The 72,089-nt window shown below is 40.0% G+C and overlaps 3 protein-coding genes across 10 annotated transcripts in view; 1 reads left to right on the top strand and 2 right to left on the bottom strand.

Annotated features, from left to right (window-relative positions):
• The window catches only part of LOC109157306, a 3,017-nt gene extending 2,887 nt beyond the window's left edge, over nt 1–130 (bottom strand). The window contains exon 1 of the mRNA XM_019305206.1: nt 1–130. This exon is cut by the window's left edge and continues 23 nt beyond it. Coding sequence (XP_019160751.1) covers nt 1–130 — 130 coding nt within the window.
• Nucleotides 131–3,777: 3,647 nt separating this feature from the next.
• On the bottom strand, nt 3,778–5,373 carry LOC109157236 (cysteine-rich and transmembrane domain-containing protein A-like). Its single transcript, XM_019305136.1, has 3 exons — nt 5,119–5,373; nt 4,852–5,020; nt 3,778–4,066 (listed from the first exon to the last, which is right to left on the bottom strand). The coding sequence occupies exons 1-3, from the start codon at nt 5,135–5,137 to the stop codon at nt 4,021–4,023; spliced, it is 234 nt and encodes a 77-aa protein (XP_019160681.1). The 5' UTR covers nt 5,138–5,373; the 3' UTR covers nt 3,778–4,020.
• A 43,370-nt stretch (nt 5,374–48,743) lies between these two features.
• Nucleotides 48,744–54,472, top strand: LOC109157373 (OTU domain-containing protein DDB_G0284757). 8 transcript variants are annotated; one of them, XM_019305281.1, is made up of 10 exons: nt 48,746–48,876; nt 49,126–49,322; nt 49,932–50,005; nt 50,517–50,571; nt 50,716–50,790; nt 52,539–52,612; nt 52,705–52,753; nt 53,091–53,175; nt 54,055–54,111; nt 54,216–54,467. In XM_019305281.1, exons 2-10 carry the CDS (start codon nt 49,131–49,133, stop codon nt 54,257–54,259), a joined length of 705 nt encoding a protein of 234 aa, XP_019160826.1. In that variant the 5' UTR covers nt 48,746–48,876; nt 49,126–49,130; the 3' UTR covers nt 54,260–54,467. The 8 variants fall into 8 exon arrangements, with proteins under 8 accessions (XP_019160831.1, XP_019160826.1, XP_019160827.1 ...); XM_019305282.1 differs by having other exon boundaries at nt 48,747–48,876; nt 49,082–49,322; XM_019305279.1 differs by having other exon boundaries at nt 48,748–48,876; nt 49,085–49,322; nt 54,216–54,472.
• The last annotated feature ends 17,617 nt before the right edge of the window (nt 54,473–72,089 follow it).

Genomic DNA, 72,089 nt, shown 5'->3' with positions numbered 1-72,089 from the left:
CCATACTCTTACTGCTGTTACCCTCTCCCCGTTTCTCTGGCACTTCGAATACTCTGACTGCTCTAACACGAACTGCCCTGAGTTGGTGTTGAGGTTTAATGTCCTTCACAAGTATGAACATTGATGGCATTCTGTTAAACTTCCTGATATTAGAATCGGGCTGTAAGCAATCAGTTTTTCGAGTGGCAAGAATACTTTACACCAATAAGAGGATTATTTATAGACCTTGAAGCGTTGCATTATTCAAATGAATGATCAGCCGCTTGTGTATGGGAAAGACACAACTTTTCAAAATGTGTTAATTGCAGAATGCAACTCTGCGTCTTCTTTGTGTGTCTGTGTCTATATATATATATATATATATATATATATATATATATATATATATATATATATATATATATATATATATATATATATATATATATATATATATATATATATATATATATATATATATATATATATATATATATATATATATATTATTTTTATTATGTTACCATTTGTTTATTCAACCATTGGTTATCTGAGCATGATAATGATGTTGTTTAAAGTACCAAGTATTCTACATTAAATGGTTTTCTTGAGACGAAAGGACTTTAGTGTTCAAGCAATTATATTCACTTCAGAATACGAAGAGTTGTCATAAAGAAAACGGCTAAAACGAAAAGACAATAGGCACGCGTACAAATTCAAAGAACCGGATATTATATCATGTACATTTTTGCAAAACGACGTAGTTTAACTTGGGCGGGAAACAATGATTGCATAAAAATGCACAACGGCGTTTTGTCCAATGGGCGGGAAAAAATGATTGGAAAATTTTTCTTGCTTTATTATAGAGTTAGATTAGATTAGATTACTTTTTTTGGTATTAACTTTGTATCAATTAAACATATTCTTTTAATGATAGCAAAGATAAACTTTATAAAATAAGAAAAGTGAATGGTACAATTTTAGGAGGAAAAGAATCTAGTGAAAAATTAAAAATGAAAAAATAAAGTTAATCTGTCAAAAATCTCACAATAAATCACTCTTGCAAAATCGAAAATTAATAAAAGACAACTAAAAATCTTAATTATAAAATGAAGTGGCTGAAAGTTAATATAAGACAACCTTAAAATATAGTAATGCATAAAGAATGGAATTGATATTATTCAATCAAATTTAATTTGGTCTAAAAGAGAATAAAATTTTATTTCTTTTCCACAATCATTTTGTATCCATATATTGAAGGAAAAAAAATGGTATGAGATGGAACAATGAATCATATATCTAAACTGTTAATCCAAACTGCACTCCAGATTACCAAATAGAGTGTATGACTTTTTGGGATGATGCCCATCCAAACTGTTGAAATGCGATGTCCATAACCGTTGATTGGGCAAACCACCCATACTTCATAATTCATCAAAGTATCCATTTCATATGATATTAAGAATCGCCAAATAAACTATAGTATGAGTCTTCCTTGCATGCAACCAATATCACAAAAATTCAATGTTCTAAAATAAGTGTATAAATGCATTATATAGATAATCTGCATTGCGTTATATATCATTAATTTAATTACTTGCTAGTCAGTTATTGCGAAATCTTGATGTACACTTATATTTTGATATTCAATAAGTATAACTATATTAGGGAGAAATTCACCTGGAGTCATGAAATAAGCACTCGAGTGTTTGTTGGTTGTTCGCAGAGCGTTGATATTTCATAGACAAATAACAGCGTAACACCGCATCAATCGGAGCCTTATAGAGCTTTTTCTCGTCCTGGGGATAGGTCGGAGGCAGAGACGAAAACAAACTCCATTATTAAACAATATGGAGAAATAACAAAAATAACAGAGAAGAATAGAAAATATTCAATGATATAATTGTTCTTTGCTTTGAAAATATTTATAGTGCAATTTTAATAGTCAAATAATGTAATTTTATTCAAAATTATGAATTACAGAATTTTTTCGAACATTATGACGGCTCAATTTTGGATCCTTATTATTATTATTAAGTTAATTCTAGATCCTTATTATTTGAATTCCGTTTTCTTTTTTATTTTTCCTTGTTACTGCTAACATGATTAGTATTAATCAGTGAACTTATTAATCTAAATTACAGATCATTTTTTATTTCCCTTTTTTTATTGCTGACTTTTTTTACTGATTATTATTAGTAATAATTAGTGAATTCCATTGCTTTTTCATTTTTCTTTTTCTATTGTTTGGGTGGGAATGCACGAAAGGAAAATTTTGTTTTTAATAATAGTATGGATTGCAATATAAGCCTCTCATTTTGCCATAAAAGACTCATGTTAATTCTAATGTCCACTTAAAAAAAATCAAGAAAAATATATCAAAGAATAATTCTTTCATTCTAGCAACCTTCATAAAATTAAAGAAAGGCTAGTTGAACCTAGCAAGACTGCTTACTCTAAAGGATGGTATTAGAGAATATTTTGAAGAATATTTTCACGCTCATATATTTAGTAACTATCTTTTATTTAGGTAATATTCCTTTTGTATTTAGCTGGTAATATTTTCTTGTTATATATTATCTTTGAGTTTCCTTCTTTCTAGGATGTTAATTTGTATATACTGGTTTGGCAATGAAAACAAACCTTCTTACTTTCTTTTCTTATGTTCTACACTGTGTTTTTATTTCTCATGCATGGCATCAGAACCAAGCACAGAGAATGCAGAGGGTGACATAAAGAAAACAGAACCATTAAAAATGGTTGTCTCTCTTTACGAGTTGAACTCGAATGATAACATAGTGAATGTTATCACGCAAGTTCGACTGCGAGGTGACGAAAATTATGATGAATGGTCACAGGCAATGAAAACCTCCCTATGAGCTCGCTGCAAATGAAGGTGTTGGTCTATTCAAGAAATTTTATGAGTGTTAAAAATGTTTAAAGCAATACCCAAGCAAGACCAGTGAAAAGGAGAAAAGGTTGAAATGAACTTATCCATATTCAAGAAACTTGTGCGGCGAAAGAAGTTCAGATCCAAATTCAAGAAGCCAAGCTCTTAGTTGGAGATTGAAGAAATCATATCTTGTATCTCTACTAGAGACGGAGTAAACTTATTGAGGAGTTGAAAAACCTGTGGAGTTCAAGGCTTTAATATATTGAATCTCCAACCCCAAGGGCCATCATATGGCGGAGTAAACTCATTGAGGAGTTGAAAAACCTCCACCCTGGCCCGACAAAACATCTGGGAAGACGTAAATCATGGTAACTCAGCGAACACAGAAGCTAAACTTTTGCTTACTGTGCACAAAGAATTCCCTCACTTTGAGAGGTTGCTCTCACACTGCCAGTAGTGAAACTCGATCCTAGGTCATTGTTTCTAAACTTCACCCGTGTGACCAACTGAGTTGTCCATACAGACAACTTTTACATTATTGCTTTACTTATTGCATATCATTTACACAAACATTAAACTTTGAAGAACAAATTATGTGCAAAACTAATTAACAAGGATTATTTTTGCTGCGTAAAACTCTCGAATCATTGAAGTTACAAAGAAGTAACTCTTCAAGGCTTCTTCAAATCCAATCGTTATTTTAAAACAAAATTCGTACAAGTTTATTCACCCCTCCGGACTTGTAACCCCTACCCACCGCCCCCACCGGACCAACAACTTTCATCTAATTAATTGTAGTGATGAGATTGATCAACTTAATCATAGCTAATTGTATGAATGAATATGAAACTGTACCACACTTAGTATGATTTATTAAACAAAGTTCAATACAAACAAATCATTTGGAAAAAAAAAAAAATTTCTTTTAATAACACATGCAGTACACAATAATATTGATAGAATATAAATCTAATCAGGAAGCCTTATTCATCTCTGATATGTAATGTGCAAAAAGCAATCGGAGAAGACAGTATTGCCAACCATATTATAAGCAACACAGTTCAACTTACATATATAGGACCAAGAAAATATATATATATATAGGAGAATACAAGCAACTTTGCTGGTAGAGTATTAGTTTTCTTTGCTCAAACACAAGCATCCAGGAGGCAGCAACAACACAAGGCAGCACAACTGCATCAATCACATCTATTAAATAAACTTTCAAACATAAAACATATGTCAAAATAACACTTTTAGTTGTATTGAGCAATACCAATTAGGTCCCTCGGCTATGGACATTTACTTAATTAGACTTCTTGTCTAAAATTTTACACTATAAAATTCTCTAAACACTAAAAGTCTAAATTGTTAATTATGTAATTAGGTCCTCTGTTAGACTGCTACCGTTCCCGTTTGTGGACCATCAAACCTAGCTAGGTGCAAAATTGTGTTTTCTATCTCTTCAAGACTTGAATTGAATTAGTTAACTTAAAGGCAAAAAGAAGTCAAAATTCCCAAATACATGGTCAAAATACTTCATAAACCCTTCTTTCCTCTATGCAATCCCTAATACAAATGAACGATCAATCTTTGCAGTGGCAAAAATTATGGGTTCCTGGAGAAAGGAGGTTGATTCGAGTCATAGAAGAGGAAGAAAAGATAAGTTTGCCACTGAATTTGGCGGTCCACATACAAGAATGGTAATAAAGGACCTAATTAAGTAATGTTTTAATATTTAGGGGAGCCAAGGTCCTTGTGATCCAATGACACCAATTACTCTTATGGGAGATTATGGTGTCGAGTCTCAATGGAGGCTCTTTGTGCTTCAATAGTTATGAACTTAAGTAAAACAATCGAAGTACCCACGTTGCAATTAACTGTAATTGTATTCAGCGATAGTAAAATAATGTTGGGTGAAATTTTTAGATTATCTAGTAAATTGGTGATAAAATAAGCTTAGAATTTGAGAAACTCACCAGCCCCTCCAAAAGCCATCACCCCTTGACCGAGTACGACCCGGAGTAGAAACATCACCACTAACTCGGCCACCATCACTCACCGGATAACCCGGAGGTGGCGGCGGTGGCTGCAACAACGGCGGAATCATTGGCGGCGACATCTCCGGCCTCGGCAAAGGACACGTGGCTGCAAAATAACATACGTCCACTGTCAAACTAACAACACAATCAATTCTCCTAAAACAAAAACAACCCTCAATAATCAATAAACAAAGACGATGAAACCTTGGTTGCAATTGCTCATGGCGGCAAGGGAAACAAAGATCGGAGAAGTTGATCAAGAGATGGAATATAGAATTGATCTGAGAGAGAGGGAGAGATATCCGGGACAGATTTTAATGCCGGGAATAGATTCTTATCTTAAGGTGGCAAAATGATATATGCAAAGGAGATTGAAGTGTTTGGTTTGTGGAGTGGTTAATAACGAAATATAGCTCTAATAAGGAATGTAAATATGTGACAGAAATAAATGGAGTGGTTGATATACATACTATGTGCATGCGAATATTATATACACGTAACTAGTTTGGTTGGCGTGCATGACCGTGCATTCTCATCCTTTAAGAGATTTCGAGAATTCGAACTCCGTCTTATATAAAAAAATTAATCTAGTCAGCATTTTGCTCCTTAATAGAGCCGGTCTGATGTGAATAAAGATTAATCTAAATATAGTATGAATTTGTTTAGGACAACTCATAATTTGACAAAAAGAATATTATATACACGTACGTTTATAAGCTAAGGTCTAAGGAAGGAATAAAGGGGGAGGAGTGGGCTGTAAATTAAAGGTTACATATAGTAAGGGAGAATAAAGCTAAAAGAAATAGATGCGTATATATGGATGGTAATGGTGGATTACCAGATCGGATAGGAAGCACATGGAATAAACTAGTCTCTTTACGGGGGCGGTTGTTCGGTATGATGTTTATCGCAACAATATTTTTTGACTTTTAAAATGAATTGAATCTTATTTTCATATCATTAAATTTGTAATTTCATCTTTTACATTTTGCACAAAAAAGTTATCTGGGGGCGGTTGTCCGTAAGAAAATATATAAATACTATGTATGTAGACATGCAAAGATATACACGAACTTACTAGCCACCATAGTCATTATTATCCAATATAAGAATGACAATATTAAAATTGAATAATAAGTTATGATACTTAGATTAAACCAAAAAGACGAATGAATAAGAATTTTTACGAGTAAAATTTAAAATTTTATAATTATCAACTTAATGGTTTAGTCAATTTGATTGAATGTTGCCCATATATATTATGTTACTTAATTTTAAATACTGCTATCTCTACCTCTATTTCTATATGCAATTTAATTTAATATCTATCTAAAAACATAATATGTGCCAATGCAAGTTATGTCCTTGATTTTTGTCCCTTTTTTATATGCTAATAAATATATACATTTTGCTTTAATTGTTGTACATTTCATTTGTATTGGACAAAATTACCCTTACACCGTTATAACACCGTTAGTATTTAATATGTCCACCAATCTTACCATACACCTACATCTATCATATCTTATTCCTATTTTTAATTATCATTTTATTAAAATTATTATATAACAATTAATTTAATTAGAACATATGGCCATATGGCTATGAAATTATAAGTTTTTCCTAGATCATCTTAGGTATTTTATTTTAATATTGAGCATAAGTTTTCGCGCATCGCGCGTACAAAATGCTAGTAATTTAATAAAAGTCAATACAATTAGTTATATATATATATATATATATATATATATATATATATATATAGAGTAGAGATCAACTGCGAAGGACCTCTGCTAACCTGCTATAACAGACCATAATTAGGATTTTGGATCATTAAATTAATATGTTAACGTGTTAAATGCAACTTTCAAAAGTTTGGGAATCTAATTGACTTTTTACACAAAGTTAGTGATACTTCTTCCTATTTAAGGCATAGACAATTACCTTTTTTATTTTTCATTTTTTCCTTTATTTTTTATTACATTGTTTAGAAGTAATTATAAAAAAGTTTTAATTCCAATAATAGGATAACAAAAGTAGACAAACAAATATAATAATGAATATCAAAACTAATAGTAGGGTACAAAAGTTTCTAACCAAACACCGCCTAAATGTTTTTAATTAGAGGGAGGAAGAAAGACTCATGTTTTAACAATATTTTCAGTCATCTAATTAAAAAAAAAAAAAAAAAAAAAAAAAAAAAAAAAAAAAAAAAAGTAGAAAACTTGGCTTTCTTGGAGATCAATGGAAAGGGTGGATGTAGAGAAGTTACAAAACTGAGTTACCGGTAAGTAATGAAAAGTTGATTGCTATAAAGAAGATTATCCAAACTCCAAAGAATGCTGCAGAGCTTACTGAAGAAGATAACAATCCTCTGAATAGCAATTCAGATTGAAAACTAGCAAATATGCATGCCAAGAACGTAACATACTATCATTACCTAGTTTAATATATCCAAACAACTAAGAGGAACTTGTCCGAAAGGCTAACTCAGATCATTGATTCTTGAGTGGTCATAAGTTGTGAGGAATGACACAAGATAGAGCCATGGAACAAAGAAATTTCGCTTTTATTAAGAAGCTATTTCCTCTCACTCTGACAAGAGCAAACACGTTGTAGTCAATACATAAATATGTGAGAAGTTGCATACACCATGGATGCATTACGTGTGTGTAGTGTGTGCGTTATGTGTGTACTATACTACTATATATATATATATATATATATATATGATCAAATGAAAAGAGTCTTTAGGCCGGAGAGAAATAGGAACTAATTAATCTCAGCCTTATATCTGGAAAAATCAAACAATTAATATCAAAATTTTTAAAAATGTAGTGGCATTTTTCTAATTATTACCAACTTTACTATGATAACTTGAAGGGAGAATGATGAGTTTGGTCCCTGAGCTATAATGGTAGTGACGACTCAGTCCCTGAGTTATGACCGTCTCCATTTTTAGTCCCTCAGTTATGAGCGAAGTGGCGCATTTAGTCCCCGGCCGTTAAAACTAACGGAAAAATTTAAGAATATTTAAAAATTTAGGGGTAAAGTAGAAAATTCACATTTTATTCACTTTCTTATATTGAAATCACTTTCGCAACATTATTTTCAACTTCCTAGCATTCTATTTCAAGGTTCTTCAATTCCAAAAGCAATTCAATAATATTCGTATGACTTGTTAGTAACCTGAGTCTCGTATAAGGAACCTGTGAGTCAGTACAAACAAGAGAGCACTTGATCGTTGTCTTCAATTCAAGCATGCAAAACACATCATCCTAAAAGTTTCTGATTTCCCTGTAGGAACCGTTGGTAGAAAAACAAATAATAATCAAATAAAATATGACTATTATTTTCTGGAAAGAAGGGAAGAAAAGATGAAGAAAAATGGCTAGAGTTTGGTGTTGGGTTTTTGCAAGAGTCAAGTGAGCACTCTTTCCTTAAAACCTTATTTGTCACCTCCCAAAGATGCTAGGAGCGTTGTGGCCTAGGCTTTCCAGGATAAAACTTGCTAGTGATTCAATGTTTGAGCACTCAAACAAGGAATCCGCCGAGCAAGACACGGTTATGAACACAGTAGGCTAAAGAAGGAGTAGAAGCAAAGAGGTTTTGAGGCTAAAAAATGAACTTTCGTGTTCTATATTTTCTTTTTCTGTGTATCTCTCTACTGCCTCTACCCTCAGCTGGCTCTCCAACAGCCTTGGAGTTAATAGGACATTAATTCCGTAACAGATGAATTCAATCCCCATAACAGTCATAACTCTCGGGCTTGAATCAAGCCTTTTTCAATCTCGTTTAGTTGGAATTTGATTTGCACCCCCCCCCCCCCCCACGCGCGCGAGAGAGCCTCTATGCTATACAATTCTACAAGCTTCAAAAGAGCTCTTGTATATAATGGGGGCAAATCCTCTTTCCAAACCAATGTGGGACAAAAGCTCATTTTTTCCCTTCATTTTCCAACTCAAATGGGTATACTTTGAGAATCAATATCTCATTCACCCATTATCCGTTTTGAGCGTACAATATATCAATCTCTTCGTCTCACTACGAAGAGTCCGAATCCACTTTGACCCGACCCAAATCGAAAGTGGACCCCACTGATAATTGTACCACAAAATAGCCACTTAACATGCCATTTTATGTCATTTTAAGCTATTTTTTCCAACAATCCCCCACATGAATGAAAAATTGATTTTCGGGGTATCTTGAAATCGGAAACAACTGTGTTCAAACGGTCGATCCCTGCATAGGATAGGTAAGGAGTCACTATACCCTTTGAACCTTCCCTTGTGAAGACATGTTTACTCTACTGGCTGTACGGTAGAACGCGATGTCTTTGAACCGACTGCCGTTTGTGTAGACGATGACATATCTCACACAGGAATCTCCCAACCATGCTCTTGCTCTCACGAGTGTGCCCGTTTTGGTCGTGGGTCACCGTTCCTGGTTCTGCGAGAGTTTCTAAAGAATTGTGCCCAACAATTCTCCTTTGAAGCGACCCTCACTTCTCTCTTACATAGGTGATTCTTTCTCGAGTATCCCGCATACTCAAGAATCATTAAAGCATTAACATGCTAGCCTCTTGCGGGAGTCACTGTTTTAACGAGGAGTGGTAGGGAGTCCGAGACCCCCACAGTGACGCGCTCCGTTCCATAATTTAGTTGTCCCATTGAAACTAGGTGCCAGCTAGGTTGGGTGTCCACTATAGAACTTTTTAGTCCAAGGGCATTAGACCCATTCCTCGTGTCAACTTCTCCACAACTTCTTTGCCTAACCCTTTGGTCAGCGGATCCGCTATATTGTCTTTTGACTTTACGTAGTCAATCGAGACAACACTAGTTGGGAGTAGTTGTCTAATGGTATTATGTCTACGACGCACGTGTCTAGACTTACCATTATACATATGACTCTATACTCTCCCAATTGTGGCTTGACTATCGCAATGCACACATTTTGGAGGTACCGGTCTTTCCCAATTAGGAATATCCTCTATAAAATGGCGTAGCCATTCAGCCTCTTCACAACCTTTGTCCAAGGCTATTAGCTCAGATTCCATCGTGGATCTAGCTATCACAGTTTTCTTAGAGGATTTCCATGCAACGGCTGCACTGGCTAGTGTAAACACGTAGCCACTCGTGGACTTAGAGTCCTTAATATCAGATATCCAATTCGCGTCGCTATACCCTTCAAGTACAGCGGGATATCTCCCGTAGTGCAGTCCAAGATCACGAGTATACCTCAAGTATCTCATAACCTTTATTATTGCCTTCCAGTGCATAGCACCGGGGTTACTCGTATATCTACTGAGTTTACTAACCGCATAGGCAATATCCGGCCTAGTACAGCTCATAAGATACATCAGACTACCAATAACCCGAGCATATTCCACTTGTGAAATACCTTCTCCGTGGTTCTTGGTTAGATGAATGTTTGTATCAAACGGTGTTCTAGCCAATTGACTATCATCCTTGTTAAATTTCTCAAGGATTTCGTCAATATAAAGTGATTGGCTCAACACGAGACCATCAGGTCTTCTAATTATTCCAATCCCGAGGATTAAATCAGCTAAATCTATATCCTTCATGTCAAATCTCGTATTTAACATGTTTTTAGTAGACTTGATCATCCGATCATTGCTACCAACGATGAGAATATCATCGACATATAAACAAAGGATGACGTAGCCGTCTATCGTTTCCTTAACATAGACACATTTGTCACTTTTGTTTATTTTAAACCCGTTAGTTAACATCGCATGGTCAAACTTTTCGTGCCACTGCTTAGGCGCTTGTTTTAAACCATAGAGCGATTTAACCAACTTACACACTTTCCTTTCTTAGCCTGGAACCACGAACCCTTAGGGTTGTTCCATATAGATTTCCTCATCTAATGCACCATTTAGGAAAGCGGTCTTCACATCCATTTGATGAACTTCCAAGTTCCGCAGCGCGGCTATGGCAAGTATCATCCTTATGGAGTTTATTCTCGTCACGGGAGAATACGTGTCAAAGTAATCGAGGCCCTCGCGTTGCCTGTAACCCTTGATGACAAGCCTAGCCTTATACTTCTCGATGGAACCATCAGGTTTCATCTTCCTTTTAAAGACCCACTTGGATCCTAAGGGTTTACTACCCGGAGGAAGATCAACAAGTTCCCAAGTGTGATTCTGTAGGATAGAATCCACTTCACTTTTTATAACCTCTTTCCACATTGGTCCTTCTGTAGAAGTCACGGTTTCTACATACGTTCGAGGCTCGTTTTCTATCAAACAAGATAGAAAATCGGGTTCATTTTCTAATAAACAAGTTAGAGTACCCGAATCATACTCTAACAAGTAAGTTAGAAAATCAGGACCGAAGGATTTTCCAACTCTCGCCCGCTTACTGCGTCTCGGCTCGAGCTCGGGTTCTTTCTCAGATTCCCCACTATCATTATCCATAGTTTTGTCAAACGTTCGTTTTGACGTACTTGGTCCCTCGTTGGACCTACAAGGAAATATATTTTCGAAGAAATATGCATTCCTTGATTCTATTATCGTGTTCTCGTATACATCCGGATTATGGGACTCGTGTACTAAGAACCGATAAGCACTACTATTATGTGCATAGCCAACAAAGATACAGTCCACCGTCTTAGGACCTATCTTTACTTTCTTAGGTGTTGGCACCAATACTTTGGCAAGACACCCCCACACTTTCAGGTACTGGTAAGAAGGTTTCCTACCGTTCCACAGCTCATAAGGAGTCTTATCGAGCTTCTTGCGGGTACCTTATTCAAAAGGTAGTTACTTGTCAAAATCGCTTCACCCCACGCATCTTGAGGTAGGCCCGAACTTATAAGCATCGCATTCATCATATCTTTCAATGTACAATTCTTTCGTTCGGCAACACCGTTCGATTGAGGTGAGTAAGGTGCAGTACGCTCGTGTATTATACCTACACTCGCACAAAGGTCACCAATAGGTGCTTCGTACTCACCACCTCTATCGCTTCTAACCTTCTTAATTCTCCGATTAAGTTGGTTTTCCACTTCATTCTTATAAAGAATGAACTTATCAACGGCTTCATCTTTGCTCTTAAGCAAATACACATAGCAGTATCGTGTGCTATCGTCGATAAATGTGATAAAATACATATTACCACCTCTCGTTTGTATCGGTCTAAAATCGCACAAATCACTATGGATTAATTCTAGTGGTTCAGTTTCCCTTTCAACGGATATGAAAGGTACTTTCGTTAGTTTTGCCTCAACACAAATTTCACACTTGTTATTTGTGTCAATTTGAAAGTCGGGAATATGGTCCATGCTAATTAATCTACGCATAGAATTAAAATTAACATGACCTAGTCTACCATGCCACAAATTGGAAGAACTCAAGCAAGTAAACAGAATTAACTTTGCTTTTATTAATAACAGGAATTACACTGAGCTTAAAAAGCCCATCAGTTACATATCCTTTACCAACAAACATCCCTAACTTGGACAAAACTACTTTGTCTGACTCGAACACCATGCGAAAGCCATGCTTGTTCAACAGAGAGCCAGACACAAGATTCTTCCTCAGCTCAGGAACATACAGCACGTTGTTCAACGTCAGTTCCTTCCCGGAAGTCATCTTCAGAACCACCTTGCCCATGCCTTCCACAGCAGACTGAGCAGAGTTTCTCATCCACACCTTTTCACCCTCAACGGTCTCAAAGGTGTTGAACATTTCTCGGTTGCAACACAAGTGCCTGGTTGCACCGGTATCAATGAACCATTCACGAGGGTTTGAGCCCACGAGGTTCACCTCGGTCACCATAGCCGAAAGGCTAATCTCGACCTCCTTCTGACTGCTATCTCCAACAACATTGGCTTCAGAACTCTTGTTCTTCTTCCTTGGAGCCTTGCATTCAGATGCTCTGTGGCCATGCTTGCCACAATTGTAGCATTCACCATGAAACTTGTTCTTGGTAACGCCACCTTTTGGACCTAGCTTTCGCTTGTCCTTCTGGTTCTTCTTGGAGCTCTTACCGTGCTCCACAACGTTGGCCTTTTCGCCAACAACGATAGGAACTTTCTTATCATTCGTCCTGTTCCCTTCCTCAATCCTGAGTCGCTGGATCAGGTCCTCCAGATTCATCTCCTTTCGCTTATGCTTAAGGTAGTTCTTGAAGTCCTTCCAACCTGGAGGCAACAAATGGATCACAGATCCCACTTGGAAGGCTTCACTTAGCACCATGCCCTCGTCACGGATCTCATCGAAGATTAATTGCAAATCTTCCACCTGACTTAGCACAATTTTTTAATCAACCATTTTGAAGTCGAGGAATCGGCCAACCACAAACTTCTTTGAGCCGGCATCCTCACTTCGGTATTTATGATCCAAAGCTTCCCACAATGATTTTGATGTACTTATCTTTCGATATACATCGTATAGCGTGTCACACAATCCATTCAGGATGTAGTTTCGGCAAAGGAAGTCTGAATCCTTCCAATAGCCAACCGCCATCACGGATTGTGCGTCTTGTTCCTTCAACTCAGGAACCTTCTCGAACAAGAACCTTGCCAAGCCGAGAGTTGCTAGGTAGAACAACATTTTCTGTTGCTACCTCTTGAAGTTCGAACCAACACCGGTGAACTTCTCCGGCTTTTCAGCCGAACCACTCGGTACCGAAGGTACCCGAGACATGGGAATATATCCCTCAGTGCTCCCACCATCTTGTGAACCAACGTTCACTGGTGTAGCTTCGGAATTAGCAACATTGTTGCCGTTTCCTCCATTGTTGTTCTCAACAACATTTTCTTCCCCATTGTTAACGATAGGCAACTCGGGGTTCTCCATTTCTTCAAGGAAATTAGAGAAAACAACCAACGGGAAAATAAAAAATAAGGTTTTAAGACTGTAGGAACCGTTGGTAGAAAAACAAATAATAATCAAATAAAATATGACTATTATTTTCTCGAAAGAAAGGAAGAAAAGATGAAGAAAAATGGCTAGAGTTTGGTGTTGGGTTTTTGCAAGAGTCAAGTGAGCACTCTTTCCTTAAAACCTTATTTGCCACCTCCCAAAGATGCTAGGAGCGTTGTGGCCTAGGCTTCCCAGGATAAAACTTGCTAGTGATTCAATGTTTGAGCACTGAAACAAGGAATTCGGCGAGCAAGACACGGTTATGAACACAGTAGGCTAAAGAAGGAGTAGAAGCAGAGAGGTTTTGAGGCTAAAAAATGAACTTTCGTGTTCTATATTTTCTATGTATCTCTCTACTGCCTCTACCCTCTCTTATATAGGGTTGAAGGATTAAATAGCTTTTATTAGGGCACTTTAAAGCTGGCTCTCCAACAGCTATAACAGCAAGCCACTACCTGAGAATTGAATTCAGAATTCAAAATTGGAGTTAATAGGATATTAATTCCGTAACAGATGAATTCAATCCCCATAACAGTCATAACTTTCGGGTTCCAGACCGTTGGCATGCAGGGTTCGGTCTCAACTTTCGACCTTACCCAGTTTCGGCCTTTACACCTCTCGTGGTCACCGTTGCACAAAAGTTGTGCTCTCGGTGCACTGGTTGGAAAATGGTACCGAAGTTTGGCATAACTTAGCCCGCAAGGCCAACCAATTTCCGGACGACATTCGTGCCCGCAGGTCCAGTCTACATAGGTTTAGTGGATTGTTGAAGGTGGAGAGCCATGCATACAGAAGTCCAATGAAATCCCTTAACTTGGAGAGCCCACTCTGATGCAGTCCACTTCAATGACGCTCTTTACAGTTGTTCCCACAATATTGTGATCACAGTGTCTTTTCGTTTAAGCAGCAGTGATTCTTCTCAAGTTCGTCATCTTAATCACCATGAACATGTTGTATTGAGAAGAGGCAAGATAATAAAAGATCTGATCTCATAAAACTGATGTGGAGTATTTCTTCTCTCTAAAGGCGTAACCCTAATTCTCTTAGAATGAGGGTACTTATAGATCCGTCGATAGAACACTCCTTCCATAGTTTTCTTTGATTGTAGATGGTAGGATAATATTTGAAGAATGTAATCTTAAATATTCGGTCCATACCTTTCCAAAGCAGATACGCTGATCTTCCTTCCAAATCTGTCTTCTGTAAAGCGCGTACAGCTTTTAAGTAAACAGCTTCTTAAATCAGATCTTCAGTGTCAGTCCTTCTGTTGTTACTTCTGATTGATCAGTCTTCTGTAAAGCTGAACGGACACTAAGCTAAACCTATCTTAGTATGCCTAATAATATTGTCAATTATACGATGGGGTTTTTGAACAATTAAAAACACTAACATAGCCACTTAACATGCCATTTTAAGCTATTTTTTCCAACATTCCCTTACTAAACATAATGGTAATCAAACCATAACTTTTGAAATACAAGAAGATATCAAATTTCTCAGGTTATTTTTATGACAAATTCACCAAGGAAGTAACTTCAGATTTTTAGTACGTAAAATTCTTTCGTAAGCTCTACAGTAGCTTAACCAAGAATCATATATCCTGACAATATATGAAAATTATATTTGATATATATCCATCACCACCTCTGTGTTCTTAAAACCAGAGTAATGAATGAGGAACCTACTTAGTTATGAAAATTCTAAAAACTACTGCATATGAAAAAATTTTACATACTAAAAATCTCTAAGTTATTCCGTTGGTGAATTTCTCATAAAAGCAACCTGAGAAATTCGACACCATTTTGTATCTTAAAAGTTCTGGTTTAATTACATTTGTTGCTTAGTAAAGAAAATTGAAAATTGATAGGTTAGTGCGTTTCACACGTCTGTTATACGAGAGCTAGGTTCCTAACAAATCATACTAAAGTTATTGAAATACTTTTAGAATTGAACAATCTTGAAATAAGAGGCTAAGAATTGAAAAATAATGTTGTGAAAGTGGTTTTGATATAAGGAGGATAAAATGTGAATTTCCTACTTTACCCCTCAAATTTTAAATATTTTTTTTAATTTTTCCGTCAGTTTTAACGGCCGGGGACCAAATGCGTCATTTCGTTCATAACTGAGGGACTAAAAATGGATACGGTCATAACTCAAAGACTGAGTCGGAACTTGGGTATAACTTAGGGACTAAAGATGCAAATTTCTCTAACTTGAACACTATAATCTGCAATTCTCAAACTTTTTTCAGGTTTGTCTATTTAGTATTTATCATTTTCCACATTTAGTATTAACATTTTGCATAATTAGTATTAAAAGATTGCACTTGCAAAAATGCGAAAGTGCATTGCACTTAGATTTTTGATTTTAGAGTTTATGACTGAGTATTTTTGTTTTATTTGGTTTAGTGGTTCGTTTTTTACTACTTAAGGTCTAACATTTATGTTTTATATTTAAAATTTAGTGTTTTCATTGATTTATAAAATTTACGTGATTAGCATATTTAGTTGTTAAAGATGGCATATTTAAGTGTTCAAGTTTGAATAGTGAAATTGATGATAATTACGAAAATATCAACGCATTTTTTAAAAATCTAATTAGATCCGTCGAATTTTGACAAATATAATGCTGAGATTAGTTCTTATTTCTCTCCTATGATATTGTTCTTATAGAATCATTAGTCCATATATATATATAGAATCGCACTCAGGTGCGAATGCTTCGCCTAGGCGCGAAATAGGAATGAATTCTGTTCGTCCACGTGTCCAGATCTAATGGATGAGAAACACTGATTTTTTTTTTTAAAAACGCGATGGCATTTTCGTAAATAATTGAACATCGAAGTGCAAGTAAAATGTATTACAAGTGCATGTAAAATGTATTATAGGTGCAAGTAAAAATTTACACCTATAGTTCTAAGTAGTTGCACCTATAGTTCTAAGTAGTTGCACACATAGTTATAAGTAGTTGCACCTAGGTGTATGAATGTTTGCGAGTGGTTTTCAGGGGTATTACTACCCGCTGAACTCAGATCAATGAATGTTAACAAGGCAAAATTACATGCACTTATAGGTGAAAGTAGGTGCACCTATAGTTATAAGTAGTTGCACCTATAGTTATAAATAGTTGCACATATAGTTATAAGCACACCCAGGTGCATTAATGTTTGCGGAAAGTGAGTGCTAACAAGGCAAAATTACATGCACTTATAGGTGAAAGTAGGTGCACCTATAGTTATAAGTAGTTGCACCTATAGTTATAAATAGTTGCACATATAGTTATAAGCACACCCAGGTGCATGAATGTTTGCGGAAAGTGAATGCTAACAAGGCAAAATTACATGCACTTATAGGTGAAAGTAGGTGCACTTGTAAGTGATTTTACTTGCACTTCGATGTTCAATTATTTACGAAAATGCCACCGCGTTTTTTTTTAAGTTATTAAATCTGGACACGTGTCGCGCGCTGATTCGTTCGCATTTCCCTCCTGAACACTTATTCGCACCGGAGTACATCCCTATATATATATATATATATATATATATATATATATATATATATATATATATATATATATTAGTTTTATCTCCTTATAATTTTTTTATTTTTTAGTTGACAGTCATTTAAGCGTACATTGTGTAAGAATTTGACTACTACAATATATAAAAGATGGTTCAAAATTCAAATTAAATTTATTGTACATGACCCTTAATTTTTAAGAATCTGCCTGTTCGGAAGATGTCTACTTTTTCGAAGAAAAATCAAGAGAAAATATAATGCTAAAGAAAGCTAAGAAGGAAGAGGAGAATTGAAGATGAACATGGAATCTGAGAAGATTGTCCAGTGGGCAAAACAGGCCTCTGCTAGTGTGGGTTTTGTTGGGGAAGATCAGATGATGAACAGAGTGATAATGAAGCTTATGGACGATGATTCGTTTCTGGTGTTATACGTGTTGGGTATATCTTTCCTTTGCAGCATCCATACAAACCCAAACGACAAGGTCATCGTTATTCAATTCGATTTGCTTGTGAACAACACATCTGCTTCTGATGTATATATGGTTGTAAAGGAGTTAATACCCGATTCAGTCCTTAACTATTAGGATTTTACAACTTTAGTCATCAACTTTTAAACTTGTTCAATTTCATCTCTAATTATGTAATTTTTACCTAAAATAATTCTTTTCTAACTAAAATAGTCCTGATTAGGACCATTTTGATTAACAATTGCATAGTTGGAGATGAAATTGAGCAAGTTTTGAAATTGAGGACCAAAGTGGTGAAACTATTATAGTCGAGGGACCAAATCGAATATTAACTCGGTTGGAAAGGTATTTTCATCCGTATCTGCCATCATATATGTGTGAATGCATATGAAAATAAAAAGCTACTAGGCCCGGACCTAGACCTGAAACAAGATAATTGGACAAGCTATATTAGACCTGAACCTGAAAGTAGAACAATAAAGACGGTCAAACGTTACGGTCTCCTTGGCTCTTAATGTAGAGCCAGCATACTCATTACACAGGGCACTACATCATTAAGGAGCATAGTTATGAAGATCAAGAGCTGCAATCATTAATTATTGAGGGACGTTGTACTTATTATCATAGCTGCGATGTTGTACTTATTAGCTATTGGCATTAATTAGTGGCCCCTACGACAAGCGGAGGGACACATTCAATCTTGTACTCAAAATGATTAAGTAATACAACTTATCGTTATTTACTCACACACAAATATTTTTTGATAAAATTCTTATCGTTAGGTAAAAAATAGAAGCTCTGTCTAATGGTAGGTATTACTTTTTGAACCCTCCCTTATAAATATATATTACTTTACGGGCCGTTCAATTGAATTGTATTGTTGATTGTGTAAACAATGAAATATCTTGCACAAGAACCTTCCAATCTTTGTTCAATTCTCATGGATACGTGTCCGTTTTTGTGGGATTTTCAAACGAAATGAACCCATATATTCATCACTACAAAAAACACTTAAATTTTAATGGAGATTATTTTTGACATACAATGTCGGTTATTTTGCAACATAGTTTTTGCCGACATAGTAACTAAATGATACACGACGTCGGTTCTCTACAACCGAAGGCGTATGTCTTTTTTTGAAAAATAAAAATTTAAGATACGAAAAGATGACGCCGTATCTCTTTTAACAAAAAATAGAAAACTCAAAACAAGGCTATGCCTGAAGAACGATATTATCAACAGTCAACAAAAAAAAATTATCAAAGAAATAAAACAACTCAAAACAAGAAATATTTCACATGAACGACAAATTAAAGACCTTATAAATAGGTTCTAGTAGTTCAAAAATACTTGAGAATAAATGCATTTAAATTAATTAATTACCATTTTCATGTATCTGCGAAAAGAGCTAGCTAGAAATGTATCTGCTAAACCAGAAGGAAACGTGAAGGATCTGAGGCAATTCAGAGCCATTTTCATGTATCTGTGAAACCAGATCAGAGGAAACGTGAAGGATTGGCCGGAGCCGATGCGTCAACTTGATAACCCCTCCGCCATGTTTCCTCCATAACCACCACCAGTCCACCACCCTCACGGCTTCCTCCGTAACTGCCTCCCACCTCCACCTCCACCTCCAGAGCCAGCATATATATTCTCCGCGGCAAGAAGATTCGTATCCTCCACCACCATACCCAATCATTATTTCATGACCCATGGTTTACACATTTATGTGAACACTACATTTACCCTTCTGGACGGCGTAGTTGGCATGGCTCGGGGGCGGCGATGACAAACTAAACAAAAAAATTTCAAAGTGTTTTGAGTTTTACGTTTACCCTGCTAGGCTGCTACGTTATATATTTAATTTTTTTTTTTAAAAAAAAATTGAGCATATAATGTTGTTATATGCTAATTTATTTTTTTAAAAAAAAAGGAAAAAAAAAAAAAGAGCTATACATATAACATCGGTTCCGAAAGGAAATTTGCAATTTAAAAATAAAATAAAATTTGAGCATATAATGTTGATTTCCTTAGGAAACCGACGTTATATGCTTAGTTAAAAACAAATTGAGTTTATAAGTTAGAACGTCAGTTCCTAAAAAGTAACCGACGTTTATGCTTATTTATTTAAAAGAAAATTAATACACAATTTGGTCCCTCAACTATTAGGATTTCACTAATTTGGTCTTTGACTACCAAAATTGATCAATTTAGTCACTAACTATGCAATTTTTACCTAAAATGGTCCCTCGACTATTAGGATTTCACCACTTTGTCATCGACTACCAAAGTTGCTCAATTTAGTCCCTAACTATACAATTTTTACCTAAAATGGTCTCTCGACTATTAGAATTTTACCACTTTGGTTCTCAACTATCAAAGTTGTTCAATTTAGTCCCCAACTATGCAAATGTTAACCTAAAATGTAAATTTAGTGTGGATTTGGGGACCTTTTTGGAGAGTCGAGGACAGAAGTGATAAAATCTTAATAATCGAGGACAAAAGTGGTGAATCGATGTTGTAAGCTCAATTTTTTAGAAGCCGCCGTTGTAAGCTCAATTTTTTAGGAACCGACGTTGTAAGCTCAATTGTTTTTAACTAAGCATATAACGTCGGTTCCTAAGGAAATCAATATTATATGCTCAATTTTATTTTTTTAAAATTAAACATTTCTTTTCGAAACCGATGTTATATGTATAGTTTTTTTTTTTTTTTTTTAATAAATTAGCATATAACGACGTTATATGCTCAATTTTGTTTTAAAAAAATTAAATATATAACGTCGGTTCTCGTTGGAATCGACGTCAAATGCTCAATTTAGAAAAAAAAACATATAACGTCGATTATTGAAATAACTTACGTAAAAAATAATATATACGGAGTATCATTATTTATTTATTTTATTGACATTTGGCGTCAGTTTTGGAATAACCGACGTTATATGTTATTTCTATAGTAGTGATTTCTCCTATGAAGTGACATCGTTTCTTTCTGACTTAGGTGATTCTTTTAACGTGTATCTTAGCTTACACACTCCACATATACCAACCGACACTTTTAAAATCATTAAAGCATGCATGGCTATATGCTAACTTTGTGTAGGAGTTACTGTTTCAACAACGAGTTGTTAGGAGTTTGAGGCCCTAGGCCACAATGACTACACTCAGTTATATAATTAAGGCAGAAGGGTCAAATATGCCCATGTACTAACATTGATTGTTCATCTAGCAACATGAATTAAAATATGATCTATCTCGGCTATTATACTCCCAATTATTTTTCATCTAGTATTTTTAGCAAGTTTCTAACAAGTAACCCATCTAATTTGCTCACATGAAAAAATAAAATAAAAACAAAATGCTGACATGTTTTTTTTTTTTTTTTTTTTTTTTATCTAACTTGCTGTTTTTGTCATATTTTTCAGCAGAAAAATTCAATTTGTTTTTACGTATTTCTAGATTATCTTGATTTGTTCTACGAATTTTCCAAAAAAACAGTTAATCTATTTTTCCGTTAGCTGTGAAATAAGTATATTACCGCTTTTGTGGTTTTTGAACCTATTTATTAGCATTGGTATTGGTTTTTATTTTGGTTTTGGATGGTGCGTTTATGAGGCTCTTCGGTACACACCTGAGATTGAGGAGCTTGGAAAAAAACTGGTTAATAGACTAAGGGTGTGTTTGGAAACCTGGAAAATGAGTTCTGGAAATCATTTTCCAAGTTTCCATTGTTTGGATGTGCCTGGAAAATCAAGTCAACGGAAATCATTTTCCGTTGACTTTGGAAAATATGCTTGTTTTGGAGGAAAATGACTTCCCCTTTTTTTGGGGGGATGGGGGAAGTCATTTTCCAACTTTTACACCAACATCACACCACCACCAACACCATACAACCACCATCACCACCACTACTGCTGCTGCCACCACCACTATACCACCGCAACCACCGCCACCACACCACCACCACCACACCACCACCACTACCACCACCAACACCATACCACCGCAACCACTGTCACCGTCACCACCACCACCACCACCACCACCATACCACCACTACCACACCACCACCACCACCACACCACCACCATACCACCACCACCACTGTCACCATACCACCACTACCACCACCAACACCAACACCAACACCATCACCACCACTACTGCTGCTGCCACCACCACTATACCACCGCAACCACCGCCACCACACCACCACCACCACACAACCACCACTACCACCACCAACACCATACCACCGCAACCACTACCACCACCAACACCATCACCATACCACCGCAACCACCACCACCACCACCAACACCATACCACCACCACCACTACCACCACCAACACCATACCACCGCAACCACTGTCACCATACCACCACTATCACCACCAACACCATCACCACCACTACTGCTGCTGCCACCACCACTATACCACCGCAACCACCACCACCACACCACCACCACCATACCACCGCAACCACTGTCACCGTCACCACCACCACCACCACCATACCACCACAACCACCATCACCGCCACCACACCACCACTGCCACCACTGCCATACCACCACCAGTTGTTATTATTATTATTATTATTATTATTATTATTATTATTATTATTATTATTATTATTATTATTATTATTATTATTATTATTACTATTATTATTATTATTATTATTATTAGTATTATTATTATTATTATTATTATTATTATTATTATTATTATTATTATTATTATTATTATTATTATATAACAAATAACACCACTACCACTACATCACCACCACCACCATAATATTTTTGATATATTATTAGTTATTTTTTATTATATTTAAAATTATTATATATTATTATACATGTAATATTCTAAATAAAATAATTAAAATGTTTAATTATACAATTCTACTCATTTTTCAGAAAATGAACCAAACACACAAAAACAGTTTTCCAGAGTGCAACCAAACACTGGAAAGGAAAATGTTTTCTGGAAATGACTCATTTTCCAGAAAACATTTTCCAGAAGTCATTTTCCTGCTTTCCAAACGGACCCTAAGGGACAATGATGATTTGTATATTGCTCTTCATTTGAGGTATAATAACTAACACGGCTTTTGATTTAATGTTTGAGGTGTAACTTAATTAACTGATTTTCTTTGAGTGTAAATACGAAAAAGACATGCTTGCGTTTACTAGCTGCAACCACAATCTGACTGAAGTAGAAACTAAGGAACTTCGCGTTATGAGGTATAATGTGCAGCACTAGAAAGAGAAAGAGATAGACAGCGAAGAAATGAGACTGCCTATGTCCCCGAGGCCCGAGGGAAGCGGCCATGTTGCTGAGGCGATGGAGTACCCCTCCACAACAAAAATATAAATTTTGCAGGGTAAATTTATGATAGCAACAACATGGATGCATTCCGCTTAGAATACCCCTACGTGTTTTACACTCAACACTCGCAACAGAGGAGGAATTGAAATCTTTCGAGCCATATCAGAAATCAACATAATCTGGAAATACATTTAAAAAATTGAATTTTTCTATAAAAAAAAGTGACAAAAACAGCAAGTTAGATGAAAAAAAATAACATGTTCAGCATTTTGTTTTAATTTTATTTTTCCATGTAAGCAAATTAGAAGTGTTACTTGTTAGAAACTTGCTAAAAATGTTAGATGAAAAATAATTGGGAATATAATAGTCTAGATGGACCATATTTTAATTCATAGTGCTAGATGAACAACCAATGTTAGTACATGGGCCTATTTGACCCTTGTGCCTATAATTAATTACAAAGCCAATAATCCATTCCCTAGTGTTTATGCACATCTATTGAACTTGTATTTATTATTTATTTTTTCAACTCTGATCTATTGCAATCGTTATGCCATGGAACCGTGTTCACCATGGATGGTGAACACGGTCCAAACGATAACGATGCCTACGGGCGCCATTATCTTCCACCAATCTTTTTTTATTATTATTATCTTTTTTTTTAACATCGCGACTTTTCTTCTTCATATTCACATTTTGCGGTTTCACTTCCTCTTCGCGCAAGTTTTTTCAACACTCATAAATTATGAATGTGCAGGCATGGATTTATGAATGTGCAGTTATGAAATTATGAATTTTCTGTTATGAGATTATGAATTTTCTGTTATGAGATTATGAATGTACAGAAAATTCATAATTACATAACTGTAAATTCATAATTTCATAACAGAAAATTCATAATTTAACGATGCCGTTTGGGACCGTGTTCACAAAGCATGGTGAACACGTTTGTAGGGCATAATTTGCGGATCTATTGCTAGATACTCAACCTCATCTATTGGACTTGTATTTATTATTTATTTTTTCAACTCTGATCTATTGCTAGATACTCAACCTCATCACTGGCGCAAGACTTTCGAATAAACTGTTTTCGGAAAGGGAAAATTGTAATTTATGTCCCTCCATAATATGTCAATTATCAAAGTGGTGGGTGTCGAATCCAACAAATTATAAATTACTTACTCTTATGAATTGTAATAGTGATGAGTAAGATCATACCCACAGAGATTGGTTAGACTTATTTTTAACAAAAGACTTGAAACAAAGAATGAGACGAGAATTGAAACTTAAATAGCAACAATAAAATGACAAACAATATCAAATAATCAAATAATCAATAGACTAGGACTATGTGGTTTAATGGTACCCGGGTTGGACTTCCATTTGGAAAATTATGAGTTCAAGCCTCAGTGGAGGTGTTATTCGATCAATTTAATTCTAATAACAAGACAGATAATTGATTTCAAGACAACAAAATTACTCTACTCTTACCAAATTGGTTATGGTTATTCACAACCTATCTTTCCTTAGTTTGTCGGTAATCAAAACAGGCTCTTTGATTACTTCTCTAGCTAATAATTCTAGCCAACAAACTCGCAAGCTCGGTCCATTTAAACTAGAGTATACATCTCCATAACATAGATTGAAAATCTCTTTTATAATCAACTATATTATTTTACCACTAAGGTTTAGAATATTAGACTATATAAAGTATTATGTATTTAATAAATATTCATTCTGTTAGTGATCTAGTCAATAGCCTAATAGATAGGTCTCTCTCTCCTCTTGTATTAATGTTCTCTCTTTCTTGTAACTGAATAATCAATCGATCCCTTTCTCATCTGGTATCAGTTAGCCAGTAGAAATCCTCCTTTTTTTTTTCTCTCTCCTCCGTTCAACCGGCGATGTCTCAAAGTTCCGAAAGAACGTTAACCACCACCACCATCTCCTCCCCAAACACCACCCCAAATTCCCTTCCCAGTGCACATCACTTTGTGTCACTAAAGCTTACCCATCAGAACTATCTGTACTGGAGGACCCAGATTATTCCGTTCCTTCATGGCCAGCGGTTGCTTGGTTTCATCGACGGTTCACGGCCTTGCCCAGCGGCGTTTCTCGAACTGCCCATCGCCGACCAGTCTGATGAAGCCGCTTCCTCTACACCGAACCCTGCATATGAGGCGTGGATCGAGCAGGACGCGTCCATCCTGTCCTTGCTCATCTCGTTCATATCGGAGGAAGTAATGTATCTCACCCTTGGCCAGACAACATCTCGGGCAGTGTGGCTTGCGGCGGAAACGACGCTAGGATCATCTTCACAGGTCCGATGCCTCAACCTCATGGGGCAATTCCAATCTCTCAGACAGGGAGATAGCTCGACCTCGGAGTACCTTGGGCGTGCACAACATCTGGTTGAGGACCTAGCACTCGCCGGTCGCCCAATGTCGTTGACGGAGCAGAACTTATACGTTTTCCGGGGGCTGCGTCCGGAGTTCCGGTCGATGGCTGCTTCCCTGGCGGTGAACGGCCCGCCGGTGACGATCCCGCAGCTAGCGGATTATCTACAAGCGCAACAATTCATCCATGCGGATGATTTTCCAGCGTACCAGCCGGCAACGACGGGCGGCGCGGCCTCGGCGATGTATGCTGGTCAGTCCCGCGGTGGACGACAGTCTGGTAATGGCGGCCGTGGTCAGTCTCGAGGAGGTGCAGGTCGTGGCGGAAACCAGAGAGGAGGTCGCGGCGGACGTGGTCGCGGTGGCCTGCGCTGCCAAATTTGCAGCAAGCAAGGCCACTCGGCGGCCTTCTGCTATCGGAGGTATTCCGAGCCTCCACCCTCCCAGGCGCACGTTGCAGTCGCCGGTGATGGAGCGGCGTCGTCGGCAGTCACGTCCTGGTTGCCGGACACAGGCGCCTCAACCCACGCAACTCCGGACTCCGGCTTGGTCTCGCAGACTGAGGAATATCACGGGGATGATGTTCTCAGAGTAGGTAATGGCACAGGTTTGGCGATCTCGCGTGTGGGATATGCAGTAATTCCTTCCTACACTAAACCTCTAAAATTAACTAATGTGTTACACGTGCCTGAGTTGTCAGTTTCTTTATTATCTGTAAATCATTTTACAAAAGATAATAATTGTTTTTTTGAGTTTCACTCGAGTTTTTTTGTTGTGAAGGACTCCACCACACAGGCAGTTCTTCTTAAAGGTCCAAGCTCGGGGGGGTTATACTCGTTGTCAGTTTCTGCCTCACAAAATGCGTTCATTGCGGCTCGTGCCTCGTCCTCGATCTGGCATCAGCGTCTTGGTCATCCACACGACCAATCACTCAAACGCGTCTTACGGGAATGCCCGGTTGAAAATAAAAATAAAAATGTAATCCCCAGTCTTTGTTCGTCATGTCAACTTGGGAAATCCTCTCGATTCCCGCTAGATAGGATAGCCAAATCTAGCAATAACATTTTAGATCTTGTTTATATGGATATTTGGGGTCCCGCACCTGTTCTTTCTGCGGACGGCTCGCGATATTTTGTACTCTTCGTAGATGATAACACCCGCTATTGTTGGTATTATCCACTACGACTCAAAACTGATATATACAAAGTATTCGATGTTTTTCGGGCGGCGGTAGAACGTACATTTTCACGTTCTATCAAGTCCATTCAGTCTGATTTGGGCGGGGAGTATCTAAAATTACACAAAGTGTTTACATCCTTAGGGATCGTCCACAGACAGTCGTGTGCCTATACACACGAGTAAAATGGGCGTGTTGAACGCCGGAATCGGCATATTGTCGAGACCGGTCTCGCCTTAATGGCCCAAGCGTCTGTCCTACTCCGTTATTGGGATCACGCGTTCGAGACAGCCACATATCTCATAAACCGATTACCGTCAGCCTCACTAAGTTTCGATACACCTTATTACCGATTACATCACTCATCACCCACTTACACATACTTACGTGTATTCGCGTTACTACACAACAACACATGGACGCTTATACCTGCTACTCCTGATATGAACATAGTAGGGTGCAAATGGGTTTTTCGCACCAAGCGGAATGCTGATGGCACCGTAGAGCGCTACAAAGCCCGGCTAGTTTCCAAAGGCTACAATCAGGTAGCCGGCGAAGACTTCTTCGAGACGTTCAGCCAGGTTGTAAAGCCGACTACGGTACGGCTATTGCTAGCTTTAGCCATTTCCCGCGGGTGGACACTCCGACAGTTGGATGTCCACAATGCCTTTCTGAATGGGCACCTGGCTGAAACTGTCTATATGCGGCAGCCGCCTGGATATGAAGACCCCGATCGCCCCGATCATGTCTGCCACTTGCAGCGATCTCTGTATGGGTTGAAACAGGCACCCCGGGCCTGGTTCAAACGGTTGCATGATTTTTTAATTCGCACAGGATTTCTGGCCTCGAAGACAGATGTCTCTCTGTTTCACTACACAGCGTCCGATTCCAGAGTGTTTTTACTCGTGTATGTGGATGATATAATTATGCTCGGGAATGACACAGCCTTGATTGATTCATTACTACGCCAGCTAGCGGCAGCGTTCAAGATTCGAGACCTGGGGAAACCCACGTTCTTTCTTGGCATTGAAACCATCACTGTTCCGAGTGGTATGATTTTGTCTCAACGGCGTTATATGCGGGATGTTCTACAGCGAGCCGGCATGACCGACTGTAAAGCCTTAGCCACTCCGGCATCTGTGACTCAGCCGGTGTGTCAAACTACTGACTCTTTTGACAACCCAACTCAATATCGTCGTCTAGCAGGTGCTCTACAATATCTTACCATCACTCGTCCAGATTTGTCTTACTCTGTCAACCGGCTCTGCCAGTTTATGCATTCACCGACCGATGAACACTGGGGCCTACTAAAGCGCGTCCTTCGTTATGTTAAAGGCACTTTGGAGTACGGTCTACGCATTACCACGTCTGTATCTTCCGACATACACGCGTACTCGGACTCTGACTAGGCTGGCTGTCCGGTAGATCGCAAGTCCACTAGTGGCTACGCAGTGTTCTTTGGGAAGAATCTGGTCTCTTGGGTTTCTCGGAAGCAACGAATAGTGGCTCGTTCTTCGACTGAAGCCGAGTATAAGGGCCTTGCTGATGTTTGTGCTGAGGTCACCTGGGTGGTCTCTCTGTTACGGGATCTTGGCCTAAGTCCCACTGCACCACCTACGCTGTGGTGTGATAATCTTGGAGCTACCTACCTATGTGCGAATCCGGTCTTCCACGCTCGCACCAAGCATGTTGAGGTTGACTATCACTTTGTCCGTGACAAGGTTTCCGCAGGGGAGTTCCAGGTTCATTTCGTGTCTACCAAGGACCAGCTTGCAGATATATTCACCAAGCCGCTACCAGCAGCCCGGTTCACCATTCTTCGTGACAAGCTCAATGTGGTGGCACACACACCTTGTGCTTGAGGGGGAGTATTAGACTATATAAAGTATTATGTATTTAATAAATATTCATTCTGTTAGTGATCTAGTCAATAGCCTAATAGATAGGTCTCTCTCTCCTCTTGTATTAATGTTCTCTCTTTCTTGTAACTGAATAATCAATCGATCCCTTTCTCATCTAGAACACTTAAACAATTACGGATTCAAGCATTCTAAATGGCAATTTACTGGATTGAAAATTGAACAACGGATACTTTATGTACAATTAATCAAAGCAGTAATATCAAGATAATAGAAGACATATAAATAATAAGAAGTAAAGATAAATTAAGCTAAATATAGTAAAAAACCATATGCATAAACAAAACCTTTTAAATTAAAAAATATTCAAACGATAGTACATGTTGGTCCCAAAAGAGGTAAGGTGAAAGTCTAGAGGGAGTGGGGGGGGGGGGTGAATAGACTTTCAAACTTTTTCACACAGCACAACAATCACTACAAGAAAGATGCACATAGACAACACTAGAAATACAACAGTTTTAAAGAAAAGTGTTGTCTTTTTTATAAAAGACAACAGTTTGGTCCAAAACCGTTGTCTTTGATGCAACACTTTTGTCAAAGACAACGGTTTTTATTTAACCGTTGTTGTATGTGTGTTGTCTTTGTGCATTTTGTGAAAAGACAACACCACAACGACAACGGTTTTTTTAAACCGTTGTCTATGTGCGTTTTTTTTTTTTTAAAAAGACAACGGTTTTTTTAACCGTTGTCGTTTGTGTGTTGTCTTTAAGCGCACTGGAATACACAACACTAGAAAGACAACGGTTGTTTAAAACCGTTGTCTTTGTGCGCTCTTTAAAAAAAAAAAAAAAAAGACAACGGTTTTATTTAACCGTTGTCGTTGTTGTGTTGTCTTTAAGTGCACTCGAATACACAACACTGCAAAGACAACGGTTTTTAAAAACCGTTGTCTTTGCACGCTCTTTTTTATTTAAAGGACAACGGTTTTTTTACCGTTATCGTTGGTGTGTTGTCTTTAAGCGTACTAGAATACACAACACTACAAAGATAACGGTTTTTTAAAACCGTTGTCTTTGCTCATTATTATTTTTTAAAAGACAACGGTTTTATTTAACCGTTCTCATTTATGTGTTGTCTTTAATAGCACTTGAATACACAACACTACAACGATAACGGTTTTATATAACCGTTGTCGTTGCTCATTCTTTATTTGTTTAAGACAACGGTTTTATTTAACCGTTGTCTTTGGTATGTTGTCTTTAAGCGTATTTGAATACACAACACTACAAAGACAACGGTTATAAAAAATCGTTGTCTTTGCGCATCATTGTTTTATAAAATATAAACAAGGATGTTAACAACAAGAGTCGAACCTATGACCTTAAACATAGAAAATAAGGTTTAACCAACTAAGCAACACAAACTCTTATGTATGAAAGTGCAACATCTGGTATATAACTGGGTTGCTTCTGTGTTGTTTGTGAAAACCAAGACAACGATTTTATAAAGTAAGTTAAGGATGGCCCACATGAAGAATAGAACTTGAGACCTCTAACATAACAAACTAAACTAAACCCACCAAGCCACACCAACACTTATATATTTAAGTGCAACATCTAGGATATAACCAGTTTGCTTCTGTGTTGTCTCTGAGAACAAAGACAACGATTGTATAAAATAAGTTAAAGATGTTACCAAGAAGGATAAAACCCAAGACCTCTAACATAACAAACAAAGTTAAACCCACCAAACCACACCAACCCTTGTTTACTAAAGTGTTACACCTTATCTTTTACCTATAATTTTGGGCTAACAGCTTTGACCTCCGGGCACTTTAACAAAGAAAGAATACAATTCAAAAGTTAATTTAATACTTCTATTTTTGTTCATATTTAAATATAAAATTATTCACCAAAATTTCAATTTCAATTCATTAAAGTTTTATTTTCAATTATAATTAAGACCAATCTATGAATTCAAAAAAAAAAAAATCAAGTATAAAAAATAATAGATTATATCTATAATATTTTTTTAAAAAAAAATTGGGGGCCCTGTGCGGTCGCGCCGGTCCGACATGGCCTAGAACGGCCCCGACGGTGCGGTGTGGTGTTCCGAATGGTGTGGTATGGTGTGGATCGGGGTAAGGGCGGTATGATAGGGGCCGGGGTTGGTAATCGACCCTTCCGACTAGCGCATGACTAACAAGGTTAGCTATATGTTGGTAATCGACCCTTCCGGCATGCATGGGACACGTGGAGAATGGATATGAAAGAGTAGTTGATATCGTACAGTTAGCTATAGCCCATTTCTTTTGCCGCAATCTTTGTAATAATTAGGCCTCCAGCTGTCTGGGTAATAAAGGGCAAATTATGCTGTGCATGGTGCACACTGTTCTATGTTCATAATTACCGAACTATATATTCATAATTTTTGAAATTCATATTCATAATGATTGAACTCTATATATATTCACAATTACAGAACTCTATGTTCATACTTTTCGATGTTCATATTCCCAATTGTTGAACTCTGTATTCATAGATCACAAAACTTTAGTATAGAAATTATGAATCTACAGTAAAGATTTTATGAATCTACAGTATAAAAATTATGAATCTTTAGTATAGAAATTATGAATCTATAGTATAGAAATTATGAACCTATAGTATAGAAATTCATAATCTATAGTATAGAAATTATGAACTATTTTGGACCTAGCACCCCGGGTAATAAAGCTACTATTTTCATACTTTTGGGCAATATTCTGTGGAAAATCTGAGATAAGCAGAGCTTTATGTAATGGATAGCTCTGCTATTGATTGTAAGGGACCAGGGAGGTTCACCAAACTTGGTGGACCTCTAAGTCAGATTTATGTTGTAGCCACAACTTGAAGCTTTTGAGTGGAGAATTGTGATTGCCATGAGATAGATCTCTCTCTGAGAAATGATATCTCATGTTATGTTTGAGGTTTTATACTAGCCCAAGAGATGAGAATTTGCAATAATAGTTGGGTGCAAGCTAGAGGATTGCTTTTGTTCTTTGTGATGAGATGATGAACATTGATTTTGAGTCTGCAGTTGCTAAATGATTATATCTGATGAGAAAGAGAAGGTTGCAGTTTGTATATAGGGCGGAATAAGTAGGTCCACCATGTTTGGTGGACTATCAGGAGGTTATTTTATTTTATTTTATTTTTGGCTCTGTTCCCTTTTATTTTATTTTATTTTATTTTATAAATATGTTCTCACATAGCTCATCACATATTTTGTCGAAAACTTGTTGCATTATTTAGAAAGCAATATGCATTACATATTGACCACATCCAAAACCTATACAATCTGGATGTGGTTGTGATAACATATTTGAGCAGGATATTCTTAGTTGCATACTTTTTCCACTTTTTTGTTTCTTTGTATCAATTCTATAGCATCAATGGTTCACTTTTATTCTTGTGTAGTGTATAAATACCTCCTTTGTTCGCATTTCATTGCGAATTTATTATATCTATACAAATTTATTTATTCACTTTTTACATGTAGTTCCAACAAGTTGATTATGACAAAGCGATTATTGATCTGGTGCGTTCAGAATGAGCCGATATTCTATGAAGTTATATAGAGTAGGTATGATTTGACGTTGTAATCATTTAGACTTGGTTCGTAGAATTGTTTTTGTAGTATTATGACTTGGATTATGATTCGATTAGAATTGGTAATGAAAGTATTTTGACTTGTTATTTTGAACCTTGCTTAGCTTCTTCAAAATTATGTAACTACACTTGCCATGGTGAATGGATAAATTGATTTTTTTTTATATGATTAAAATTTAAGCAGGTTAAAAATGGGTTGAGACAACGGTTAAAAACCGTTGTCTATTTTACAATAGACAACAGTTTATAACTGTTGTCTTTTAAAGAAAAGACAACAGTTAAAAACCGTTGTCTATGTGCATCACTTTTAACAACACCGGTTTCAACAACATTGAATTGACAACGGGTCAAAAACCGTTGTCTTTGGAAGAAACGACAACGGTTTAAAACCGTTGTCTATGTTCGTGACTTTTAACAACACCGGTTTCAATAACACTTAATAGACAACAGTTAAAAAACCGTTGTCGTTTCTAGAAAAGACAACGGTTATTAACCGTTGTCTATGTGCGTGACTTTTAACAAAACCGGTTTCAACAACACTTAATAGACAACAGTTAATAAACGTTGTCATTTCTAGAAAAGACAACGGTTATTAACCGTTGTCTATGTGCGTGCCTTACAACAACACCAGCTTCAACAACACTTAATAGACAACAGTTAAAAAACCGTTGTTGTTTCTAGAAACGACAACGATTATTAACCGTTGTCTATGTGCGTGACATACAACAACACCGGCTTCAACAACACTTAATAGACAACAGTTAAAAAATTGTTGTTGTTTCTAGAAAAGACAACGGTTATTAACCGTTGTCTATGTGCGTGACATACAACAACACCGGCTTCAACAACACTTAATAGACAACGGTTAAAAAACCGTTGTTGTTTCTAGAAAAGACAATGGTTATTAACCGTTGTCTATGTGCGTGACTTACAACAACACCGGCTTCAACAACACTTAATAGACAACGGTTAAAAAACCGTTGTTGTTTCTAGAAAAGACAACGGTTAAAAAACCGTTGTCTATGCACGGGACTTACAACAACACCGGCTTCAACAACAGAAATTATACCCCTACGACAACGGATATTAACTGTTGTCCATGTGCATTTTTCTTGTAGTGAATTGCTAAGCCAGAGATAAACCAAAACTCTTAACTAGATTGTTAGAGTATGGTGCACAGCGGAAATAAATAAACATAAAGTGTGTGTGAGATTGTGTGAGCAGTATATCACGTGTAGAGCGAATATGTAAAGAGCAGTAAGTAAAGACAGCAGTAAAGAATACAAGACAATTATAGTGGTTCGCGAGGTGGTGTAATCCTCCTACTCCACTTGCTCTTATCTCCAAGAGCAATTCACTATATCTACCACTCCGTTCCAAGATACAATGAATTTCCGTGATCTAGTGCTTTGATCACAAAGCCCGCACTAATCACACCCAGTGACACCACACTGCTGCTTCGGGTTTCACGTCGCTGCGCTACTATCCCAGGATTTCACGACTCCTAGGATTTCACGACTCCGCGTTACTTTCCCCCCGTCTTCCACACTCTGGTAGAAACGTATCCCGTGATCAAGTGCTTTGATCACAAAGCCCGCACTAATAACGCCCAGTGCCTCCGACACTGCTGCTTCGGATCTCACAGCTCCGTGTGACAATCCAGGATTTCACAGCTCCGTGCTACTTTCCTCCCTTCTCTTGTTTTGCTCCAAAACAAGTGTTGTCTTGCTTCCAACTTCTAAGACTCTGTAGATGATCTTCAATGATGCGCATGTCTCTTTGATGAAGAATAAACACTCTGGAATGATTTCTCTTGATAGCTCTGAGTGTTTTCTCTCTTTGAAAGTATCAAGTAAAACACTTGATTTTTATGCTCTGCTTTGCTCTGTTCTAAGAACTCTCAGAATATTTTTCTCTTGAAGCTCTCTGAGTTCGATCTTTTTCTTTTCTCACTTCACACTTGAAGATTTTTGGTATGCTCTGTACCAAATGAGATTTTTGCTCTATGCTCTTTTAAGCTTAATTGCTCTATTCGTTCCCCTTGATGGGTTTGTATTTTCTGCTCTTTTGTTCGTGATTTTCTCAACTGCTCTATCTTCAAGTCTTCATATCTTCATCATTTTATAGCTGGTAATGAGAATCTGTCCGTTGGAAAGAGACACTCTCATTTTTGAAATCTTGTATCTTTTTGTCAGAGATCTTATCTTATCTTCTGCAAAGATGTCAGAAAGGATAAGCTAGCCGTTTGATGGATCTTCATCTCCATGTAAATGAGCTCCCAAACTTCATCTGATATTCCTCTGGTTTAACGTTGAGTGAGAATATCTGGGTCTCTGTTTTGGTGTAGAATGGCTTCTCTGATCAGCTCTGAAGTGTCCTTGTATCTTTGGGATTTAAAAAATATTCATTAATTTAATCCCATACTAGTTAGACTAGTATTTTTTCTTGTGAGAATATTTTTACTGTAAGTTCTTCTTCTTCTTCTTCATTCTCACGTCTGGGTGTTCTCAGACTTCAAATTGGTTTTGAACTTCCACCCAATTTGAATTTCTCCTTTGCAATTGACACCCAATTTCAATTGGCTTGTAATTGGCACCCAATTTGAATTTCTCCATTGTAATTGGCTCCTAATTGACTTTGACTTGCAATTAGCTCACAGACTTCTCCTGGTGCTTTCAATTGCTTCCCAATTTGAATTGTTGACTTTGACTTCGAAATTGGCTCCCAGACTTCTCCTGGTATTGAATTTCATCTCAATTCAATTTGATCTCCATGTCTTCTTTGAATCGGTCCCCAATTTGAATTTGCATCCCATACTACAACTTCAATTGGCTCCCAATTTCAATTCTACATTGGCTCCCATCTTGAATTGATTCCCTTGTGAAACTAGCTCCCAATTTCAAATTTCAATTCTACATTGGCTCCCATCTTGAATTGATTCCCTTGTGAAACTAGCTCCCAATTTCAATTGATTTCAATTTCTCTGAAACTAGCTCCCAATTTCAATTCCTATGAAATCAGCTCCCAATTTCAATTGCTATGAAATCGGCTCCCAATTTTAATTGTTATGAAATCGGCTCCCAATTTCAATTGCTATGAAATCGGCTCCCAATTTCAATTGCTATGAAATCGGTCCCAATTTCAATTGCTATGAAATCGGTCCCAATTTCAATTTCTCTGAAACTAGCTCCCAATTTCAATTGCTATGAAATCGGCTCCATCGGTCCCAATTTCAATTGCTATGAAATCGGCTCCCAATTTCCCAATTTCAATGAAATCGGCTCGCGCCCAAAGTCAAACTAGCGGCCAACTCCATCAGATTTAATTAGATTTTGCTTCTCAAATTTTACCTTGTAAAATTGTTAATAGTGAGATTCAAACTTGAGCCATTTCGCATAACATATCAAGCATCTTCCACTTCATCCGTACAACTTATTAGTTAAATCTCCAATCATCTTTGATGTACTCCTTTCTTTCCATAGATACTTGATCTCCAAGTCAAATTCATGCATTCTTTCAATCTTAATTTTCTTTCTCAGAAATTCTTCTGGGATATTTCTTTGAGTAGCATTGACGTGAATATTGTATCATTAATCTTCTTTTTCAATTTGTCATTTTCTCCAGACAAATTCTTGATTTTAGACTTTATATCTTCTTCTTCTATTTTCATGCATCTTCCTCTGTTTTTCTCTTTTCTAATTTAAATAATTTCCCGATCATGGTCTAAGACTCTACTAGACCTATGAAATAAAATTGGGGGATCTACAAATAAATATTTGGCATATCAAAACCATTATACTTTATTCCTAACAATTTCCTCCCTTTTGATAATGCCAAAACCTATACTCAGTCATTGGCTTTAAGTCTTTGAAAAATAATCTTTTTGCTCAATTTTATTTGACAAAGCCAAGATGAGTTTAACAATGGTTTTCTAGACACAATCAAAAGAAACTTGTGAATTAATTTTTAGACAAGCTCCTAAACGCATCTTGAATTATTTTTATTTTGATCATCATCAATTTTTAATTTTGTCGTGCGTTTGACATATTTCTTGTTTTTTAATTCACGAAAGTCTAATTACATCAGACAAATAAAATTAAAGACTCAAAATAGACCATTTATTATTGATATATTTCGAAAATATTGAGAAAAACGCAGCAGAGGTTCGAAAATAGAAAATATCAGCTTAAGAGAATTTTCAGATTACCTTCTGGGTTTCTTCACACCAGAGTCTTTCTTCAAAATTTCCTTGACATGTTCTCTGAGCTTGAAGAAACCATCTTTGAACTTTGCATTCTGAAATTTCTTTGTAAGTTGTCCGGCCATGTAATGTCCAAAAGCTTCTTTGATATTGTTGCCCGGAAGAACTCCGTTTTCCCACCATAAGACACATTCTTCGAAGCTTCTTTCTTCTCCAAGATTCATACCCATATTTCCAGTGAAATCTCTTAGTTCATACCACATCTCGGTTCTTTTCCTTTTGCCTTCTTCTTCTTTATTCTTCTCCGAGATCCATTGGGCTTGATCGGCTGCAGGCCATTTCTTGATCATGCTTGGTAGATTTTCCTTAGTCCATATTGTTGTCTGAGTGGCAGTACCTTTAGAGCATTCGAACCAGCCACGCTGTTCAGCAACCTTCGATGTACTCGTACCAAGACTAGGATTCGCGAACTGAGCAAAGCCAATCTGAGATGGTCCTTGTGATGATTGTCCGCGGCTTCGGCCTTTACCTTGAGTGGATATTACTGGCTGTTGTTGGCTTCCAAGAATAAATTCTTATTGTTGCAAAGCCAAGTGACTGAGAATTTCTTCCCCCATTTTGGCGTTATCAACCAAAAATGCAAGGGTCTTAAAATCTTGGTCTTGGTTTGCTTTCACAGCTTCAACACTATTGTGCGTTTCAATGGAAATGGTTTGTACGTTGTCCAGCTTGTTTGTTGTAACTGCGAGTTCAACTTCAAGTTTGTTGATTCGGCTTTCTTGGTCTTGAATCGCCTTGACTTGTCGCAAGTGGCGTTCGTTATTGATCTTTTCAGCTACTTCTCATTTTTTCTTCATGAGCTGAATCACTTCAAGTAAGCCTTTTGTCAATTTTCCTTTCAAGATTCTTTCTGCTTTGTCAATCTGGGTCTTCAAAATATTTTGATGCTCCATGAGTTCTTTCAGATTGACTCGGGTATCCGTGTGTTGTTGTTCTAGCTTTTGGTTTTGTTCAACCAATTTTTCTCCAATTGTTTGACAAACAACATCACTGGATTCGGCCACTTTGGCAAATAAGGATGAAAATATGCCATCATCTTGATCATTCACCTGCACAAAGTTTTGAGGGGATCCGAATGGACTTCTATTCGGATCTGTGAGAACAACTGTATCAATAAGTTGCATCCCTTCTTCTTCAAGTGATTCGGCTTCTTGATTGAGATCACCAATTTGTTCTTCTAGGACTTCTGTTCTTGTGTAGTTATCTGCAAATAAATCTTCATTTTCTAGAACAGGGTCCATGGTAGGCATGGTAGACTCGGTATGGTGTACTGGCAATACACTAGATAAATTCTCTGTGATTTGTTGTCTATTCTCAGTAGCAACTTCTACTGCAACTTCAACTGGTATATCTCTTCTTCTTTCTTCTGACATTTGTTTTCTTACTTCTTCTCGTACTGACACTTCTCCTCTTAATCTTTTCTTCTTTTATCCCTTTTTGTAGCCATAATTTTTTTTTTAATTCCTTTTTATTCTCCTTTTTGTTTTTGTTCGTATTTTTTTTGTGTATCTTTTTGGCTACGAAACATTGTTCTTTTTATAAACCGTAGGGATTCTTCATTTTGTAAGAGAGAGAGAGAGAGAGAGAGAGAGAGATAGAGAGAACCAGAAGCAAAAACGACCATTTTTCATTATTTATCTCCTTCTTAGGGAGAGAGAGAGATAACATTTTCATATCACATCACATATTCAGGCTTCATCGGTAGAGAGACCAGGGCTGTGATTAGTCTCAAGATCAGCATGCGGTGGAGATGGAGAGCTTGACTTCAAGGCATAGACTAATCCGGGTTCCATTGGAGATTGAGCAGAACGCTTAAAGCTGCGGGTTTGAGGTCGAGATGACAGTGGTGATTGCGTTGAGCGTCGTAGCTGCACTGCTGAGACTTTCGGATTTCTTTGAACTTGATCCTTGGTCGGTGGTTGTCCTTCCTCTTCTTCAGAGAATAGAATAAGAGGATCGCTAGGTGTGTCTCCAACTTCATGTCCTCCATTTGCAGCACGTCGAGCTCTCAACATTGCTTGTCTTGCTTGCTCGGCCACTCTCCTGGAAGATCTTCTCTTCTCTTGATTCTTCGGAGTCATTGAAGCCTACAAAAATAGATACAAACAAAAGAAATCTCCACATAGACTTGTTTGATTCAGGTCCTAATTTATAGGCCTAAGAAGGTGCTAGAACCGTGTGTCCTAATGATGAAGGGGTTGAAAGATTTTCTATGGATATAGCCGACGTTTGGTTTCAAAAGGTGTGATGAATGCTTTCATGACTCTTCATTTGTCGAGAAAGCGGTGGATGTGATGGGTAGCGGTTTCTAAGAGAGTAATTGAGGAGTTAGGGTGACGATTTGAGAGAGAACGAATCGGTTGGGAAGGGTGCTGATATAGGAGAGGATTATGGGGGGAGGTTTAGGTTGGGTGGAGGTTTAGAAAGGGTAGGAGTTTATGGGTGGAGGTTTGATGCCCAATTAAACTCTAATTTTCTCCTTTATATCCTGATTTCCTTCTCAAATTCGTGTACCACAAACATAATAACACTCAAACATCTCGTTAGTAGCAAAAATTACTCCTCAAATAATTAATCACACATACCAATTATATTAAACTCATACATGTAATTTCCAATCAAAAATTAAACACATTTGGAAACTAACAAAATTAACATTCATATTTCAAATTAACATTTAGAAACATCTTTATAAATAGCACACAAATCATATTCTAAAATATTTTAGAAACTAACAAAAATATTAACTTTCAGATTTCTAAAACATTTTATTGCAAATTATATCACATATACTGCATATATACGAAACACATATATAATACAATTAACACTTTAAATCACATTTTGCACATATATTTGAATTAACATGATAAATCACCTTTTAGAGCAAATTGTTCATGCAAACAAATTAATTAATTTACAAAAACATGAACACATACTCATAAACTAATTAACACATTAAAACATGCAATTTTAAACAAATTATTAAATAAAACACGAATTTCAAACTAATTTGCATGGCATATGATCTCACGTTAAATAACACATTTAAATGCACAAATAATTTTCTAACACATACTGCAATTTTATCACATAAAAATTTCGAATAAGAACATGCATATAAACACATAAAACAATTTATTCATATAAAACAATTTATTTTGAGCACAAGTATCAATTAAAATAGAGAGATTAAGTCCAGTGATACTTAGCTCATTTCGATCATTCCCAACTCGTGCCTTAAGGTAGAAAATCTCGTTTCGCATAAAGGCTTCGTAAGAATATCAGCAACTTGGTTTTCCGTAGGGATATATTCGATCTTCAGATTTTTCTTTTTAACGTGATCCCTTATGAAGTGATGTCGAATGTCGATATGTTTGGTTCTTGAGTGAAGCACCGGATTGTGAGTGATAGCGATTGCACTAGTATTATCACAATAAATACTAACGTCATCACAATTAACTCCGTAATCCTTCAATCGTTGCTTCATCCACAAAATTTGCGCACAGCAACTTCCTGCAGCAATATATTCGGCCTCGGCGGTACTAGTTGCGATGAAATTTTGCTTTTTGCTGAACCAAGAAACAAGCCTTCCCCCCAAGAACTGGCATGTCTCGAAAGTGCTTTTTCTGTCTATTTTGCAACCTGCAAAATCCGCATCTGAAAAACCTGTTAGAGTAAAATCTGTACCTTTTGGATACCACAATCCAACATTGATTGTGCCTTTCAGATATCGTATGATCTTCTTTGTTGCGGTGATGTGGCTTTCTTTTGGATTTGCTTGGAATCTTGCACACACGCCCACAGCATAAGAAATGTCCGGCCTGCTTGCAGTAAGATATAGAAGAGAACCAATCATTCCTCTATATTTTGTTTGATCGACATCCTTTCCATCTTCATCTTTGTCTAGCCTTATTGATGTGCTCATTGGAATTTTGATCGATGATTTTCCATCAAGGCCAAACTTCTTTATCAAGTCGCGGGTGTACTTTGCTTGATTGATGAATACTCCTACTTTCAGTTGTTTGACTTGTAAGCCCAAGAAGTAATTCAATTCACCCATCATGCTCATTTCCAATTTATTCTGCATAAGCTTCAAAAATTTCTCACACAAAGAATTGTTAGTGCTTCCAAAAATAATATCATCAACATATATTTGCACTAATAAAATATGATCACCATCTTGAATTCTAAATAGAGTTTTGTCAACAAGGCCTTTGGTGAATCCACAGCTTATTAAGAACATTGACAAAGTATCATATCAAGCTCTAGGTGCTTGTTTTAACCCATACAATGCCTTTTTAAGTTTGTAGACTTTATCACCTTCGCCTTTTACCTCAAAACTTGGGGGTTGTTCGACATAAACTTCTTCTTCGAGTAGACCATTCAAGAATGCGCTCTTCACGTCCATTTGATAAACGGTGAAATCTCGGCGTAGGCTAGGAAAATTCTGATTGCTTCGAGTCAGGCTACCGGTGCAAAAGTTTCATCAAAATCTATTCCTTCTTCTTGAGAGTATCCTTTTGCAACGAGCCTTGCTTTATTCCTAACAATCACGCCTTCTTCGTTTGCTTTGTTCCAGAAGACCCATTTGGTTCCTACAACATTGTGGTTCGCCGGTCTTGGAACAAGTTCCCAAACATCATTTCTTTTGAATTGATCGAGCTCCTCTTGCATAGCATTTATCCAATCCGGATCATTTAGAGCTTCGTCAACTTCCTTTGGTTCAATTTGAGATAGATAACATGTGAACAATGCTTCCATGGTAGATGATCTCGTTTTCACGCCTTCATGAATATTCCCAAGAATTAATTCTGGAGGGTGATTTTTGAGCCATCTTAAATCTGGTTCAAATGGGTGCATGGTACTGGGTGGATCCATTTGTTGTGAACTGCCAGTGTTGGTTCGAATTTCATTATTTAATTCTTCTTGAAATTGATTACCAACTTCACATGCAACTTGATCACTAATTGGATCTCCAACCCGTACTGCATCCTCATTCCCACGTGAGGCATCACCACCAAAATTATTATTAAAAGAATTTCCAACTTCTTCTAGATGAGGGATGGGATTTTCTAGAGAATTAATTTCCAACTCATCCATTCCCTGCAAAACATCATCTTCACACGTATCATTAGTATCACAAAAATCAATATGACACTTGTTACCATTTTGTGCAATTTCTTCGTCCAGTGCATCATTTTTTATATGTGATTTTTCATCAAATACCACGTGTATGGATTCTTCAACCACCATTGATCTTTTATTCAAAACTCTGAACGCCTTGCTGGTAGTCGAATATCCTAGAAAAATTCCTTCATCTGCACGCTCATCAAAAGCTTTTAGATGCAATTTATCATTAATATGAATAAAACATTTGCATCCAAAAATATGAAAATAACCAATATTTGGTTTTCTCCCTTTATAAAGCTCATATGGCGTCTTCTTGTACTGCTTATGGATCATGCTTCGATTCTGCGTGTAGCAAGCAGTGTTGATAGCTTCCGCCCAATATCGTTTCGGGAGACCGGCAGCACTAATCATCACTCGTGCAGCTTCTTTGAGCGTCCGGTTTCTTCTTTCGGCAACACCGTTTTGTTGCGGTGTTCTTGCGGCAGATAATTGATGAGAAATTCCATGTGAATTGCAAAAAGCTTGTATAACTCCATTCACAAACTCGGTTCCGCGATCCGTTCGTATTTTTGATATTTGCAATTCTTTCTCATTTTGTAGTTGTTTCAACAGCTTCGGTAGAACTTGCTCAACTTCATTTTTCTTCTTGAGAAACACGGTCCAAGTGTACCTGGAAAAATCATCAACAACAACGAGAGTATATTTCTTACCACTTACACTTATTGGATCAACCGGTCCAAATAAGTCCATATGTAGCAAGCTTAGCGGTCTTGACGTTGACTCGTGTGTCTTTGATTTGAATGATGATTTGATTTGCTTTCCGCGTTGACATGCATCACACACTTGGTCCTTCTTGAAGATAATATCTGGCAAGCCTTCAACTAGATTCTTCTTTGCAAGCTAATTGATAGTCTTGAAGTTTAAGTGCTTGAGCTTTCTGTGTCATTCCCAATTAGCTTCATTCGAATTTCTGTCCATTAAGCACACTGAATCTTTGCTTGTGCTCCAATCAACAACATACATATTCTTTCGTCTTTTTCCAGAGAGAACAATCTCATTTGCGAGCTCATTTTTGATTAGGCAATTATCTTTAGAAAATTCTACAAGATAGCCTTTATCACAAAATTGACTAGTGCTCAACAAATTAAATTTTAAGCCTTCAACGAAAGAAACATCTTCAATCTTCAATCCATTTTTCTTGATCGTGCCAACTCCTTTTGTAGTTCTATAATTTTGATTTCCTCCGAATATAACTTTTGGTCCATCGATTTCTTTGAAATTCACTAGATATCATTTATTTCTAGTCATGTGGCATGAGCAACCACTATCGATGTACCAAACATCCTGCAAAAAAGATTAATTAACTTTAGGTACCCATACTTGCTTGGGTCCTTTACTGTTAGTGATTTTAGGTAACCAAACCCACCTAGATCTTATTGAATTAAGATGAGGCGATTTGTAACCATTAGAGACACGATAATCATAACTCACTTTTGAAAATATTTTTGGCGCCGGGTTTTGAAAATCATTTTTATGTTTTGGCACCTGGGAAGAGAATAGTTGCTTTGGTCTATAAAAAACATTACATCTATTGCAAAACCAATCCTTTTGAGTGGGATAAAATCTCCCAACTTTCTTTCTAGAAAATCTTCCCTCTTTTCTATGAAATCTTTTTGTACTTGACTCTTTGGCATATCTTTGCTTGATGAATTTTTGTTGCTTTGCCGTGTAATCGAATTGTTTCGGCCTTTCAACATTCAATTTTGCTTTTGTTTGATAGCCAAGTCCTTGTCTCATCGTGCTATTCTGACTTTTAACAAATTTTACCACTTGAACTTTATTATTTAAAGTAGTAGTAGAATTAGTCAGATTTTGAGGGGTTTGAGAACATGTGGAGTCATAACCGATTCCGGTTCTATCTCCTGATGGCTTTTGCATGCTCACCATTTTATCTATTATTTTAGACGAATTAGTGAACGTAGCAATAGTAGCTCTAAGATTATGTTCTCTAACCTCTCTTGCTTTACACTCTTCTTGAAGATGAATATTTTCATTCTTCAATTTACTCACTTCAAGTAAAGCATCTTGCAATTTTTTATTCATTTCTTCTTTTTCAAGAATTAGAATATTATTGCGCTCCTTGAGTTGAGGATGAGTGAGCATAATCTCTTGACATTCTCGCATTAGATTGTCAATAGATTCACGAGAAAAAGAAGAATTAACAGAATTGAAAGAATTAGATGTTACCTCTTCTTCCTCTGCTTCAAGAGCCATAAGACAATCTTCACTTGTACTCAACTCAATTGACTTGCATATTAGCGCTGTATCATCATTCGAACACGAGCTTTCATCGCTTGATGATGAATTCTCCGATTCATCATTTTCATTCGGTTCGTTGCTAACGAGAGCTTTTCTTTTGTCGCGCTTGAACATTTTGCTTTCGGATTTGTTCGGCGTAGATTCAACATTTTTGCCTTGATACTTGCTAACGATCGGATACAGACAATTTATTTTAAAATGTCCGGTTTGCGGCAATTGTAGCACAAATTCTTATTTTCTTCAACTTTTTCTTCTTGTGGTATGCGAGAGATGAATTTTCCACGAGTAGAATTTTTGTTGTCTCCTTTTCGCATAAACCTTCTGAATTTTTTGACAAAAAGAGCAAACTGTTCGTCAGTCATAAAATCAACATTATTTTCTACTGACCTGGAGGTTGACGGTTGTTCGGCCATTAGAGCAGCATTTCGAGCTTCATGAATATCATCATCTTTGGCCTTCATTTTGAACTCATATGCTTTTAGATCACTAAATAATTTGTCTGTTGACAACATTCTTAGATCTCGGTGATCGCGCATAGCCGTAACCTTCATATCCCATGCAGATGGTAAGCCTCGTAGGATTTTGAGATTAATTTCTTTTTGGCTAATATTTTTGCCAAGATCACTAATCTCTCCAAGAACTTTGATCATTCGAGCTTCCATGTCTGCAACACTTTCATTTGAGAGCATTTTGAAATCTTCAAACTTCTTCATGGTGATTGTGAGCTTATTGCCTTTTTCTTGTTCATCTCCTTCGCCAATCTTGATGAGAGTTTCCCATATTTCTTTGGCAGTGGCACACTTTCGGATCTTCGGAAATATTGTATCATCTACGGCTTTGAATAGAATATCCTTGGCAATATTGTCAAGATTATTTCGCGTTCTATCGTCCGATGTCCATTCTGGTTTTGGCTTTTGTACGTACTGTGGAGCATCCGGGGATATAACAAACGCCGTATTTACTTTTAATATTTCTATAGGGCCAGTGGAAATAACTTCCCACATTTCATCGTGTAAACGCGATAAGTGTACCTGCATACGAACTTTCCAATCATCAAATTTATCAAGTGAGAATAATAGATTTTGAGCTAAATCTTTCTTCATCATCATCACGAGAGATATGAAAGATTAATCTAATTCACACACTTTGTAGAATGGATTAGCCTAGCAGTAAAAAACAGTTAACCCAGTTAGGTAACGTGTTTTAATACCAAAGGTTGGTATAAACTGACTCAAATAGGCTACAGGCTTTGATACCAATTGTTGGTCCCAAAAGAGGTAAGGTGAAAGTCTAGAGAGAGAGAGGGGGGGGGGGGGGGTGAATAGACTTTCAAACTTTTTCGCATAGCACAACAATTGCTAAGCCAGAGATAAACCAAAACTCTTAACTAGATTGTTAGAGTATGGTGCACAGCGGAAATAAATAAACATAAAGTGTGTGTGAGATTGTGTGAGCAGTATATCACGTGTAGAGCGAATATGTAAAGAGCAGTAAGTAAAGAAAGCAGTAAAGAACACAAGACCATTATAGTGGTTCGCGATGTGGTGTAATCCTCCTACTCCACTTGCTCTTATCTCCAAGAGCAATTCACTATATCTACCACTCCTTGGTTCCAAGATACAATGAATTTCCGTGATCTAGTGCTTTGATCACAAAGCCCGCAGTAATCACGCCCAGTGACACCACACTGCTGCTTCGGGTTTCACGTCGCCGCGCTACTATCCCAGGATTTCACGACTCCGCGTTACTTTCCCCCCGTCTTCCACACTCCGGTAGAAACGTATCCCGTGATCTAGTGCTTTGATCACAAAGCCCGCACTAATCACGCCCAGTGCCTCCGACACTGCTGCTTCGGATCTCACAGCTCCGTGTGACAATCCAGGATTTCACAGCTCCGTGCTACTTTCCTCCCTTCTCTTGTTTTGCTCCAAAACAAGTGTTGTCTTGCTTCCAACTTCTGAGACTCTGTAGATGATCTTCAATGATGTGCAGGTCTCTTTGATGAAGAATAAACACTCTGGAATGATTTCTCTTGATAGCTCTGAGTGTTTTCTCTCTTTGAATGTATCAAGTAAAGCACTTGATTTTTATGCTCTGCTTTGCTCTGTTCTAAGAACTCTCAGAATATTTTTCTCTTGAAGCTCTCTGAGTTCTTTTTCTTTTCTCACTTCTCACTTGAAGATTTTTGGTATGCTCTGTACCAAATGAGATTTTTGCTCTATGCTCTTTTAAGCTTAATTGCTCTATTCGTTCCCCTTGATGGGTTCGTATTTTCTGTTCTTTTGTTAGTGATTTTCTCAACTACTCTATCTTCAAGTCTTCATATCTTCATCATTTTATAGCTGGTAATGAGAATCTGTCCGTTGGAAAGAGACGCTCTCATTTTTGAAATCTTGTATCTTTTTGCCAGAGATCTTATCTTATCTTCTGCAAAGATGTCAGAAAGGATAAGCTAGCCGTTTGATGGATCTTCATCTCCATGTAAATGAGCTCCCAAACTTCATCTAATATTCCTCTGGTTTAACGTTGAGTGGGAATATCTGGGTCTCTGTTTTGGTGTAGAATGACTTCTCTGATCAGCTCTGAAGTGGTCATTGTATCTTTGGGATTTAAAAAATATTCATTAATTTAATCCCATACTAGTTAGACTACTATTTTTTCTTGTGAGAATATTTTTACTGTAAGTTCTTCTTCTTCTTCTTCTTCTTCTTCTTCTTCTTCTTCATTCTCACGTCTGGGTGTTCTCAGACTTCAAATTGGTTTTGAACTTCCACCCAATTTGAATTTCTCCTTTGCAATTGACACCCAATTTCAATTGGCTTGTAATTGGCACCCAATAATTTCTCTATTGTAATTGGCTCCCAATTGACTTTGACTTGCAATTGGCTCCTAGACTTCTCAGACTTCTCCTGGTGCTTTCAATTGCTTCCCAATTTGAATTGTTGACTTTGACTTCGAAATTGGCTCCCAGACTTCTCCTGGTATTGAATTTCATCTCAATTCAATTTGATCTCCATGTCTTCTTTGAATCGGTTCCCAATTTGAATTTGCATCCCATACTACAACTTCAATTGGCTCCCAATTTCAATTCTACATTGGCTCCCATCTTGAATTGATTCCCTTGTGAAACTTGCTCCCAATTCTTTGAATAGGGGAATTTGAATTTGCATCCCATACTACAACTTCAATTGGATCCCAATTTCAATTCTACATTGGCTCCCATCTTGAATTGATTCCCTTGTGAAACTTGCTCCCAATTTCAATTGATTTCAATTTCTCTGAAACTAGTTCCCAATTTCAATTCCCAATTTCAATTCCTATGAAATCAGCTCACAATTTCAATTGCTCACAATATTTCAAAACTAGCTCCCAATTTCAATTGCTTCAAACTAGCTCCCAATTTCAATTCCTATGAAATAGGCTCACAATTTCAATTGCTCTTAAATCAGCTCCCAATTATTTCAATTGCTTCGAACTAGCTCCCAAATTCAATTCCTATGAAATCAGCTCCCAAGTGCAAGTGATGTGTATTTGAATGTTATTATTTATCTTTTTATTTTGAAGTGATGTGTATTACCATTGTTCCTATAGTATTATATCGTTTAATAAAAATAGGCTCTTTAAATTTATAGCATATTATGTTTTTTAGAAATCAAATTTGAAATTTATAGTACATTATATCTGCGAGTCATCACTCGTGAAGCAACAACTTCTCATATTTAAATGATCAAATCATTAATCCTAAATTTTTAATTCCATAAATCGCTAAATACTGTATGAAAATTTCTTGTTAGATTTGTCAAAATTAATTTGTGACTCTCTAGATTTTGGATTTCTCTTCTTCATTTGTGCTAATCCGGGTAAAAGATACCAAACATGCTCATCACGTTATAGAGTAAGTTTTATATTTTTCTAAACATTGTAATTTAAGTGGTGATTCATAAATAAAATTGAAAGATTAAAAATTGATTTTCTAAATTAAAAAAGGGGTTTTAATGCATGGCCACGCACGCCAACCAAGCTGGTTGAGTTGTGAAGTCTTTAGATAGATTGATATGGATGTGTCTTACCGTGTTGCAATAGTCATAGGAGGGTTATTAGAATGTCTAGAGAAGAATGACACTGAGATTCAAACATTGAAGCACACAATTGAGAAAAAAGAAATTGAAATCCAAAAACTTAGCTTGGATCAACAAGATGTTTAAAAAAAAAAAAAACTAAAATGGAATGACATCTATAAATATATGACTAAAAAAGAAATTAACTCTAATTAATAAATAGATTTTTTATGTGACACAGACAAGCATTATTGGCCAATTCACTGATTCATCGTAATTAATAAATAACAGAGGGAAAAATGTTACATTTACTCCTACTAAATGTTTAATTTTGACTGGATGAAGAAAAAAGAATGAACAAAAATCATGGCCCACCCTTTTGTATTAGACAATCAAAGCATGACAGATAATATAAAGTAGAAAAATAGAGTAGAAAATGAAAGTCTTTGTAGTATTACTTCTAATAGGTTAACAGTTGAGGCGTAATATCCTATCGATATATATATTCGTAGATTCGTAGATATTCAACAAATTATGTCAACTCAAACTTAAAATATTTCTTATGAAAAGCAACCACAATACCATCAAAATAAAAGATATTTGATCTTATACCGGAATCCTTTAAATTTAAAATTAGCATAGCATTAATCTACTTTCTACTTTCTACTTTCTAGAATTGTACTAAGAAAAAAGTTATAGGTCACACGCTTACAAACCACTCTTCACCCACTTTTGACCAGAGGGCCTGTCTCAAAAAAAAAAAAAAAAATCTGCTTCACACGTTTTGTCTTGGTAAAGGGTGATGTTGTTTGTTTACCAAACTGCTTTCTTCTCATTTTGCTGTGGAAGCTATAGAAAAGTTTAGTCCAATTCAAAGCTTATCCTTTCCTCTTCTTGGTATGTATATTTGTCTTCCTCTCTTTTCTTGAAATCAAATCCAAATGTTCCTTTAGTAATCTCAATCTTCTTATCTGAACAAAGGGTACTTGCTATTCCTTCAAGATTTCAAGTAAATCATTGATTGGTATTTAGTGTTTGGCATATTAATATATTATGTTGTTGAATTAGTTGATATTTGGTCGTTTGATATGTTTATGTCAAGTAGGTATTGTTGCTGTGTTCGTGATTGATTTGATTTCTGCTTAGATTTTATGATGAATGAACAATATGGGAATTCAAGGGCAAGCTCCTCAAGCTCGATTTCCAGTGCTAGTTTGAACAGCAATTCATTGGGTACGGAGGATGATCATACTATTGCTAAGATATTAGCTGAGGAGGAAAATGCTTTGCAGCAGCGCATGGGCAAGCTTGGAAAGAGGCTTTCTCATCTAGACTCAATTCCGGTATGTATGAGTGAATTACAGATAATGGGGGTGGTAAAAAGCTTTTTCATTTGCTGAAGTAATGTGATTTTTTGAAAGAAAAGGAAAGCAATTAGGTTTTTCTATCTAGATCTTATGGATCATTGAGGTTTATGTAGGAGTTTTAGGTATAGGATAATAGAACTTGTCCGTCTAGATGTATAGAAATAGCCAATGTTGCAGAAGGCGACCGAGTAATTTTTAAAAAAAGAGAAAGAAAAGGCAGTGGGTTGTGAGCAACTGTTATAATCTCCCAAACTAGTCAACTACATATATTAGACTTTGTAGTTGAGTACCTGGCTGGAGGGATAGGGAAGATGAGCAGCCGAGCAAGTGATGATGTACAGGTGAGGGAATTAAAGAAAAAATCACTCGGTTGAGTTGGGCGTTGACTTGGCCAAGTTAGGTGCCGAGGCGCCTAGTTGGCCGGCCGACTGAAAGCCGCCTAGGGCTGAAATCCCCTCGGCCTAGGAGTGCTTAGTGCCTAGGCCGATTTTTACAACACTGGAATTAGCAATTAAATTATAAAACTGTTGAATGCACACTTTGATTGTCATTCTTTCTAATGGCTTATGTTCTAAATATTGGCAGCACACCCCAAGGGTAATTGGAGAGATACCTGATACAAATGATGCCACATTAGACCACTCAAGGCTTTCTGGCAGGTAACCCATTACTTTGATTGTTTTTCAAGTTTAGACTTGTCCGAACATCATTTTTGTCTGATAAGCCAGTAGCTGGAAAATAGTTATTGGGTTTCCTGTTGACCAGACCGTGGAATTTATACTTTTATTTTAATATGCGGTGACCAGTTTTTATAAATGAGTTTCTAATGTGGTGGGCATTCTTTCAAATTTCATGGGGTTGTGGCTCTGAAAAAGAGGATTAGAGGATCAACATTGTCTTGGAGTTTGGTCTTTTCGTTGGAAGTGATCTTGCCAAAATATTTCCCCAATTTGCAATCATCTGTCCTAATATTTTTGTAGTGTTGTATTCTTCTCTTCTTCATAATGGATTATTTTAAATGCATCCTTTATAGAAAATAAATAGTTCTAGCATCCATAGGCAATTTAGTACTTGTTTTCTCTTTGTATCATCTATAGTACTTCTAAGTTCTAAGACGGTGTTTCTTGCAACACTTTAAAAACACTTCACACATCTTTAATGAACTCTCAGGTTGGAAACATATGATCTTACTGAAATTCAAATTCAGGGAGATGGGAATTGCCAGGTTAGTCTCCTTTAACTTATTTCATTAGTCAATTACGTGTGCCCTTTGTTGTCTTACGGGTTTGTAATAACTTAATGAATTTTCTCTCTGCTCACCATGTCTTTATCAATGTTTAATATATTTACAACTTACCTCATTTGGCAGTTCCGAGCCCTTTCAGATCAGCTTTATAGAAATCAAGATTACCACAAGTATGTAAGAAAGCAGGTTGTCAAACAGGTATGATTACATTAACTTTTATGAGTTACTTCTCAGCTCTATCTTTCAGCAAAAGCATATTGGGGGTTCAATTCGCCATTTGTGAAATGTCAATAACTGTATATATACAATATACCATAAGCTACAGGATCATCAAAAAATTGATGTAAGATCTCGAAATGTCAAAGGGGTTTCTTTTTGGGTTAAATATTCTTCTTTGATGTGTTTTGAGGACCAAAGGGGCTTGTTATAAAATACAAGAGAGAGGGACTAGACCTGATTGCCAAAATTATTATACGAGGCCAAGGAAAATCGTAACAACTATGCTAGTGTCCATTTCAACTTCTAAATTCTAATACATGAACTTCAATCCAATTGAGATGGGGAAAACCCTTTGGGTTGAATGAGATGTCATAGAGAAGAAATTTCTGTGAAGTCAAGAGGCAAAAGTAGCAAGGAAATACTGTGTTCTTTTAGAGGGACTTGTAGATTACTTTGTTGAGCAAATTGGTGGTTCCTTATCCGATGAGCTAGTAAGACTAGGTGGAAATGTTGGAAGGTCCTACCATCCGAGACCTGGCAATTTTTGACACGATCCGTTAACAAGACACGAAATTGGAAAATGAAAATAACAGGTTAGTGTTTAGCCTTAATGTGTCCCGAGTCATTAATGGATTGACCAGTTAAGAAGCCATTAAAATTTGTGTCTTAATGGAATGGAAAGGTATACATTCTGCCCAAAATCTTCATCCTTTTTGAGTTATGACTAGTGTTGACAATGGCAGACATTAATATTATATATTATATACTCCGTATATAAGAAGTTAAAAATTGCAGAAATTGATAAAATTCTAGAAAACTTAATGTCGCAAGTCTTAACATAAATAAAGAACCATAAACTAAATAGATAATTAGATATTAAATGTTTAACCCTCTTCTTCAACCCCATCATAAATCATAATCATCTTCTTCTTTGTCATCAAGTGGAACATATCTTTCTTCCTCTTCTCCTTTAGATTCCTCAACCACAAAATTAAACAATGGCTCTTCTTCTTCTTCTCCATAATTCTCCTCAAACTCCTATTATTCATCATCTTCAACCACTTCCTCTTTCCCTTTTAAAGTTGAAGTTCCAGCTGCACCTTTCTTAGAAGTTTTGGTAGTTCTAACATCACCACTTGAAGTTGCAGCTGCATCTTTGCTTTTCCAAGACGTATATGTTCTAGGCTCTCCAACTCCCAATACCTCATAAATAGTGATTGAAGTTCTAGGTTTTGGATGAATATTAACGGTACTGTTCATGAAGAAAATCAGTGCCACAGAAAATGACACTGATACTGTGTCAAAGAAGAAGAGATTGTTATTATTTCAAAGCGTAAACCCTCAATACAAACACTAGTGTAATATATATATATATATATATATATATATATATATATATATATATATATATAGAGAGAGAGAGAGAGAGAGAGAGAGAGAAAACAGGGAGTAGAAAACCACAGATAAATAGATAATAAATGAAAGACTGTCCCTGGGAATCTAAAAGACAATTGAAAACACAAACAATAATTCTGAACAGATTGAAATTGGGCTATCCTGCACCTCATCTTCACAGCTTATAAGTTGCTTAATTTACATAAAGTTACTAAATGGGCTTAATAGCATACCAACGTTTATAGCTTATGCATTATAACATATATAACCAAAACTTGTATATTCTGTTGCTATTTTTTCACCTGGGGCCTTAGCTTCTAAATTCTTTTCAGCTAAAACATTACAGAAAGCTATATGAAGGTTACGTTCCAATGAAGTATAAAAGCTACTTGAAGAAGATGAAGAGGTTAAAAATACATTTTTCAAGTATTAATTGTACTTTGGTGACAAAAATGGTCATACCTCACCCATCACTAACATAGCTTTAATACCTATCAGAACAGGGGAATGGGGAGATCATGTTACTCTCCAAGCTGCAGCAGACCGAGTAAGTTTTTTTTTTTGTTTTTGTTTTCATTTCCATTGTAATGTTTTTCTTTCTCGCTTTAACTAAGTGCTTAGTCACACTCTACTTACTTTCCGGCCTTGAAGCTTGCTTGTTTTACCTAATTTTTCTAACTTGGTGTTTACTGCCCCTTCTATCGTGTTGGACTTCTATAAGTCTCCTCTTCTTATTAGAGAAGGGCTTCTAGATTGTCACTCAATATTAGTGTTCTGTTTCCTTCTTCCATTATGTTATTCTACAAATTAGATATCTAGAATATTTTGCTGGTAACTAGTCTGTATTGTATAATCCTTTGATTACTCTTATTGACTATTTGCAGTTTGGAGCTAAAATATGTTTAGTAACTTCCTTTCGAGACACCTGTTACATTGAGATCCTTCCCAAGGACACCCAACCTTCTAAAGGTATGTACCAAATTTGCAATTTGTTCCTTTATCCCTCTGAAATGGGAAAAATCTATCTTATTACTTTTTTTTTTTTTTTTTTTTATTTATTTATTTAAAAAACATGTTTAATTCTGACTGACTCCTTTATTTTTCTGGTTATCAAAATGATTTTATTTTCTGGTTTTCAAACCTTTAGAAGTAACAACTTTATCCCTAGCCTAGAAGTAGGCCAATCAAGATACTAGAAACATGGTACCAACTATGCTGGGATCAAAAGCTATAGCCCGCCATCACATTAATCCCCCAGCCACCGGGTGCTAGACATGGCCTTTACCGGCCTCCGCCCAACAATTCTCCCCTCCCAGCACCAACCAGTCTTAAATGTTATTTGCTCGAACCAGTAAACTAGCTCTGATATCACTTGTTAGGATCAACCACTTACCACTATGCCAAAAGCTATAGCCAGCAGCGAAGGCGCAACTTTATTTCCTTATAGACCGCCATCACATTTTCGAGACACTGGGTGCTGGACTTGGTCTTTTAAGCCCTTTACTGGCTTCTGCCCAACAATCCCCCAGCCTCCGCTCAACAAACTAGGTTCAAAAAACAAGTTACTTAGGGGATAACAAAAATATTATACTCAATATATGTAAGGGGAAAATGCATTGAGCTTGATCCAAGAAGAAAGCAGGGTGGCAGATATAAAAATGCAGCTATAGCTATATACTCATATGCGAAACATATTTGCTACCATTTGATTTTCATACTCATGATAATGTCGGGATATAACTCTATGTCAACCATTCCGGTTTGAGAAAATCTTATCACTATGTATCAGTCATAGCTCTTGTTTTTCTGCCTTCAACATTCTGATTTATAAGCTCCTTTTAAGTGTAGAATTATGGCTGAGCTTTTGGAGCGAGGTACACTACAATTCATTATATGAAACTGGAGGTAGCTAAATCTAACTTTTGTATTTAACGCTTGTTTCTTGGGCTTTATAATGATGGTTTTTCCAGTTTCGGTCTGATTATAGTTTTCTCCATGATATGCAACAGAGGTTCAACCCAGAATCCAGCGAAAGAAGCATTGGCTTTTCTAGAGCGTAGCTGTTGAGTCTAATATATGTGTTTTCGACGATTTATTTACTTTGTGGAGGTAATGCAGGGTTACCATAAAATGCCCCTTGTATATAATACTACAGAACAATAACAAATATAGCTAACAGGGGCCCCCTCATAGCTACAGACTTGGCTGAGAAAAACTAGTGCAAAAAATGTTCATTTGAAGATTCTTTCAACCCACTTTCATCTTCTGTTCCTTTGGGCAATTTATATCCTACACCACGGCGCGCGTTGCACTGTGCACCCAGATGCAAAACGACGTCGTTTTAATTTTTAAATTTTTTTTTTTGAAATTTCCTGCCCAGTGTATGGCAGTTAATTTTTCTTTAAAAAAAAATCCATGTTAAAAAATGTACATAATGTTATACTAGAATACACATAATTGTATACAAGAATGTACATAATTATATAACAAAATATACATACTCTTTTTAAAAAATAATACACATAATCTAACATAATACATAATAAACATAAACTTTTAACATAATACACATCAACTCTTAACATAATACACACAAATTTTTTGATTCGGATGTACATAATTGTATAAAAAGAATGTACATAATTGTATAAAAAATGTACATAACTGTATGAACAAATATACATAATTGTATGAACAAATATACATAATTGTGTGAACAAATATACATAATCACAGTAACTTCCTACCGCGCCTTCTAAAACGACGTCGTTTTGAGAGGCGCACGGCGCACACAGCTATGCGCGCCGTGGTGTAGGGTATAACGATTGGTTCCTTTGGGTACAAAATTGTGTCATATATTCATTTATATTTTAGTGGAGAGGTTATGCATATATGAATGCATGCGTACATACATATATGTATGATTCTAAAGGAGATTCATCATCTTATGATTTGCACTATATAACAAGAGATTGTGATGTAGAACAAGGGAAACAATGCCAACAAATAAATAAGAGAGAAACTTTTAAGAATTAAATTAACTCACTAACTTTCTAATTGTATTTAAAATTGCCACTTTTGGATACAAAAGTCTGGACGCAATTCATCATTACTTGGTAAAATATATTTCGAATGTGAAAACAAGTATTGGTAGGGAATATCCCGACCGACATAGTTTTACCTCGGTCGGTGTGCCTTTGTCTTTGTCTTCTTGTCTTTGCAGGTAACAGGTCGAGTTTCTTGTGAAGAACCCGGTCGGGTTCCGACCCGGAGTTGCCCGAGCGGTAGTGTCGACCACCGAGCGGTAACCCTTTGGCGAGAGAGCTGACGAGGGACACGTGGCGGCTCCACGCGTTGACAGGCAGGGCACCCGGGACAACGACACGTGGTTGCTTACTTGGTCTACTTGGTCTAAGAGTTATTTACTTGCTTTAATTGGTCTCGTATTTACTTAATTACCACTTACGTGGCAATTAACCCTATCATTTTTGCGCCGTCTGTGGGCACCTGTGCAACAAAGCCATCGTTTTGACGAGCACCCGGTCTTTCATCAACCATGTATCCGTGGGCACAAAACCTCTTCGCCGACGACCAGGCGGATGCAGCGAGTTCATCTGATCACCAGACCACTCAGCAACAAGGTCAGACGATGGACCTCAACCTCAATCTCTTGCCACCCCATCCATCCAATACATACCCGGCCGCCCAACAGCCGGTGAACTACATCCAACCGGGATACCCAACACCCGGTCAACAGTACCAGCAGCAGCCGATGATATATCCCGGCCAGTATCTATATCCGGTCCCACCTCAACCGTACGGGTATTGGCCAGGCCAACCGATGTATTACACGCCCTCGGTTGGCTATCCACCTTACACGCCTGTGTACACGGCTCCAGCCGCCGCCCTTCCAGTTTACCCGGCCGCACAATCAGAGCCGCAGCATTAGTCCGCTTCCTGGGCTCGATGCTCGACTCGTTCGCGGTTGGGGTCGGGGGGTGCTGATGCGATGGAGGCACCACGGCAGGTCCAGCAAGCACCGGAGGCTCCAGTCCCAGCGGAGGACCCCGAAGAAGCTGCCCGAGCGGTAGCTTTTGATCGTCTTCGACCGGCGATGCGACAACGTTTGGGGCCCCAAGACCCAAACCGGCAGCCGGAAGATGTACAGATGCAGGAAGCCAGCCAGGAGGCTTCATCCGGGCATAGCGGGTCGAGATCTCACCGTCGACGACGCGCTCGGGACGCGGCCCAAGCTGCCCAGGAGGCCGAGCTCAACCAGACCCGAGGATTGCTCTATAACCTCCAGGCGGAGTTTGCGCAATTCAGGAACGCGCACCCTGCAATACCCCCGGTTGACCAATCGTCCTTGCTCAGGACGCCTTTCACTGCCGAGGTAATGGCTCAGCCCTACCCGCTTGATTTGAAGGTCTCCGGGGAGAAAAGTTACGATGGCCGTACGGACCCTGAGGTCCATGTCAATGATTTCTACGGCAACATGATGTTGGAGGGCGTATCAGATGCCGTGATGTGTAGGGCTTTCTACTCCACGCTCACCGGTCGGGCAGTGGAGTGGTTCCGAACTTTGCAGCCAGGCTCAATTGCTGATTTTAACACCCTGGCGATCAAGTTCGTGAGGAAATTCATCACTTCCAAGGTGGTAAGGAAGTCCTACATGTACTTGGAGAAGGCCAAGCAGCTTGAAGGGGAAAGCTTGACCAATTTCCTCGTCAAATGGAAAGTAGCGGTCGGGGAGGTCGAGCCCATGGATGACGCCACCGCCACCCACATGCTCCACATTTCCCTCCGGGCGGGTTATTTGTACCAAGACTTCATTCTACACCCCCCGGCCACGTATGAGGAGGCCCTTCGAAGGGTCACAGATTATGCCAACGTCGGCGAGGCGAACGCCATAAAGCGCTCGCAGGAGGTCGGGTCTTCGTCCCGTAAATCGGCCGGCCGGGCGGAACACTGATCGGGAGATGATCATCCCCGATCCCGCACCAGGCCTGGTGAGTTTACGGCCCTGAACCGATCCGCAGCGGAGGCCATGCAGTACGCTCAGTCCTGCAATCTCATCAAACTCCCACATCCCGATCGAGACGGCCCTGACAAGAGTAAGCACTGTGCTTACCATCGATGTGCCGGGCATGACACTGAAGAGTGTACCCACTTGCGCCAGCTGTTGGAGGATTTGCTCAATCTTGAAAAGTTGGACAAGTGTGTGGGGAAGAGAGAAGACACAAAGAAGAATACCGATCGGAGAGACCACCGGCGCTCTCATCACCGTTCCGATTGCTCTGATCGTGAGGGACGCTCCGATCGGTCAGGTCAGGACCGAAGAGACGATCGTCGTGATGACCGACGGGACCCTGACCCTCCATCTAGCAGCCGACCAGCAGGAAAGCCGACCATCTACGTTATTTTTGGTGGATTGGACGATGCTTCCCGGTCGAGGGGCAATTGCCCGGTCGCCATTGTAGATTCCCGGGACACTGGGAAGAGGCAGAAGATGGAGCCCATAACCTTCACCCTCGAAGATCAACCCAGCAGCGGTGGAGGCGCTCGTGGTCACGATTGATGTCAAAGGGACGGATGTCCAGAGGATTATGGTGGACACTGGCAGTAGTGTGAACGTCCTTTATTTGGACGTGTTTGAAAAGCTTGGACTTTACAGGAAGGAGCTGACTCCGGTCGGTGTACCACTGTTGGGATTTACCGGGGCGCTCATTTACCCCGAAGGGAAAATAATGCTCCCAGTCGAGATCGGCACATCTCCAAAGTCGATCAAGATGGAGCTGGAATTCGTTGTGGTCAACCTCCATTGTGTCCACAACATTATTTTGGGCCGACCCGCAATCATGAAAATTGGTGGGATAATTTCAATGCCTCACCTGTGCATGAAATTCCCCACCCCCAATGAAGTCGGTGTGGTCCGCGGTGACGTCCAATCCGCCCGGAAGTGTTACACCCGAGCGGTCAACAGGCGTGACTCTGGTCCGTCTTCCTGGGTGAACACCATTGCCAAGGAGGAGGCAAAAGATCGGAAGGAACAACCTGAGCCTTCCGAGGAAATAGAGGAAGTTCCCCTGTCCGAGGACCGACCAGATAGGAAGATTAAAATTGGCCGGGCTCTCACCCCCGAGCTCCGAGCAGAAATCCTGGCCATACTCCGGGAGTATGCTGACATCTTTGCATGGGGGCCCGAAGACATGCCCGGGATCGACCGATCGGTAATCTGTCACAAGTTGGCTGTCGATCCCGCAGCGAAGCCGGTCGTGCAGAAGACCCGGCATCTTTCGTCCGATCGCCGTGAATTTGTTAGAGAAGAAGTTAAAAAGATGGCGGGCCATCGAGCACATCCGGCCAGTAATCTATCCCGAGTGGGTGGCCAATATTGTTCTTGTTCCTAAGCCCCCAGCTTGGAGGATGTGCATTGACTTCACCGACCTCAACAAGGCCTGTCCGCTCGACCCGTATCCTCTACCGAGTATCCATCAGATGGTTGACGAGACGGCCGGGGCCGAGTTGATGAGCTTCATGGATGCGTTTAAAGGATATCATCAAATAATGATGCACCATGAAGATGAGAGCAAAACAGCCTTCGTGACCCCGGACGGGCTGTATTGTTACCGAGTGATGTCGTTCGGCCTCCGTAACGCGGGAGCGACCTATCAGAGGATGGTCAATATGCTCTTCGCTGATCTGCTAGGCCGAACGATGGAGGCTTACATTGACGACATGCTGGTCAAGAGTCGGGATCGATCCGACCATACTCGGGATCTCCGGGAGTGCTTCCAGATCATGAGGAAGTACCAGTTGCGGCTGAACCCGACCAAGTGCACATTTGCGGTTCAGACCGGGAAGTTCCTCGGCTACATGATGATCAAGAGAGGAATCGAGCTCAACCCGGCCAAAGTGAAAGCGATTCTGGACATGCAACCACCTTCTACCGTTCGAGAAGTCCAGCAATTGACCGGTCGGTTGGCAACTCTCAGCCGTTTCCTCTCTAAGTTAGCCGAGCGCGCTTTACCTTTCTTCAAGGTATTGCGTAAAGTCAACGGGTTCGTCTGGGACGAAGAATGCGGAGCGGCTTTTGATAAGCTAAAGGAGTATCTCATGTCACCAATCGTGCTATCAAAGCCCGAGCTCGGAGAAGAGCTAGACGTGTACCTCGCCGTCTCTGATCGTGCAGTAAGCGCAGTGTGCCGAACCGATCCGGAAGGGGTCCAGCGACCGGTGTACTATGTAAGCCACGCGCTACATGGTCCGAGCTCTGGTACTCCCGGTTAGAGAAGGTCGTCTACGCTTTGTATATCGCTGCGAAGAAGCTGGCTCCCTACTTCCAGGGTCGAGCAATTCGCGTTTTGACCGATCAGCCGATCGGGCCAGTCCTGCGAACTGCTTCATCATCCAGTCGCCTAGTCAAGTGGGCGTTAATGCTGACCCAATACGCGATCGAATACCGGCCAAGACCAGCCATCAAGGGTCAAGCCCTTGCAGATTTCTTGGTCGAATGCACCGCCCGGGATACCCGACCTCCCGAGGTTGCGGATCCCGAGGCTGACTGGTGGTCGCTGGCTACTGACGGGTCAAGTAGCAAGAAAGGAGCAGAAGGAGGAGTGGTGGTCACGAGCCCGGAGGGATTCAAAGTCTATTTCGCCCTCATGTATCAGTTCCATCCGACTAATAATGAAGCCGAGTACAAAGCCTTTGTCAATGGCTTACAGTGTGCTCGGGACTTGGGGGCTGAATACATTCGAGCCCAAACGGACTCCGCGCTCGTGGTCGGGCAGGTTCTCGGGGATTACGAAGTGAACGGAGAGCGTCTGCAACTGTACCGATACCTAGCAATGGAGAAGCTCACCCAGTTCCGAGGGTATACCGTCCGACACATACCCCGGTTGGATAATGCCGATGCGGACATCTTGTCCAAGTTGGCCCAAGACGCCCCGGAACACATGTCGAAGATAGCTCGGATTCTGGTGATCCTGAGACACAGCATCCATCGCTTGCCAGTCAATCCAATCTAACCGGTAGAAGACAATTGGATTACCGATCTGAAAGAGTTCCTCGAGCACGGTCGGCTCCCAGACGACCCCCAGCGTGCTCGGAAGGCCAAGCTTAGAGCCCCGAGATTCCAAGTCTTGGACGGTCGTCTTTACAGGCGATCGTATGGAGGCCCTCTTATGCGTTGCTTGACCGCATTTGAGGACGATTTGGTCATGAAGGAATTGCACTCGGGCATTTGCTCGTCACATCAAGGAGGCCGATCGTTAGCTCGTCGTATCATGCTGATCGGGTATTATTGGCCGTCCCTCCAATTAGACTGTGAAAAGCTAGCTCGGGAATGTGAGACGTGCCAATTGTTTGCCCGGATGCCTGGACGACCGGCCACTTTCTACCAACCGGTCACGACTGCAATTCCCTTTGCTAGGTGGGGGGTAGACATCTTGGGCCCTTTCCCTCAGCTCTCCGGTCGGAGAAAGTTTGTAATTGTCGCCATTGACTATTTTTCCAAGTGGATTGAAGCCGAGCCATTAGCCACAATCACTTCTCAGCAATGTGCTCGTTTCCTTTGGCGTAACGTGATTTCCCGCTTTGGCGTGCCTGTGCATCTCATCAGCGACAACGGCCGCCAATTCGTAAGCCAGTATTTCCAAAACTTCTTGGCCACGATCGGGACGACTCATGTCCGATCGTCGGTGGCTTACCCGCAGGGAAATGGACAAGTAGAAAATGCCAACCGGACGATTTTGGAAGGTCTAAAAAAGAAGCTACACTCGGCTAGTCGTAGTTGGGCCGATGAGTTGCCATATGTACTGTGGACTTATCGAACGACCCCGAGGGAAGCTACTTTGGAGACCCCTTTCGCCCTGGTTTACGGAGCAGAAACCCGACTCCCGATCGAGGCTTGGATCCCGACCGACCGAGAACGAACCAACAACGCGGAGGAGAACGAACACGCGATGGTCGTGGATCTCGATGGGGTCGAGGAGAAAAGAGAGCTAGCCGCTCGGCGTACGGCCGAGTATCAGAAGAGAGTCAAGAGTTCAAAGGACGTCCGGGTCAACCCTCGTTATTTTCAAATGGGAGATTACGTTCTACGACGAAGGGAGGCCAGTCAACCTCTCGAAGGCGGGAAGCTAGCTCAGAATTGGGAAGGGCCATATATCACCAGTGCTGTCATACGGCCGGGAACGTACCAACTGGAGACAACAACCGGTCGGGTAATCGAGGGGAATTGGAATTCCGAGCACCTCGTGATGTTTAGGCATTAGCCTATTTTTTGTAATCTTTAAACAAAGTGGGGGCTCTACCTGCGAGTTAGTCCCGGTCGTCATGTGTATTCAAAATTTATTGTAACACCCCGAAATTTCAAAAACTTTTGAAGACTATGTAACAAGGGTAAATGATCATAAATCCCAAATGCTTATAGGGATACGGAGTGTTATGCCACACCCGAGCTAGAGAACTCAGGTGCACAGGCTAAATTCTAAAACCTCAATCAGTATCAATGCAAAATCATGGCACGCAGGCCGAAAGGGAAAACTATCTAATCTACGCCCCAAGCTTCTAGCGCGCTCCAGTGATCTACTCGTCTGTGCCTGAAAGCCAAATATATCTGTTCAGCGAGAGATGCTGGTAACCCACTCCAACGCGTTGAAATACAATACATATAGATATATACATAGTTATACGAAAACCATTTCGAAGCATGAAGATATATCCTAAGAGACTCTAGCTTTCAAAACAGGGAATAGACTCACAGATAGAGCTTAGCACAGACAACGGTCATAATCAAGCATATACAATTCATAAGCATAGGGAAACAGGCAAGGCAGATAAAGATAAGCACAGTTAATATCCATAATCCAACATGTACGATTCCCGGCATAAATCCCAAAGTCACATCCCAAGACACTCATAACAACGACTCATCCATATCTCATCACATAGCAGACATTGTTGGCGCCATAGGACCAATCGCATGCCCATACATGAGGGTCAGCGCATATAGCTCTAACACAGCCCTGCAGCACCCTGCCCCGTATCGCAACACGGAGGGGTCGACCGCAACCGACCGATGAACCCCAGCTCATCATAGTTTGATCGCAACCAAACAGTGGACCGCAGCCCAAGAGTATGTCATCTGACCGCAGCCAGGAAATATGAACCACAACTCATGTAGAAACATTTGATCACAACCAAACGGTGGACCGCAGCACTATATAATATTTATATACCTGACCGATCGCAACCGGCCTGGTTAACAGTCAGTATGGTTGTCAACCCATCCAACTGCCCGTATAGCCAATTTGATAGCAACCAAATTGGGATATCATGCACACATAACACATAGCAAGCACATGCAACCCACATTAACATGTTGGGAAGGGGGAGAAACGTATAAAAAAACCTATGCGTGATCCTTCACATACTAAGAATAATCCTAGGGGTTCATACTTCTTTCACCTAGGTCAACGGGATACAAATTCAACTAGCATGCAATATATAAGACTCATACGACCTACGAACGGTACCCGAAATATCAAACTAGACATAGGCACGATAGACGGAGTCCGTTGGGACACCACGGGGGTCGGGGGAACATCAAACGGGGAAGCCAAAATCGCGAATCGGGGTGCAAACCAGCAGGAAGCCGGTGGGTGAGGATTCACCCGCCGGCTGCCCGCCGGTGGCAACTATTCCGGGCAGCGGGTGGCCGGCGGGCAGCTGCCCGCTGCTGGCATTGCCCAAATAGGCCGCGGGTAGGTGGCGGGTCCCCTACCCCCACCTACCCCCCACTGACTCATTTTTACCAAAAACGCCCTGGGAACCTTTGTGGAACCCGAAACCATGCTTAGACACTTTCAAACGCAAATTATAACACACGTAGACAATTAACAGATCAAAATCAAGAAACACACAGCACATAACCTATCATGCTTTTCTAAACATAATCAACACCCAAACATGCAAATTCCCACCCAATCTACCAAGAATAATACTATACGAATTCCACGATATAACCTAGGGTTCTAATTATTTTTAATCAACAAGAACACAATTCATCTTCTAACATCAAGATTCGGTAGGAATATCATATAAACATCAAGAGCATCATATAGTCATCAAGAACACCAAGAACACCATATAATCATCAAGAATCTCTTATCATCAAGATTACCCATGGAATCATAACACCAATCATCAAGATCATTATAACGACTCATCAACACACAAGAATATGGAGGAAATCCTAAGAGGGGAATCATAGCTATGAAAATAGGTTTGTTGAGACATGGGTTACCTATTAGCCTTAATTAATTCCTTGGCTATGAAGGGTCTTTCTTGAAGCTTTCTTCGTTCTTGATTTCTCCTAGGGGAATTCTTGGAACTTCTTGTGTGGTAAGGGATTATTGTGGTGGGGGTTCTAGGTGCCTCTTAAGTCCCCTATTTATATACCTAGGAGTCCTAATTAGGAACTAATATTATAGGCTTGCTAATTCTATTCCTTTTTTGGGCTAGGGGTTGGGTTTTAGGGGTGAGGGCCCACGGACCATGGTGGGCCTTTTCCCTAATTAGTTATTGTAATTTAATTATTTCTTTGGATAATTGGTTAAATGATTAATTGGTTTTAGGGGTCGTAACACGGGGTGTTACACTCTCCCCCCCTTACGAGGAGCTTCGTCCCCAAAGCCCGGTGTGTTAATCCATTCTTTCACCCCTAGGAATCCCGCATCTTGGCCTCCCGGTTAGGAATGTGGCCCCACATTTTGCCTTAGCTGGGGTAGATTGGATTTCTGGTGGTGTTGTGATAGAAAGGTTTTGGGTCTACCTCGGTCTCTTGCTCCTGAGCTGGACGCCCCGCGAGTGCCCAAGGTGGTCTCGATTGCTGCCACCCTCTGATCTAGTGCGCGCGTCGTACGGATTAAGGATGAGAACCCTTCCTCCATGATTTGGTTTTGCCGGTTGAGTTGTGCGAGTATGCGCTCATTGATCGAGTCCTCGTTTTGCTCCCTTGGGTTCCCTCCCGATTGAGGGTGCAATGATGGGTTAGGCTCGTCCTCCTCCTCTTGGTCCTCATTTCCCTCCGGACCCCCACAATCTTGCATTGCTCGTTTGAGCTTTTTGTTTGAAATGTCCAGTCGGTCGACCAATTCTCTTTGCTCCTCCTCGGGTTTTAGGCAAATTTCTTCGAGGGTGAGGTAATGTCCCCCTTCAGTGTAGTAGATATCATTGCGGCGGAGGTTCTGGGCGTTAAAGATCATGCCGTTTGCGGTCTTGATCTCAGTGTGGCTTAGGTCTACCCCCTTTTTCTCCATGATCCAACTTAGGATCATCCCGTAGGGTAGGCTAAGTCGGTTGCTTGTTTTGCAAAACTCCATGTGTTTTAGCATGAGGGCCGGCAGGTTGAACTTGATTTTGTGTTTCAAGAGATAGGCAAAAGTGCACTCTAAACTCCCCACGTCCTTGCTCTTATTGTTTGTGGGCAAGAGGCTATTGGTTACAATCATAACCAATTACTTTTGCTCCGCCGTTAGCCATTTCCTATTCGGTCGTGTGGCCGAGGTGAATCCTTCCTCTTTCCCGAGTAGGTACCCGAGATAGTTTTTGTACCCCGTGCTTTGGGTATCAATGCACCCCTTTCGGTCGTAGCTTGACACACCCGTGGTGGTCAATTTCAAGAGTTTGGCCAGGCGGCATTCGGAGAGTATAATTTCCTTGCCTCGGACCTTGGTGGTGATTTCTAGCTTATCACCCCGTTTGGTGGCTACTAGATGTTGATATAATCCTTTCACCAATTCGGGGTACGTATCCCCCTTGATGGCGAGATACGTATCCAAAAGTCCTTGGTGATTAAGCATATCAACCAATTCCGGAGAAAATTGGTCGGGTTCAAGGGCTTTACCTCCGATTACGGTATAATCGGCGTTGCTCCATTCCGGGGTACGGGTTCCGAGGGGCTTTTTCGGTATCTTGGGTTTTCGGCTAGGCGGTGTTTTCCGGCGAGTCTCCGGCGAAGCGGTGGTGAGGGTTTCTGGCGACGCGGCGGCGGCGGACTAGGTTTCGGCGATGGCTCGGCGAGGGGGCGGTGGTCCTTGGGTCGGGCTGGCCGTGGTGGTGAGTCGAGGCAGCGGGGGTGCTACAGGCGGGTGACGGGAGACGGTGGTGCTGCGAGCTGCTTCCGGGCAGCGGCGGTGTATGGTGGGGCGCTGCCTGGGCAGTCGTCGGTGGCTCCGGCGGTTGACGGCGGCCGGCTGGGCTGCTGGTTCGGCGTTTTGGGGCGGCGGGGAGGCGAGATGGGAAGGAGGAGTGAGGGAGAGGAATGTGGGAGAAGGAGAGGAAGAAGAAGAAGAAGGGTTTTTGATTTGGGGATTTTTGTGGGTTTTAGGGACTTGTGGGGCTTTTTAGAGGAAAGTGTTCCCTTGAGGTTTTAAAAAACATTTTTAGCCTAGTGGTCAAGACCTTGGTCTTGTACATGGGAGGTTAAGGGCTCAATTCCTATTGGTAACACTAGGCTTTTCTTGATGGTGTGGTCCTTGTCTTTTTTTCCCTCTTTCGTCTTCTAGTGATGGGAGGCTTGGCTTGTTATATAATCTTTCGGGTTTCATCTTTATAAGCAGGATCGAATTTCGATCGAATCTTTTATTTATAATAATTCTGAAGTAATCGCTAAATAAGTAGTTTTACTATAAAGGTGATTACCAGGAATTTGCCAGTTTATCCTAGACAGAATTCGTCTTCTTGGTTTTCTCCCGCGGGGTTTGCGTGGTCTTCGTCTTCTGGGGTTAGGTTCCCCTCCTCGAGGTTGCTCTCGTTCCCGAGGTCGGCTTGAGTGCGGCTCATGACGAATATTTTCCCGGGAGCGCCGTAGTTCCCTTGGTGGGTGGTGCCTCCGTGTTGACCCGTGGTGGTGGGGCGTGGCCTTTGGGGTTGAGTGCACTGGAAGGCCTTGTGCCCTTCTTCTCCGCTGTTGAAGCATCGCCAGGGATTGCCCATGCAATCTTTCCCTCTATGGCTTTTGTTGCCTTTTGGGCAATGGAAGCTTCTTGGGTTTGCTTCATTGTTCCCTAGGGACGGTCTTTGGTTGGTCAGGTTGCTTGGTCTTGTGTTGGTGTCATTCCTTGTTCTTTTTACCGGTGGTGCTCCCCCTCCGGTGTTCCTCTTTCGTATCTGTTCCTGAACCCCGCGCTGGAGTAGTTGGATTCGATAGAGATTGGCGGCACTGGAGTAAGCCTTGTTGAGAGTCCGAGGTCTGCTTACCACTAGTGCTTTTCGGGCTTCGAAGTTGAGGCCCGAGACGAATCTTTCTATTTTGGTTACTTCGGTGGGGACTAGCTCTGGTGCGAAGCGCGCTAGTTCGAGGAATCGCTTGTGGTATTCCATGACGGTGGTTGTCCCTTTGTTTTAGATGGAGGAACTCTTCGTACATGGATGCTTTTACGTGTGTTGGGTAGAATCGTTCTCGTAGTCGTGTTTTGAGGTTTTCCCAGTTGAACCCTGGTTCTTGTTGGTAAGCGGGACCCTCGTGGATCCACCAAAGATCGGCCTCGTGTCCGAAGTAGAACGAGGCTATCTCCACGCGACGTTCTTCTGGGCATTCCACTAACCCGAGAATTTTGTCGAGGGTCCGGATCCATTCCTCCAGGATCACGGGGTCCTCTTCTCCTGAGAACGTGGGTGGTCGATGGTTTGAAACTTGTCGGGCGACGTCTGAGTTCGTGTTTGATGGAGGAGGCGGGGGCCTGTTGTTGCGAAGAGCTACGTCGCTTAGTGCCTGGGCGACTTGCGTTAGTTGTTGTAGCGTTTGGGTCAGGGGGTCGTGTGTGGCGGGTTCTGGAGTTCTTGATTGTCTTCTGTTTGGCGCCATGCTGTCGTCTTCCTGGGTCAATGTTTATAAGAACGTTAAGTTAGAGCTTGGTGCTCTTCTTTTGATGCGATAAGCGGGGGGAAAAGTTCTCTTTGGATGGGGGAGGGATAAAGTGAGGGGAGGTTATGTGTAGGTTTCACAATCTCACCGCGCGTCCTAGGATTCCCGAATCCTATGTCCCTAAAGTTCAAGTCTATGTCCTAAGGTCTGTCTTAATAGTCTTATCCTAGGGTCAAACTTAGGCTCTGATACCAACTATAACACCCCGAAATTTCAAAAACTTTTGAAGACTATGTAACAAGGGTAAATGATCATAAATCCCAAATGCTTATAGGGATACGGAGTGTTATGCCACACCCGAGCTAGAGAACTCAGGTGCACAGGCTAAATTCTAAAACCTCAATCAGTATCAATGCAAAATCATGGCACGCAGGCCGAAAGGGAAAACTATCTAATCTACGCCCCAAGCTTCTAGCGCGCTCCAGTGATCTACTCGTCTGTGCCTGAAAGCCAAATATATCTGTTCAGCGAGAGATGCTGGTAACCCACTCCAACGCGTTGAAATACAATACATATAGATATACACATAGTTATACGAAAACCATTTCGAAGCATGAAGATATATCCTAAGAGACTCTAGCTTTCAAAACAGGGAATAGACTCACAAATAGAGCTTAGCACAGACAACGGTCATAATCAAGCATATACAATTCATAAGCATAGGGAAACAGGCAAGGCAGATAAAGATAAGCACAGTTAATATCCATAATCCAACATGTACGATTCCCGGCATAAATCCCATAGTCACATCCCAAGACACTCATAACAACGACTCATCCATATCTCATCACATAACAGACTTTGTTGGCGCCACAGGACCAATCGCATGCCCATATATGAGGGTCAGCGCATATAGCTCTGACACGGCCCCGCAGCACCCTGCCCCGTATCGCAACACGGAGGGGTCGATCGCAACCGACCGATAAAACGCAGCTCATCATAGTTTGATCACAACCAAACAGTGGACCGCAGCCCAAGAGTATGTCATCTGACCGCAGCCCGGAAATATGAACCGCAGCTCATGTAGAAACGTTTGATCGCAACCAAACGGTGGACCGCAACCCTATATAATATTTATATACCTGACCGATCGCAACCGGCCTGGTTAACAGTCAGTATGGTTCTCAACCCATCCAACTGCCCGTATAGCCAATTTGATCGCAACCAAATTGGGGTATCATGCACACATAACACATAGCAAGCACATGCAACCCACATTAACATGCTGGGAAGGGGGAGAAACGTATAACAAACCTATGTGTGATCCTTCACATACTAGGAATAATCCTAGGGGTTCATACTTCTTTCACCTAGGTCAACGGGATACCAATTCAACTAGCATGCAATATATAAGACTCATACGACCTACGAACGGTACCCGAAATATCAAACTAGACATAGGCACGATAGACGGAGTCCGTTGGGACACCACGGGGGTCGGGGGAACATCAAACATGGAAGCCAAAATCCCGAATCGGGGTGCAAACCAGCGGGTCGCCGGTGGGTGAGGATTCACCCGCCGGCTGCCCGCCGGTGGCAACTATTCCGAGCAGCGGGTGGCCGGCGGGCAGCTGCCCGCCCGCCGGCTGCCCACTGCCGGCGTTTCCCAAATAGGCCGCAGGTAGGTGGCGGGTCCCCTACCCCCACCTACCCCCCACTGACTCGTTTTCACAAAAAACGCCCCGGGAACCTTTGTGGAACCCGAAACCATGCTTAAACACTTTCAAACGCAATTGATAACACACGTAGACAATTAACGGATCAAAATCAAGAAACACACAGCACATAACCTATCATGCTTTTCTAAACATAATCAACACCCAAACATGCAAATTCCCACCCAATCTACCAAGAATAATACCATACGAATTCCACGATATAACCTAGGGTTCTAATTATTTTTAATCAACAAGAACACAATTCATCTTCTAACATCAAGATTCGGTAGGAATATCATATAAACATCAAGAGCATCATATAGTCATCAAGAACACCAAGAACACCATATAATCATCAAGAATCTCTTATCATCAAGATTACCCATGGAATCATAACACCAATCATCAAGATCATTATAACGACTCATCAACACACAAGAATATGGGGGAAATCCTAAGAGGGGAATCATAGCTATGAAAATAGGTTTTGTTGAGACATGGGTTACCTTTTAGCCTTAATTAATTCCTTGGCTATGAAGGGTCTTTCTTGAAGCTTTCTTCTTCCTTGATTTCTCCTAGGGGAATTCTTGGAACTTCTTGTGTGGTAAGGGATTATTGTGGTGGGGGTTCTAGGTGCCTCTTAAGTCCCCTATTTATATACCTAGGAGTCCTAATTAGGAACTAATATTATAGGCTTGCTAATTCTATTCCTTTTTGGGCTAGGGGTTGGGTTTTAGGGGTGAGGGCCCACGGACCATGGTGGGTCTTTTCCCTAATTAATTATTGTAATTTAATTATTTCTTTGGATAATTGGTTAAATGATTAATTGGTTTTAGGGGTCGTAACACGGGGTGTTACATTTATTGTTGTAAATATTTGTTTAACCACCTGCGAGCGGGAGGGTTTAATGTATATACGAATGGTGATTGCTTGACCGTTTGCACACGGCGGCCCGGTCGGTTATTTTCTTTACCTTCATTGCACGCAGGACACTTGGGTCAATCGACCGGGCGAGTCAATCGACCGGTCAAATGCGCTCCTCTTCGGTGGACACTTGGGTCACACCACCGATCGGGAAAGCCAGAGCTCCCAGCGTAATTCCCCGATCCGTCCAACTTCTTTCCACTATCGCACCCACTCGTGCCTCGAAGGTACAATAGTGTGGGGGCTGGGATGAAGTACTGTAGGCCCGTCGCTCGGGAAAACCCCGACCATGGAGGCTTACCTATTCTCAAAATTTCGACAAGGCCAAGAGGTCGGGTAAACCTGATCGGGCAGGCCAGTTTGACGTCGAAACTTCGGATGCACGACCGGGCCATAAGGCCACAAGGTCGGGTGTCGAACAAGTCGAGTAATGCATGACCGGGCCAAAAGGCCATGAGGTCGAGCGTTAAGGGTTCAGTGCATGTTTGAATGAAGATAAGTACGAATAAAAGAAACGGACGACACAAGTTTGACAAAAAATGGATTTCATTAATTAAGAAAGTGCCCGGTACAAACTCGGGACCGGGCTCCCGATCAGCGATTACAAAAAAGAGAAGTAAAACTACTTCTACTTCTTCGCTCCCTTGGCCTCCCCTTTCTTGGAAGCCTCTGCCTCGTTCGGGGCAGCCGCCGCAGGCCCGCTCGAGTCAGCTGCTTTGTCCTTTGGGGCGAACGGAAAAGGACCGGGGTCGGCGACGTCTAGAGGAAGCGCAGATAGAACCAGCTGGAGGTCGTCTCCCTCAAGGGCCTGCTCCATTCGTTTCTGGGCCCTCTCGAGCATTTTCCTTTGCCCGGCTTTGAAGGCCCACCGACCGAATGATAGGATCAGGAAGAGGGTTAATGTTAGACCTTTACCCTTCCGTTTGCCCCGAGCGGGCATCCTTGCCATTGTTACACCCGCCGGCTCGGGTTTATATTTCTCGGTCAGATCGTAGACCGGATCGGGCAGCTGGGCCGCTTCGTAGTACTCGGGCGTTTTGAAGATTCGGTAGTCGTAAATCTCGCCCGAGATCTTGGTAGTCCTTAAGGGCCTGAGTCTTGGTTGGGATGACTTGCTTTCGAAAGTGTTGACTCCAGACCCTCTCGACCGGTAGGATCCACGGATCGTACTTTACTGAGAAGATCTGGTTCTTCCACCCCCGGTTGTTCGCAGGCAGCCCCTCGATCGAGCACATATCCGCTCGGGACTGGGTCATCAAGAATCCGCCCCTGTATGCGGCTGCCAGCACCTTCACCTGGTAGACAAAATTAAATAGCTCCATGGTGCAGGCCGAGTTGTGCCGACTGCAGATCTGGGGGAAGCACGCGATCATCCGATGCGCGTTCGGGCAAATCTGACCGGGCACGACCTGGTAGTAGCCCAGGAACGCGGTGAGAAGGCTTGAGAAGGGGAAAGTGATCGGGGCCATTAGGGAGTCATAATGCATCCTGAGCCACTTCCCCCGGTGCCGCTCGATGATGTTCCCGAGCTGCCTGCTGGTGTCGAACTCGACCCGACCGGCGAGAGTTGCAGCGATTCTGCTTGCTTCTCCTTTTGTCAACAAGCTCATCTGGCTTTCGACGCTCTCGCTGTTAAGGAACTCGAACCCGTCCCCTCCTGGCGCCGCTGGCCCTGCCGGGTCTTCCTCGACCGCCTCCGCGTCGTCTTCCCGGTGGCCCCCTTCGGGCTCAACCTGAGGGTAATCCCCTATTACCCTCGTAGGCATTTCCCTAACGCCTTCGACCGAGGAATCCCGTCCGCTCGTGGACGTTTTCCCGCTTTCTTCGCTCGAGCTCCCCGACCCACTGGAGCTCGACCCCGACGTCCCCGATGAGCTGGATGACCTCTCTTGCTCGGGGGCTCGGTCAGGGGTTGGCTGCGGTCGTTGTTCGATCTCCGGAGAATAGGACATGATGTCCACCTCCTCGCTGATTTGCTCGACCTCGTCGTCGTAGTCTGCGACCGAGATGTTCTGGCTATCTGAGTCTGACATCTTTTCTACCTAAAGGTCGATCGGGGTTAGTACAGGGCTCGGGACGTTGGGTCGTAGTTAGTTTTATCCTACTGCTACGCGAAGCTAAAAATAAAAGACAAAGCAAGGAAGAAGAAAGCTTACCAACCAGGAAGACTTTGATGGAGCTTGAAATTGGATTGCTCGGTTGATCGGCTGATGTTCACTCGGGACTCTCTGAGGGTGCCGGTTGATTCAGAAGATTGAGGAAAGTTCAAATGAGGGCCTCAAGGGCCTATTTATAGGAGGGCGGGAAACCAATCCACTTGCGCGATGTGACCTGCACTGATTCCGAGGCGACCGTTGCAGTCGCCG

This window comes from Ipomoea nil, unplaced genomic scaffold, assembly GCF_001879475.1.
Source record: "Ipomoea nil cultivar Tokyo-kokei standard unplaced genomic scaffold, Asagao_1.1 scaffold2779, whole genome shotgun sequence".
Lineage (NCBI taxonomy): Eukaryota > Viridiplantae > Streptophyta > Magnoliopsida > Solanales > Convolvulaceae > Ipomoea > Ipomoea nil.
The sequence above is the reverse complement of the archived record's forward strand: the minus strand, read 5'-3'. Positions and strand labels throughout refer to the sequence as shown.

Bases quoted from the DNA above. Each gene is read 5' to 3' on its own strand.
- LOC109157236 (XM_019305136.1), bottom strand. The intron at 4,067-4,851 runs GTGAGTTTCTCA...TGATTGATGCAG, and splicing joins GATGGCTTTTGGAGGGGCTG to TTGTGCTGCCTTGTGTTGTT.
- LOC109157373 (XM_019305279.1), top strand. From the start codon at position 49,131: ATGATGAATGAACAATATGGGAATTCAAGGGCAAGCTCCTCAAGCTCG. The intron at 50,791-52,538 runs GTATGATTACAT...AATTCTTTTCAG, and splicing joins GAAAGCAGGTTGTCAAACAG to CTAAAACATTACAGAAAGCT. The intron at 52,613-52,704 runs GTTAAAAATACA...AATACCTATCAG, and splicing joins TACTTGAAGAAGATGAAGAG to AACAGGGGAATGGGGAGATC.